General features: G+C 39.6%; 1 protein-coding gene across 1 annotated transcript; it reads right to left on the minus strand.

The window, feature by feature from the left end:
- Positions 1-27,066: 27,066 nt before the first annotated feature.
- LOC132376778 (kynureninase-like) lies at positions 27,067-40,994 on the minus strand. The gene is given in 3 exon segments (XM_059942623.1): positions 27,067-27,200; positions 27,202-28,460; positions 40,895-40,994. Coding segments are annotated over 3 exon segments (1,389 nt in total). The 3' UTR covers positions 27,067-27,170.
- Positions 40,995-72,089: the final 31,095 nt, after the last annotated feature.

Genomic DNA, 72,089 nt, shown 5'->3' on the forward strand with positions numbered 1-72,089 from the left:
AAATTGTATTTAAATTTACAAAAATAAGCACATACATTTTAGTAAAATTACATTACATTTATAAATTCATTTGTAGATCATCGACTCCTTTAAAATATTCTCATCTTATCTAGGAAAATAGCATTTATTCTATATTTCTTTTATTAACCTCCAGGAAGTCTGTGGTTTCCTTTATACAGGTTGTTACACATTTCTTATTGAGTTAATCTAGAGTATTTTTTAGTTTCTGTTTTTGTTATATTTTTTCTTTAATTATTGTTAATAGATAGGAAAATACTGATTTCTGAACATTTATTTCATAACTAACCTTGTTATTAACTTCATTAAAATTTTATAGTCTTTTAGTTGATTCTCTGGTTTTTCAAATAGACAATCAAGACATCATCAATAATAGTGATCATATCTCATTATTTTTAATACTTGGGCCTTGTTCATTAAAAAATAGTGGTATGAATTGTCATCTTTATCTTGTTATTGGGAAAGTGAATTTTCATAATTATATATAATATTGTTTATTGATATGAGATAGGGATTACTTAAGAACTTTTTTTTGATTACAAAAGTAATTCATAATGATAACACTTAGCAATAAAATGTTTATGGTGAAAGTCCCTCATAATCTCCATACCTAGAGATACCTCCTGGTGATAATTTGGTGTCTAATCTTGCAGACTTTGTGTACAGCTTGATGAGCTTTCAGTGCATTTTTCCAGTTGCACAACCATCACTATAATTCAGTGTTAGGACCTTTCCATTACCCTTAAAAGTTCCCTTCTGCCTGCTACAGTCAATGCCCATGGCCACCCCAACCCCAGGCAACACTAGTCTGCTTTCTGTCCCTATACTTTTGCCTTTTTCTTGTCTTTTTAAATGATTGCATAGAATTCTATTAAGTGGCTACACCAACATTTATTTAGTTAATCTTCTATTGTAAATAATGTTAGAATGACCATCATGGCGCAAATACCTTTGCACCCTCTATGAGTATTTTATAGGTTAGGCATGCACATTTTATATTGTAATTCATTTGGAGACTGTCTTACAAAAACCATGCAATTTGAATTCACACTATCAGTTCATGAGAGTTTTCAAATATCTTCAACACCACTGAGAATTAATCCTTGTTTTGAACTTAGTCATTCTAGAAGGTGAAATACGGTAAAGTCATAGTTCAGGGTGCAGTCTCAGGGGGTGGATGGCCTACACCTCAGTCTTTTTCTACTGCTTACTAGGTGTGTGACTTTGTTGAGAAAACATTGTATAGTTTTATTTTATAAAACACATCACATTATTATTATTGCTTCAGAGATCATCTGTTCTATCTGTTGAGATTTTAAATGAAAACTTCCATAATCTTTTCCCGTATTGTTTTGTTATATCGATATCGATGTAGTTGTAGAAATATATTTAGGTATAAGATATATAGATACACTATGTATTATTGTATCCTAATTTTATATCACCTTATTAAACTCTAATAGATGGTAAAGCTCTCTAACGCTTCTTTCACTCATTTGAGTTTCTATTACCCCCTTTATGTGATTAAGCTCCCAAGGGTAGAGATATGCTTTATCTTAAATGTCCTGAGCTCACTACATTTCCTGAAAACAACAAGCATGTAATATATGCTTGATGACTTATTGACTGACTGAATGAATGAATACACAAATAAAATAAAAAGTCTTTTGCGCCACTTCAGGTGAGACTGTGCAGACGACTGCTTATTCTGTTTGACATTCACAGCGAAAGTTCATAGGAACACAAAGAAGCAATATCTCAGGCATTGTTTTTGCCTACTATTGAAGGAGAAAAACTTAAAATATCTTCAACTTCATTTTGGCGGATTTTTTGAAAGATCGTTTCTATTTACTTTCAGGAAGAGTGGATTATTGGCAGTAGTTTGCAATTTCCCTTCTCCCTGTGTGTGACAAATGGCATAACTTCCTCACTATGATCTGGTTTGAAAGTTGAGGACGCTGCTGTTGCTGGAGACTTGACTTTGCTGATGAGCTTCTGATCAACAGTTTTAGCCAAGACTTGGATGAGGCTGTGCAAGAGAGAGGCGCTCATCAGCCTTGCAGATGACACAGCCTTCATATTGGAATCGAAGAGGAAAACAAGAGGCCAGGATGCTGGGTTGAAACCAGCAAGTTTGACCTTTAAAAGGTAAAGGGTAAAGTACTGCTTTTAGGTTTAAATAGTCAACTGAACAAGCCCGAGAGACACAGCTTGGTAGCACTTCTGCCAGAAAGACTTTGCTTTTAATTGACCACAAGATCAGTTGAGCCCTGAGTAGCCCAAGACTGTTAATACATGAACCTAAACTTAGTTTTACTAATTGGTGCATGGTGGGAGTGATACTCTTTTCTGCTGGTGTGAGATCAAACGTGAAATATTCGGTTTAATCCCTGATAAAAAATATTAGGAAGAGCCTTAAGCAATTGTATCTGCAGAGAAAAATCCCACGATTTTGAAGGAACTTGGTACTATGTTTTCTTATTTTACAAGCTGTAGTTAAATAACTGAGTATATCCCAGAAAAGGGAATTTTGAGAAGTTCAGTGTAACTGTGATCTAACTGACAGAATACTATGTGAAACCGGGACAATTTTCACTCAGTTCTGTTTGTCTCCAGAAGACAAGATAAGGCTAACAGAAGTAAAGTTACAGGAGGCAACTCTTGGCTACTAGTAGAATACCAGCAGAGACAATAACTATAAACTTTATATAGTTTTATGTAGGTAGTCATCATGGCCATTTTACACAGAAAGACTCCAAGGCTCAGAGGAGAAAAGCTCATGGCCAGTAGGGCTTTAGAGTCCAGGTCTTCTAACTCCAATTTCCACGCTCTTGTCACCAGTCATTTTTCAGACATGGAACTAGATGTCCCCTGAGGTAAAGTCTTTCTAGTCATGGGACATGCCTAAGCAGAGTGTGAACTGAAAGTCTTTTTGTCAGGGATGTTAAAGAAGCTGTCTTTTAATTGAGTGGGTTACAGGACCAGATATTTTGGTAAGAAAACACTTGAAGGCAGTGTTTTTTAAACCAATGTTATGTGGATCCTGTTCTGCATGACCTTAGAGAAGTGATTCATGAAAATAGGATACTTTCATCAAATAAGCTTAGGAAGTGTTGAGTTAAACCAAGCTTCATAGTTTTTGGGTTTTTTTTTTTTTTTTTACTGTAGGACTTCTAAAGCCTTTAATATCCTTACGCACATTGTGATCTCATAAACTTTTCTGACAAAGAGAATCCTCTTTTCTTGTAGTACCCATTATATTTCTTGGAACTACTTTGTTGTGGAACACAGCTTGTAAAACACTGCTCCAATGTTTCTTTCATCTCTAAGAGACTATGGTAACAGAGAAAACAATCCAGGTTGGTTTAATAATAGCCACTGTTCTGAAAAATTGCTAAAAGTGTGAACCAAACCAACTTTGCAAACACAGACTATGTTAGGTCATGATCAGCTTACTCCCCTTGCATTGTTCTCATGGTAAAGGCAATGGACGGTTAGCGCATCTCATTGCACTTTATAAGGTGCCTGGCTCTGGGTCTCCGTTTTCTTTTTTGAACCTGAATGATCAGAAAATATCTTAGCAGGGTTCAGACAGGTAAAATTATAGAAGCAACTTGCCCAAAGTGTGAAAGAGGCTACAGATTTAATAAATGAATCAAGTCTATCAATGTTTACTGTTTATGTTTACATAAACATTAAAAAGGTTTACTTTTCTCCTTCTACTGTGCTCGCTCTGTCATACCCCAAGCCTCAGCTCCTTCCTATTCTTCATCCTTTGGCAAATGTTCCCAATCTGTAGCCCCTCTTCTTCTGAGCTTGAACAGCATCCACAGACACAGCAAAAGTACTCTGTGAGAAGGGACCATAGACTCCTCTGCCTCGTGTCTTAGCTCACTCACCTACCCTCCTCCTTACACTCACAGGAGGCTGGAGCTGGGCAGGCCAGGGCGGCCTCTGTCAGAACTTGGGGGATTGAGTGGCGACCATCAGGTTCCACCAGCCCCCTTTCCCAACTTTCCTTGTGTAACAGATTCAGAGCAGGAGGCCAAATTTTCATGATATTCTTTCTCTAGGGATCTCCTCCCAAATTTGTTAGCATTCTTTAGCTCAGTTGGCTGGGAGTCTTGCTGAAAATAGATATTCCTATTGCAATTAGATTGGATTTAAATTAAATTGTTCCGTATCAATAACACTTATTCTTCTAGTAGGAAGGAGTGGTAGTGACAGCAATAGGGCATTCCCTGTTAAGTGGGTAAGACAGTGCATGTTGGCCTCTTCCCCAGGAGGGGGCTTCTCACCATGCCTGCCAGCAGAGCACTGGGCTGTGGGCTTCTCAGCAAACCTCCTCCCTTGTTTCCACTTGTTAAAGAGAAAACTTGAGTAACAGATAACTCTTTGCTAATGATAGAGATGTTGCTTTAGAGCCTGCCTTCTATTTGTAGAGACTGTTCTAATAATTACCATGTATTAGTGTCTGCTGTGTGCCTGAAACTGTTCTTATCTTATTTAATCATCACAATAAAAACAATATCTAACATTTGTTGACTACCTATGTGCAAGACATTGTTCGAACTTTCATATAAAAATTTTTTCACATCAACTTTTTAACATTGGGACCAGGTAATGGACATTTCTCCTCTTTTACAAGTTACGAAATCAAATTCAAAAGAATTAAACAAGTTGACTTACCTAGTAAGTGACAGAACTAGAACTCTAATCCAGTTTGTCACAATTCCAAGTCTAGAATTCATTCCATTGCACGAGATCTACAGTTGTAGGGAATAGAGATTTTCTCAGGCCATACAGAGAAAAGGCGGGTTTGGAGTGGAATGCTGGTGGAGTGGTTCTGGGACTGGGAGTCTATTCAGGGCCCAGGGCAGCTCTGGGACCCATAAGTTCTCTTTTTTTTGTGGGGTCTAATCTTCTTTGCATGGGAATGCTTCATGCTCAATTTGTTCCTGTCTGGCCAATCCTCTCTGGAGTTGCTAATTCAAAGGCAGTAGGTTGCTGCTCTGATTGGTCAGTATCTATCACCTCTACTGGCTGTGCTTCATGATAAGCTCTCTCATGGTTTGCTGGCCAGCCATGGGAGTCCAGCCTCCGGGTCAGGAGCCAGTGCTGCTTCAGTGAGTCACCAGCTCTGTACAAGACCTGGGCTACCACTACTTCTCTGAGCCAAGGACTGTGGCTTGGGCAGTTCTAGCCAGAGGGGACACTGGCCATAATAGATCCTGCTCGGCTCAGGGCAGTTGAACTGTCTTATGTGAGTCACCGAGGAGGAGGGCCATCAGGACAGTTTAAGCCATGCTCAGAGCAAAAATAAGTTACAGTGGATACATTGGTATCCTCAACAGAAAACAGGCTTATGTCAAGTATCAGAGAGAAACATGAATGATGTAGTCTTCCTCAGATCAATCTTGGATTTATTACATTTATGTCTGGGCTAAATTCCTATGAAGTTGGCTGTGAATCATAGAAGGCAGATTCTTTAGGAACTGTCTGGCATCATTAGTTCTAAGACTAAACCACAAGTCAGTTATTCATCAAAATCAAATAAATCCCAATCAAATCTTGTACAAACGAATGCAGGTAAACCTATACAGAAGACCAAGTGGTGAAATTGAAATATGGGGAGGGGGAAGGGTAAGCTGTGACAAAGTGAGAGAGTGGCATGGACATATATACACTACCAAACGTAAAATAGATAGCTAGTGGGAAGCAACCGCATAGCACAGGGAGATCAGCTCGGTGGTTTGTGACCACCTAGAGGGGTGGGATAGGGAGGGTGGGAGGGAGGGAGATGCAAGAGGGAAGAGATATGGGAACATATGTATATGTATAACTGATTCACTTTGTTATACAGCAGAAACTAACACACCATTGTAAAGAAATTATACTCCAATAAAGATGTTAAAAAAAAAAGAGATAGTTGGTCCCACGTGGGACTTCTGGACAGATGGCAGAGCTTGCTGGTATGGGGCCTCCCTGGGGCCCAGTGGGTAGCAGCAGCCCAGGTCAGAAGGTTTGGAGGGAGCCTGAGACTTGGAGCCTGAATTTCTAGCCCACTTTGACTCATGGGTCTCCTTGATCTCTTTCCACTCAGCTTCTGGAAGCTTCTAGGCAGTAGTTGTGAACTTTTACCAGGGCAGTTAATGGACTTGCAGACTTGCAGTTGGTCTAGGAGAAAGACACCATTTGTGAAATGTGTGCTGAGGGGCCCAAAACAAAATTTCAGCCTTGACACCATGGCTCTTTTCTCTTGGATTTAGTAAAAGAAAAAAATGAATTCTTAATGTTGCTTCCTTCCCCACCCCCATGGCCCAGTAAGTCCCCTATGCTCCCCATCCCCTGGCTTCTCTAATACCCACTCAGGCTTTCTCCACCAAAAGAAATATCCTCTTGAAATCACAGAATTAACTACTTATTAATTCCAACTGGTTATACTAAATAATATAAAGGAAATATACCAATCAGAGAAAGGGTTAAGAATTAAAATAATCTAGGTAAAATTTAATGTTTTTGTTTTGTTGTGACTTTTACTAAATTACAACCTTTGACTCTTTCAAGGGCACACACACATTTTTGGGCTGCTTCGGGCCTTGAGAGCAACTTTCTCATCAACAGCTCCTAACTGAAAGAAAGAGACTTTAAACTGCCTTCTATGCACTTCTAAATAACACTAAAGTAGTCTTTTGTTGTTGTTGTTTTCAACTGCCCCATGATCATTTCTTTCTTTTTTTTTTTTTAATATTTATTTATTTATTTATTGGCTGTGTTGGGTCTTTGTTTCTGTGCGAGGGCTTTCTCTAGTTGCGGCAAGCGGGGGCCACTCTTCATCGCGGTGCGCGGGCCTCTCACTATCGCGGCCTCTCGTTGCGGAGCACAGGCTCCAGACGCGCAGGCTCAGTAGTTGTGGCACACGGGCTTAGTTGCTCCGCGGCATGTGGGATCTTCCCAGACCAGGGCTCGAACCCGTGTCCCCTGCATTGGCAGGCAGATTCTCAACCACTGCGCCACCAGGGAAGCCCCCCCATCATCATTTCTTTTTAACATGTGCAACTTGCATTCAGCTTGGATAGGGAGATATTTCAGATGCCCATATATGCCATCTGCATCCCCTATGATGGTCTTTCTCCAATCAGGTGATTTGAATTCCCCGATTCTTCTTTTGCCTCATTTGGCCAGAGGCAAGTGGTTCTCAATCCTGGTTGCACATTAGAATCTCCCGGGGGCGTCTGAAGAATACCGATATCCAGTCCCTTCCTGAAAGGTTTGGATTTAGCAGTATGAGGTGGGGTTAAAGTATCAGTATTCTTAAAATGCATCCCAGGGAGTTTGCATGTGGGCTGAATGGACTCTGGGGTCTCTTTCAGCGCTATGAGTCTATAGGTCTCAAGATCCTGAGCTCATAGCCCACCCATGATAGATGGAAGATGCAGTAACTTTTTCTTTTTTTTCTTTTTTTCTTTTTTTTGGTTTGCATTCAGAGGGCTCCTGATAGTTTATCAGTCTTGCTTCGCTGCTGAAGAATTGTTTTTAACTTTTAGGGTGGACAGACCCTTTCTCATAGGAACCTTATAAATGCATTTAACTATGGAGATGCAGAATGGTTTCTGAAAAGTGTCATAACTCCGAAGAAGTAGACAATGTTTTTCTGGATATCTGCCATATTACCGGGAGATTTCCATTCCTAGGCTTGCTCATTTATATCCTATTTTACCAAGTGGACAATTCTCACAAAGCATGTGAGATGGATTTATCTGAGTTAAAGAAACAACAATGTGATTAATCATGCTGTTCCTTGCTGCCAACTTTCTCTCCTCAACAACACAGTGATAGATCTGCTGGAGGGGATAACATTAGAAGTTTGGCCCCAAATTTTCCTCTGCTTAAACAGAAGCTTTACACATCTGATGGGAGAATTAACTCTACAGGATGAGGGAGAGAGGGACATGTATTTGAGACTCAGTGAAATATCGGATGATGCTTTCCTCCTATGCATTTAAACTCTACTTAGAAAATATCGAATAACAACTTTACTTTGATATTCTGTTTTATTAAAACAGTGACAATTAAGGAGAGAACATTATTCTAATTAAGTAATTGAATAAAACGGCGAACAGATGCACTCTGGCTGCTACGGACAGCCATCCTCATTTACAATGGTGAGCACAACAAAAGCCATCTGGACCTCTCTTTGTATTTCTTCATCCAAATTGTTTTTTGTTTTTGAGATGTCACTCCAAGAATTTCCATACCATTAAGGCTACTATTCCAACAGGACAAGGATAGAATATAGAATATTGTTCACAGTATGATCAATGAAGTCCTCTTCCTAGACATTTCTTTCTGTTACTAGGTCATTACCTGACCAACACGCTATCTTGATATCAAGATATCTTTTTATATGTATCATTCAACAAGATTCATTGTCAAAATCTAAACTTCCCATATGCCTGATTGCCCAAAAGAAGAAATGGAACAGATATGTATGTAATGAACTAGCCAGCATGAATTCTCTCACTGTTGAAAACTGCTCTGATATTGAGCATGGTACCATCTGCTACAGTAACAGGATAGACCTCCTTTTTGAAGGAGCAAGTGTAGTATCTACTCATTCGACTTTAACTCTTAGGGACTATGGGAGCGAGAAAGCATCTAGTGCCTTATCACTGGTCTGATGGATTGTGGCTTTGTTTGCTTGTTTCTCCAAGTATGAAATAAATCAGAAGGAATTTAAAAATCTTTTGCCCCAAGTCACACCACATCCATCAGATACTTCCTTCTCCTCTGGCCAGGTTTTTTCTTTTTGTGTGTGTGTGTGAAAACATATTTCTCTTTCCCCTAGAATTTCATTTGTACAATATATTGTACAATGAGAAGCCATTTGAATACTATAGTTATTCAAAGAAGAGCTACAGCCTGTTCTAATTTTGTGGTGTGACAGGAAACCTGACATCAAGAACAAAACATCTCATACTAGACCAACCAGAGCTACACTGAATTGTGTTAGGTCTCAGAATTTGGACTCAAGGTTATACACATCAATATTTACTCCAGATATATATCTGAGTGATGAAACCCAAGTGGACTATGTGCACGTGTGTAGGTGCGTGCACGTGCACGTCTGTGTGTATATGGGGGATGGTGGCTGGAAGGATATTCCACATTTTGTTTCTCTAAACCTCCAAGAAAGTAGAATAATCTAAAATACTCAGAATAAGATACCTTAGAAAACAAATTTTACTCCAGAAACTAGAAGACAATTTCAGAAACCCCTTGTTAGATGCATTTAATAAAATGTAAGATGGCCTGTTCTCAGTCTAAGGAATAGGCAGTCATAAGGTGAGACCAAATTGAAGGGAAGGTAGAGATAAAAAAGGACTGGTTGAAATAAAAGAATTTGAGAAAGTAAAAATACAATATTGAAATAAAAATCAGCAATGGAAGGAAAAAAGAGAAGTGAAAGGTATAAAAGAAATCAAAGATAAATTTGAAATACTTTCTTCAAATGCAGAGCAAAGGACAAAATAAAAACATGAACAAAAAGATCATAGATATGTGGATCACAAAGTAAATATCCAATCCTAGAAAAATAGTCATTCTGAAGAAAAAAATAAACCGAGCAATAGATTGTAGACAATAATGAACAATATATGAGATATATAATTTTATGGAGGTGAAATGAACACTTGTTTGCAAATTGAAAAGGCTCACCGTGTTCTAGGTAAAATTTTAAATAATAATTAATTTCTAACTCTGTAACCTTGAGCAAGTTTCTTAACTTCCCTGTGCCTCAGTTTCCTAACTAATAAAGTGGGGATAATACTAGCATCTGCCTCTAAGGGTTGTTACAGCTTTTAAATAAATGTTTGTGAGTATTTTAAAAGGTGACTGAAGCACAGAAAGCGGTATGAGTGTTCGAAATAAAATGAATAAGAAGGCATAGATATTTATAAACACACTTTGTGAAATCAGTAGCTCAACATCAAGTGATTCTCAGTGCTTGAGCTATTCTAACTTGTACCTTCACTCTGGTAACTGGGCTCCTTCTCTTCTGAAACTCCATCTTGCCTCGCCCTCTATGCCTTTGTTCTCTGGTTGGTACTTCTGGACCCCCTTTACCTTGTCGTCCACTCATAATTCCTTCCATGGCCACTGAGAAATGTATCCCAGGGCCCATTATCTGCTGCCAGTCCTACTTAAAATACCCTCTTGATTAGATTCTTCATAACGCCTCCCTGAGTTTCCATTACACTTCCCAGTAGTCACATCGCCTGTGCCCTGTCACAGCCCAGCTCACTCCGGCAGCCTGGTCTGGATCCTGGTTTGATCCCACTATCCCATGGGACCCCAGCTTAGCAGATGAGGACCCTGCATGTAACTTCCTTTAGACCCATTATCCATGAGGAGGGTGTTAGGACCAAGTAGGAAGGCCCTTCAGCAGGCTTGCTAAGGGGAGTCACATAATGAGCTTCCCATGTAATGACTGCTTTTGTGCAGCACTGTGCCCAGGGTCTATTGGGATGTGTTGCCCACCTCTAGGAGTACTCTGGGGGCAAGGCAGAACTGCCAGGGAATATTTACATGGTTCATACATTTGTTTAACCCCAACTAATTTCTTCAGGCATAAGGTGATCAATATAAGTGAGAGGCCAAAACCAAGGACTAAATGTTATATAAAGTTTGACTTATGCAATATTACATTGCTTTCAGCTCTTTAATTAGCTGGCTTTAAAATCCAAAAGAAAATCATTAGCAACATGGGGATTGTAAGACATACTATTTATGGTTAACATTTAGCTATGCCTAACCTTAAAGCAGGTGATTCCGCTGCATTTTCTTCCCAGAAAGCTAGACAGGAGTTCAGGGATAGCCTTGAGTTAAATAAAAAAGTTTGGAGGAATCATGCAAAATACTGCCAGATAAGTCATGGTTTACCCTTTGCAGAGTTCATCAATGATGTAACTGTGGAAAGCTTTAGCCCAGAGTAAGTTGATGGAAATGTTTTTTAAACTTAGAGAGTTTGGGGTATATTAATACAATATATATTTTGGACAGTAGTTATGTACAGTTATAAGCTCAATGACATTTGGATCTCAATAAAATAAAGCACAGAATAATGTTACACCAATGCAGTTCCTGATGTTGTAGAAGGAGTATGTGCTTTGAAATCAGAAAAGCTGTGTTTAAAGCTCAGGTATGCCCCTCACCTGCTGTATGACCTTGGGCAAGTTGCTTAACTGGGCTTTGCCAGAGGTTCTTCAATTATAAAATGAGCATATCTCACAGGTTTTGGGGAGGATTCACTGTAAACATGTACTTATATGCTAAATGTGTTCCTGGACTTGGTGGATACTCAAGAAATGCTAGCCCCTTTCTTCTTTGGGGGGTGGGAGTGCAGAGGGTATAGATTAAGATAGTGGCTCCTCATGGAAATCCCATCCCCTAAAGCCAGCAATACTAAAGGACCATTCTACTGTGAGCCATGGCATTTAAACCAGAATTTAGTGGAAATCAAGGCTGCGTCCTTTGACATCAGAATATACAAGCAGCAAAAATGGCCTTGAAAAATTCTGAGACCAGCTCCCATCTCTGAAGGATTCTGCCCTCCTCCAGGATGATTTCCCTAACCCTCCAGCACTGGACTCTTTCCTTCCCTCAGAAACTGTAGCTCTTGGGTCACTTTATGTAGCTCTTGGAAAGCTCTTACACTGCTTTTAAAGTACATGTGTATGACTCAGCCATTCAACTCACCTGAAAGCTCCTGAGTGTCTGGGACATGCTGTATTCTCTTTCTAGCAGCTCGTGGGAGAAGAGTTGAGGAAGAAGGGAGAGAGCAAGAGCCAGTTTCCAGGCTGCCTGAGACACTCAGGAGAGAGGTCTGCTCCCCTTGGGACTATTTCCCAGCACTAGCACCAGTTGTTCTAGTGTGCATTAGGCATCTTAGATGAATAGCTACATACAGAACCTCTGTATTCCCCTCCCCGCAACAAAGTTTTTAGTTTGTTTTTGTTTTTTAACATCAAATGATTTTCCCATTCTATGGGAAAAGTTCCCATTCCATGAAAAGCTGACTTTTTATTTGTACATATTTTTGCATACCAACCGTTCTACCAAAACCTACAAGTCAATATTACTGCCCTGCATTACTTTATGCTACACCTGCCCCTTATTGGGTGAGGGGCTTGAACAATTCTTTTCTTTTTTAACAAATGAGTGAAATAATGTAAGAGACATTGTAATAGAAAGTGGAAAAACAGGATGATGCTTGGTACATCGTTAGCACAAAACACCTTCCTGGAGAAAGTGTTCACCAGCTGGCTTGGGACTGAGAGGTGTGTGTGGAGGGTTGATATGAAAGGACATTCAGGGAAAGAGCATCATGAAATGTGAATGCCAAGGCGTATGTAAGACATTGCATGCACTTCCTTATGGCTAGAGCGGCGTGTGCACGAGGACAGAGAGATGCGGCATGAAAGGTGAGGCTGGAGAAGCAGAGAGTGGCCAAGTCACAGATGGTACTGAATGTCATGCTAGAGAGTTCGCTCTATATCGTGAAAGTGCTAGGAAGCCACAGAACAATTTACGGCACTGATATGGCCACTCTTGGCCCTGCAGTGGTCTCTAAAGCATGGGCTTCCTCTCCTCACTGCTGCCCTTCTGTGAAAGGATTAGGCTTTAGACTTAATTATCTCGAATGTTCCCACATTTTCATATCTCATGAATTTGAGTTCATCTCTACAGATTTACAGAAAGCTTTACTATAAGTTATAATGTTAAATTTGCTTGCATTTGAAAAGCGAAACCATGAGCTATTAAGGACATTTTGTGAGAGGGGGCAGTTGGGCTCTACCCCAGAGTCATGAACAGTATGCGTACATTCTATTTAGTGGTCTTTGCTTCATTGGAAGAGTTAGAGAAACACTGCTATAGGCCACAGGGAACCATTCAAGATTCTTGAGCAGGGGAATGCAGTACAGGAGACATTTTTAGCTATGGAGAAGAATCTATCTTCTCAGGAATAAAAGTATTATGAGAGAACAATTCTAGACAATGGTTAATTTCATGCTATGATAGATGGTACAGAAATAAATGCTATCAGAACTCCAAAGGGGGAGAAGTCTCTGTGGCCTGGAAGGATTGAAGAGACTTGCCTGCAGGAGGTAGGATATGAACTTGAAAGGACAGAAGGATTTGGAAGAGCAAAGAGGAGGGAGAAGAGAATGAATGGAGAATATGCAAAGAACATGGTGCCATGTGCATGCAAATGTGTGTTTTGTGTGCCATTGTGTGTGTGTGTGTGTGTGTAAGTTCAGTAAGAAGATTGGAATCAACTTGATTTCAAAAGCTGACTTTTTCATTACATTAAAATGTACTTAAAGGGTGGATGAAAATAAAAGGGAGCTGGAGATACGGTTTCAGAGAAGAGAAAAAGAAGGAAAGGAAGACAGAGACAGAGAGAGGTCTAGACAGAGAGAGACGTACTGAGAGAGATAGAGGGAAGAAGGAGAAAGAAGAGAAGGTGAGAACCAAAGTTGGAGGAAATAGCATTTTTCCTCTTCACTTCGTCATGTCTGGGTTTAGCCAGTGAGAGTTCTTCTCTAAAAAGGGATAAGAAATGAAGTTTTATATTGAGAGGTAGGAGCATTTGGGGTAAACGACAATGTCCAGCAAAGATGCACAAAATGGAAGATTTTCAGCCAGATCTATGAACTAGTTCAGTGGAGTGTGAAGTGTGCTTTGAGAGAAAGATAAAAAAATGAAGTATTAAACCTCCCATCAATATTCAAGGTATTTTCCTTTGGGCTTTATTTTCAAAGCACACAGAGAATTCAGCTTTCTCAATTTATCATCCTACTCAGGCTTCATGTGTGCATTATATTTTGACAAAGTACTAGAAACTCCAGTGACAGGTTTAATAGAAAGAAAGAGGCAGTCATACCTTTCTGCAGGTTTATCACGGAGGATCCAGAAATGATAGGCAGGGAGGCCAGAGGTGGAGTGTCTCCCTACAAGGAGGACATCTTCAGTCCCTTCAGCCTGGCTGACTTCTGCCTGTCCTGCAAAGATGAGTGTAGTCAGCAGTCTTCTGGAACACGCTTCCAGACCCCTCAGGTGGGGCAAAGGGCAGCTTCTCCTGAGACATTTTGCGCAGCCCTCTTAACACTAGTGAATTTGCGTGAATGCTTTCTCTACTGGATTACAAGTTCTTTGAGTCAGGGGTAGTTCTTACTCATCGTTGGAGCCCTAGCACAGGAGGTACTCAATAAATATATGTGGAAAGGAATTTCCTCAGCAGGAGTTCAGGGAGTTAAAACTGGATTTTTACATGGGGCTTGGATTTTCTGTCCCTTTCTTAAGTGGTTCCCTGGAAGTGATCCTGTCTCTACCCACAGGCTGCTAGCTCTGTTACTACCTTTAATTTCAGAATCAACCTTGAGGGAGCACTCAGAATAATACCTAGCTGCTAGCTTGTGAGGTCTACTTCTCAACCCTGTGAGAAGCAGCGGACTCATTCAAGCTCTGTGACCTGGCAGCCCATTCTTCTCTCTCTGGCTCAGTTTCCTGATTTATAAAGTGAGCACTTATAAAGATACCACTCTAAAATAAGTTTATTATGGGGATTGCGTGAGAGAATTCATGCAACCATACCTGAAAATATCAAGTGCTCCATACACATTTCCTTCTATCGTTCTCCTTCAAATTACTCCCACTGCTTGATAGTCTAGATCTCATTTCCTCTTATTGGAATTGACAGTTTCTCAGTTAGGAAAAATATGCATACCATTGCCCTTGTCAGGCAGTTAAACTTTCATCTCAGTTTCTTCTTATGTCAACAATCAAAACCTATTCTGTGTGTTCCTTTCATTTGAAGTTAACTCCTGCAATGGATGAGAGCAAGTGTTCTCATTATTTATTGCTGCATAATAAACTCCCTGAAACTTAGTGGCTTAACGAAAACATCTTCTTTGGCTCGTGACTCTATGGGTTGGGAATTCAGGAAAACTTTCATCTGGCAGTTTGTCTCTGATATATGGGACCTTAGCTGGGGTGCCTGGGGCTGGAGGATCCACTTCCAGGATGACTTCTTCATTCCTCTGTCACCTTAGTGTTCTGTAGCATCAACTCTCTCCACCTGGCATCTTCAGCTTGCCCCCAGGTGGCTTGAGTTTTTTGAAGCCTAGTAGTCTCAGGGCAGTCAAAATGCTTACATGAAGGCTGACTGCATCTAGCGTGAGCATTTCAAGAGTGATTGTTCCCAGAGACCAAGGCAGAAACTTCAAGGCTTTGTATGAACTAGCTTCAGAAGTCACAGAGTATCATTGCTGGTACATTCTATTGGTTAGACAAGGCCACCTAAAATTCACTGGGAGAGGGGACTACAAAGGAAGTGAACACATGGAGGTGTGACTCATGGGGGGTCATCTTGAAGACCTGTTATGTATCATAGCAATTGACTGAGCATGATCTTCTTTTTTTTTTTAATCGTCTGGCCTATTGAAATTTACCAGGTTAAGTTCTCAGCACTCACATACCCTGGTAAATACTATGCAAAGAGAGCATGTGGGGTTCTTTGGCACGACAGTTGTGGAGAAGGTGGATGGTCAACTATCTCCTTTTCCCAGTATGTGTTGGAAGACTCATCTCAGCTTTAAGTGGGGTGAATGTTCATGAACACACTCCCTGTGAGCATATTATGCACAGTGAGCTCACATGAAACCAGGAAATCCACAGTGGAAAAGAATGATGGAATAAGCGAGGTGCATGGTATTTTTTCCAGGGCCTCTTAAGAGACTGGCCACAAATTGGGACTTGAAATGGTCATTAATTTACATGAATCGAGGGAAACCCAGAGGACAGGGAGTGGGATTGATAGCACAGAGTAGGAGGAGAACAGGAAGAATTATATATTAAAGTGGCAGTGACAAATGGCCATACATTGCAACTGACTAGAGGCATAGACAAGTAATTCTACACTTTATGGCAGCACTTCCAATTATTCTGTTCTAACTCTCGGTGCTAAGAAATATTTGTCAGCTCTTAACTTATAAATGGAGACAAATCTTACGTGTCAGTTGTGTCAGGTTATAATCCGATCTATACTAACTGAGTTTCTAATAGACCAGTATGAGCCTTGACTCTCCACAAAGCTTTTCCTGCCTGTGCCATCTCTCGTTGATACACATTCTTACATTGTCTTGACCACAAAGCTTGGTACCCTGCGTAGTTTTCTATAATTAACTTAGGTTAACTCACCAGATTACGTCTTGAGGTCTTTGATCAAGTATTTCTCTTTACCACACTTCCTCCACTCCCTACCTCTGCTCAGTGTATGCATGCGTGTGCGCACGTGCGTGTGCACACACACACATACATACACACACACACACACTCACTTAAAAATACTCTCTTCTTCCCAGCACAGGCCTAAATCCATAGGAAGCACTTAATAAATACTGATTGAAAGAATTGAGTTCCTATATATTCAAATCTTTACTGCAGAAGGAATCCATAACCGGTATTATTTCATTTACAGTGACAATCTAACTTTCCCTAGGTGTTATCTCCAGGGATATCTTGCCCTGTTTGCTAACAGCTCTGTTGATGGTTGTAGCTTCTCTTAGATTAACATTTCCCAGAGTGGTTTCTTCAGAATATAACTTTCAGATGTCATACATGCTGTATGCACCATTGGGAGATCTACAATTCATATTAGCATTTTAATTGCTGTGAGAAGACCCGCAGTAAAGGAAGCTATTTGTTAACTGAATATTTTCCAAATTTATTTGACCATAGAGCACCCTTTAAAGATAGCAGCACCTATTGTTTTCCAGGGCCATGTTGTTTCCTGGAATATATTTTGGCAAACAACGTCCTATATATCCTAGCTTTTATTCGTTGCCTTCCTTTCTTCCCTTGTACTAGCTGCTTCCCCTTGCCTCAGACCCAGGGCTTAAGTTCTTGCTTCTCTGCTCAGAGAAACTTTGAGAGCCCATGGAAGGATGACTCTATGGGCTTATTTAGCATTGTTTGGGACTGGAAGTGACACTGAAAATGTCATTCCCAATCTTTCATTTTAGAATTGAGGAAATAGGTGCACGTGAATAAAAGTCCCCTGAACCGTTCATGTCAGAACTGAGACTAACATCCAGGTCTCTGAATTCCAAGCCAAGACTATTTCTTCCTTCTACTTTTCCTCTATTCATATGGAAGAACTTTCATAGAGAGTCAGCATTTGGGGCCTACTGACTTCATTGAAAATAGGCAAGCCCAAAAGCCAGTAGGAAGGATTGTGATTTCCACAGGATATAATTAGTGTTTTTAAGGAGTTCAATGAATGCCCTGGAATAGGAGCAGATTGGCAATTGGAGCCCCTATTTTTGGCAGAGAATGAATGCTGCCTCTAAAATTCAGAAGAATATAGTCTATTAGCTGCCCCGCTTCTCACCTTGAAATAAAATCTCCTGGCTCCCATGGGCTGGGCAAAGCATGGAGGGAACAACTTGATTTTCAAATAAAGACCTTCTTTGAAAACCTTCCCAGGAGACTTGATTTGTGGGAGCATAACCCAGTGGTAGATGACAGTGTGGGGAGTAGCTAAACATGGCCATGTTTGATCATGGCCCCAAAGGCCTAGATCAAATTCCCAAGGGATGTAGAAACCTCAGAGGGGTGAGCTGTGGAAAACAGCCTTTACTTCATAAGGTCAAACTGCCTACTTCCGTCGGGATGGCCCAGTGTAGGTGGGTTTATTCTAATAGATTTGTTTGCTGGAAGCACTATGGTAAAGATGAGGCTAGAGGTGAAAAGTGAGTAATTGGAGGTAATTAACAGCCATCTGGTAATTATTGGGTACAACTCAGGTCTTTCCAAAGCATGGAAATCTAGTCAGAACATCAAGCCCAGGAAGAATCCTATAGAAAAAAAATATGGAGACTATTTAAAGTTGGCAAGAAAGACAGTGGAAGGAAGGACTTTGGTTTGCTCTTCCAGCCTCCTGTTAAATAGCTACTTGCATGAGGCCTTGGAAACTCAAGGTCATTTAGTGACTGCTGAGAGACAGTTCTGTTCTAATTATCTATATATCACAAGTTATTTCTGTCCTGTGAAGATGAGGACAATGACAATTTGTGTTCAAGGGTCCAGTGTCCCACTGCCCACTTCAGTGTGGGAGCAGAGGATGGGTCTGAATCCACAAACTTTCCATGTTTGCACATGTCCTCTAGGCCATTTGAGGCCAGTCAATGGCCTCCGGGATGGGCTTGTCCAGAGTTTCACCCTTTGGGAAAGGAGCTTTGTGCCTTTTAACACATGGAAATCTCTGGAGGATTATCTTTTGTCTGCAGTATAGGTTCCCTGACTCTGGGCATGCCCTTGGGGGCCAAATGGTCTGGCCCTCACCCTCCTCTGCTGTGGTCCATAGACCTCCCCCTGCAAACGCACACACATCTTCACTGGGGGGAGGAGCAGCCCAGGTCCCTCAGCCTTCGATCTCACCCCTCCCTCCCACTTAGGCTCTCAAGGCTGGGGGTCCTCGACTCAGAGAGGAAGAATCTAACCCCTGTGGAAGGAGGCAGAGATGCTGCAGCAGAATGTTAATCAGCCAGACCTTCTATGTGTGGGAAACGGAGAGTTGAGAGAAGGAAGCAGATGTGTTCTCTGTGCCTGCCCTCAAGGAGCCTTCACTCTCATGGAGACAGGCAGGGCTGTGGGACACAAGACACTCTGGCATATCTGTCATCAGGAGCTACATTGTGTGGAGTTGGGGAACTCCACGTGGGCAGAGAATGGAGAGTAGGTCTCCTGAAGTTGCAAGGCCTTGACTGAGGCCTCCCAGGATTGTTCTGTGCCAGGGAACATTTAATAGATAGACATGCAGGCCCCTCTCAGCTCACTCCAAACTGCAGGGAACCCAAAGAGTCCAGCAGAAGAGTTTTAAATATGTGCTAAAAAGTGTTACAAGTGCCAAGGCACCCCTGGAAAATAGAAAGACAGAGCACAGACATGGGTATGGTGTGGAGAACTGTGTGTTGATGGAGCTCAGTGGTGAGAACCCAGGCATTGCTGATTTTCAAGGATTGTGGGTTTACGTCCTGGTCCAAGCAGAGAAGTCCCTGGTAGCTGAAAACATGGACCTACGTTTTCCATTGACGTGTCCTGTGCCTCATTTGGTTCCACTCCCTCACTGCTGCCTTTCCAAGGCTGATACACAAACCTAGACTCCTATAGGGCTAGATTCAAGCCACACAGCTGTTCATTGCAAGTCAAAGTCCTAGGCTGGATGTTTTTCTCCATCCATGCATTCATCCATTCATGCAGTAAAGGCAGAATGACCCTATACTGCACTATGAAAAGACACAATGGGGGGCCCATCTTCCAGGATGTCATTCCCAAGAAGCACTTCTTCTGCCTTACACTCTTGTGACAAGACCAGTAGCTAACATGGCCTGGTGGACTTGTTTGGAACCTTAGAGCTGGAAGATGCTTCAGAGGTCAGCTGGTTTCTCTGCCTAACGCAGGAAACACTTGGTTGAAAAGAAGAGAGGAGGTTGGAAGAAGGCAAGTAAAATGTGTTGAGTGATTACTCAACAAGTGCTACTACTAGTATCATCATTGCTATTATTATTACTGTGTGCCCCGCACTGTTCTAGGCAACTTGCTTACCAGATGATAACAACCCTATGTGGAGAGTTGAGACTGCAAGAGATAAAGTAGTTTCCTAAGGCCACACAGCAGTTGGTGACAGAGCCAGGATTCAAACCCAGGTCTTTCTGGCTCTCAAGTCTGTATTCTTTTGACCACACTGCATAATCTCTGAAGGCAATGATAATTTCCCTCTTGGATTTTCTTTTGCCCTGTTAAGCTGATATCATGATGTTATGTCTTCTTGATTTACTGGACTCTTTGACCTAACAGTGACAATAGTGTCCTGGAGGCTGGAAATTTCTCTCCCCTTCCTGATGAGCCACAACAGCTTTGAAAATGTCCTCTTGATCACCTACAAGAGGCAGTCAAGCAGGCTATGGGTAAATAATCACTTATTCCTTGAACAGAGAGGGAAATATTTACAATTCTCTTTATAAAATATTTACCAGGTTCTTATGTAATTTGTTGATAACAAACAGATTTCAGTTAACTTTGAGGTGATGAGCAATTCTGTTAAACAGATGGGACTAAAACCAAAATCCTGATTAGACAAATGTTTTCTATAGAACAGTGCTTGTACCATGTTAGGTTTGCCGCTGGGAGAACAATTTCAACTGGAGAACTGGACCCAAGGTGAAAACAGCTGTGGGTTATTTAATGTTTTGGTTTTTTTTTTCCTTTCTTTTTCCTGCAGGAGAGTTTCTGTTAAACTCCCCATCAAGGACTTCCAATAACTGTAAACCCCACTGTCCAATTATTGAAGACAATGTTAGAGCTAAAAACTCTGCCCTGTTCCATTTGCTTTTCCCCATACATCCGGCCCAAATGCACACAGCATTTTATTACCGAATCCTCTGCAGCAAGCTGAGTTTCCCTTGGCTGATCTCCAATTCAGAGTTTCTGAAAACTTGATATTGCCTTTTTTTTTCTCTGCAGTGAGCAGCGTGGTGATTTTTTTAAAAAGATAACGATTCCCAGGCAGTAGCGACGTCCTCCAGCCGGTCCACGCCTGCAGCCTACAGGGCACTCCTGCAGGCCGGTGTTATGTAACCTCCGCAGTGGGCACCAGCAGTGCTGGGGCTCTCACCTTGTGAGGACCCGCCAGGGTTGCTGTCACCTCCTGCAGAATTCACCTTCTTCATGGTGCCGCACTTTCTCTTCCATCCCCTTACTTGAAAAGAGCAGGGTCCATAGCAAAGGCAGACTTTAATTTGAATCGAGGTTCTGTCTGGTACCAGCTGTGTGACCTTGGGGACATGAGTGACACTTGCTAGTGGCACCTTTCTTGTCTGTAAAGGCAGGGCTGCTGTGAATGGGTGAGGAGGGTGGTAAGGTAAGATGTCTAGCACAATGTCTGGCACCTGTCAGCCGCTCAAAAAATGGAGCTGTCGCTTTTATTATTATCTAGCAGGATGGGCTGGACTATGTACAACTTTGGACTCAGACGGTTTCCTTTTAGCTTTGCTGCTTAAGGCAGGCTTTGTCCTTATGACTTGGCCCCCAGTGAAGAAGGAAGTGGCAGAAAGGGCCCCGAGCAAGGTGACCTTGGGTTCATGTCCTCTTGCTATTGTTGGGGAGAGGAAAATTTCCCTCCTTTCCTCTTAGTTCTTTTGGCTGGTTGAATAATTAAAATGACATAAGACAGATTAACAGGAGAAAAAAATCCCCTAAACTTTTAATCATGTACATACAGGGAATCTGCATAAACATGGGAGACTCCAAAGACAGTCAGGCAAAATGAGGTATGTATGTCTATACATCATTCCGGACTAAAGAGAGTGTTAGGGGTCTGACCTTCAAAGGGAAGGAAGGCAATTCACAAGAAGAATGAAAAGAGTAAATGTCTGGTAAACAAATGTTTACAGGGTCATCCAGAAACAATGGGACATAAAGAGGCCTTTGATCAAACAGGCTCTGCTAGGTTCTTCCCTATCCACCGCACCTAATTCATATTATACAGTTGTCTCTCCGTATCCATGGAGATTGGTTCCAGGATCCCCACAGATAGCAAAATCCATGGATGCTCAAGTCCTTTATATAAAATGGTGTAGAAATTCAGTCTGGGTTGGTTGACTCTGAGGATGCTGACCGTACAACACGGGATACAGAAGGCTGAAGGTTCCAGGAGAACCATGGTGATAGTTCCCTTCCTGGAATAGGTTCTCTATCTAAATTCTTTTAGGCATTAGGAGGAAGGTCAGAGGTTCTTCCTAAGTCTTTTGGGCCTTGGTTGTTTTCAGCACATATGAATTTGCAAGCCAGAGTGCCACATCTTGGGGCGACTTGTTCTGAACCCCTACATTATTCCAAAGCTATCAACGTGATGCTAGGCAAGACCCAGATATTCATCTGCTACATGAAAGCATCATTTGAAATGATTCTCTTGATCCTTTCCAGCTCCTGTATTCTTTAGTGAAGATGCTTAAAGAAAAACTATAGCGTGAATTTCAAACTATGTAATGATAGTTTAGGAGATCACCCACGCTCATCTTACCTTTTTTACTCCCTTTGGTTCTCCCAACCACTCTTCAAGACAGGGTCCTTCCTTCATTCACCAGATGAAACCTGCCTGTCAAAATATCTTTCCTGTGTTCTCCAGGGAGCTAATGGCAGAGTTGGCATTCAAGTAGGTCAACTTTAAAGACTACTCTCTTTCTGTTACTCTTTGCTGCCTTTCCTGGAGGGTTGTCCTTGAATTCAATCCCCTTGTCAACATTTGGGATTCAAGCCTTTCAAGGATTGCTCAGTCACTCAGGAGTATTCTAATAATATTTAAAATATATTCTCTGCCATGCCCCTAACATGGGGCAATTTTGGAGAAAGCTGTCATGGAAAGGCATAGTGCCTAATTGAAACACTAGCTTCTCTTGGTGCTCCTGGGGATTTCATAGTTCATATTTCCAGGAGTAGTGGGTGTGTGAGTACAGCATTGGCTCTAGAATTGTCCTGCACTAAGGAGAGGAGAAATATACTGCACAGGGATTCAGTACCCACTGATCTGAAATCTGCAGTCACTCTTGTTCAATTTATAAGGAAAAGATTTGCTTACCAAATTAATAGCATGCCAAATTGCCAAGATCTTTTTATCTACTCAAGGAAACTGGCTTTTCACACTTGGAAATTCTTTGTTGTGGTTCACTGAAGCAGAGCCCCTAAGCAGCTTTATACAATTCTCTTAAGTTCTTTGAAATTTAGCATAATTGAGACTTTCTACATTTAGCCTCTCTTTCTCCCTAATTAGCTTATATTATTGTGGCTTAGAAATACATTTTAATGTATTTTAAAATCTATTTGACTGCAGGAGAGGCTGTTTCACCTTGTCTTTTTATCTCCCTCTGCAGTCTCTCCAATTCTCTCTTCCAGTCCCTCCAGAAACCACTGATAACCTGATTGCTCAATTCCCAGGTCAATGTTTGGGACACACTTCCTCTTTGCTACCAGCAAGGATCAAAAGGCAGGAGTACCAAGTAGCACTTTGTCTCCCTTCTGACCACGTGGCAGGGTGGCAGGCAAAGTCAAGGCCCCTTTTTGAGCTCTACCATCTCTCTCTTTGCAAACACCACCAAGCACATCGTCATTGTTTTGGTGTTGGGCAGAGGACGGTAGGATCCTGAGAGCTAAACTTACCATTAAGGGATGTACGAGACCTAATGCAATCTCTAAGCTAAGCCTTATGCTCTGACCTAGTTTTTTAGCATGTGCGAGGGACAGAAAGCAAGCGAGGGTGGCTGGAGCCCAGTGAAGGAAGAGAAGAGCTGAGGGAGGTGAGGTGAGAGGAGGCTGGGGCCAGATCCTGGGCCCTGCTAGGCACGACTGACTGCATAATTTGTGGGGACTGGTGCAAAATGAAAACGCAGGACCCCTTTGTAAGAAATTATTAAGGATTTCAAGACGAAGACAACAAAGCATTAACTAAGTGTGGGCCCTTCTTACTGTGGGCCCGGCGTGACTGTGTGAGCCACGTGCCCATGAAGCAGGCTCTGCCATGGTGAGGGGGCTGGATTTTGTGCTTATTGCTATTGGAAGCAATTGGAATAAAAGCAGGAGGAAGACCGAGAAATCATATAATCCGGCTAGTTAATTTGGGATGAAGTGTGTATTATGGCACAGAGAAGATGGTGACTAAATATCTTTGGTAATAGGAGACTTGAGTTCTGCTAGTTCTGTCTCTTGCTTGCCATGTGGTTTTGAACATGAGAAAGCCTCATATGCTCCTGTGACCCCCATTTCCCCCAGCTCCGGTGCCCTGAGATAGCTTGATTCTGGAGCCGGGTCTTGGAATCTGCATTTTTAAAGTTCTCTCTGTGATTCTAATGTGGGGTCAGATTTAGAAATAATAGCCCCGAAGCACCTGTGACAAAACTTACTTATATATGTGACAATCTTCTGTTTATCTGTTGGCCCAAGTTAGTCTTTGACATATACCCTGGAATTGTCAAAAGTATGCTTTACCAGTTTCAGAAAGAAAACACTTTATTTCTGAGGTTGAGTTGGCACTGTTGGTGATGGCCTGGCAGGAATGGTGTTCACTGGGCATATCTGCTGCGTAGACAGTATCAAGAAGAAAAAAGTCAGGGGCAGAATAATCTCAGGGTCCTCCTCTGGACACTGTTCTCCTGTATCTTGAAAAGTAGACTCATTTACTATGTTAATTTGTTTGACTCTTTGTATGGTGAAATACTTATAATTTTGCTTTGCCAAAATTCTTTTCACTGAGTTCAGCCCTTATTTTAAGAGTAGGCAGAATGACAATTTCTTCTGCTATCTCTCAGGTTGGAATATTGACATCTCCCCTTAGCTGTGTCCCTGCACATGGTTGATGGTGCTGAGGACAAGGTAGCAACACGCACAGCATTTTCTAATCTCCTAAGGTTTCAATTATTAGGGGATGCTGACAATCAAAAATGAGAAAATTAGTGAATTTCTGTGCAAAATCTCTAAATATTTGCAAAATGTTAAAGGACGTTTTCAGATGTTAATATGACCTTTGAAATATCTTCTCTCAGTATTTAAAAAGCTTCATACTGCATGGTTTATTTGAATTAGTGTGTGGGAGGAGAATCAAGGAAAGTCATTTTGTATTTGGAAAAGAAAGAAAAGCGAACTAATTCTCCAGTGCGGAAATGTTTCCTTTGAAAGGTGTCCTTCACTTGCTTTTGTTTGAGGTTAATTATATACTTTCAAAAGTACTTCCCACAGGAATGATTTTTTTGACTCATGAGTTATTTTTGTATGTATATGTTACCCCACCAAATATTTGCCATGTTGCTGAGAAAATAGTAGTCAAAAGCAAAATTTCTTTGCTGGTATCTGAAGGTCTTTTTGTTTTTTATTACAAGAACAATATAACAATAAGACAGCTCTGCAAAAGAGAGAAATAATGCCCTTGGTCCTACATAAATTTTCATCTTGTACTTTCCCTTTTACTTAAGGTCATTTAAAATGATATTCTCACATGATTGTATAGGGGATGTGACAAAAAAAGAATGGTCAGAATGTAGAATTAAATCTTGTAGCATAATTTTTTCTTTTCCTTCCTGTAAGCACGTTTGTCTTCCTTTTCAGGGTAGCAAAGTAGATGATAGCAATACAAGTTTTATTCTAGAACTCGGGGGTAATTTTCTTATAAAAACGAAATGCTCATATCCTTATACTTTGCAATATGTCTCTTTCCCTCTTCCATCTTCTCCCTTGCCCAGGCTCGCTGCCTCCCTTTCTTTCTACCCTGCCATCTCTGGCCTGTGCATGTCACACAGAATTCTAGATGATAGTTAGGTATGAAAAAAGAATAGATGTTTCTCAATATTTACTGAAATATCACAGTGATTCACTTATTTCAGTGAGGACATAGGGCTATTATTTTATCTGCATAGATACGAGTCAAGTTTGCTCTGCAGAAAAGGTGGCAGGATTAAGCTGCAAGCACATATCACAAATAGTATTAGTGATGTCATAGCATTGTCAGAGTTGGTATTACCTACTGCAACAAAACGATTCCCAAAGACCAGAAAAAAAAGGTGTTTTCTGCAGCTGCCTGGCAATAAGGGAGAGTGTAAATCACACATGAAGAAACTGCTAAGCAGATTAAGAACTTGAACAACGGTCCATGAGGATCATTTCTGATGATTACTTTCTATGCAGAACCATTAAGCTGGTGTGGAGGTAATGATGTATACAGGATCACATTTTCTAATCACTAAGCAAAGTCTCAGTTTTGACAGTAAAAATGCTTCATGGCTTATATTTTATAATAAATCTTTAACCTTTGCTTTGTTTTCAGATTTTTGTTTATACATTTATTTATGTCCAGGATAAAAATGTAATAGTCAACAAAGGATTTTGAGAGCATAGTCAAGACAATAAAATTAAAGATTGAATTCATTTAAACTTTCTTTTTTAAAAGATGCTTTGATTACGGAAACCATTTAATATGAAAGTATATGATTGATACAGTGGTATCTACCTAGAGATTAGTAAATCAAACAAGTTTGGTTCTTGACAGTTCTGCACTTGAATATTCCAATTTTTATTTATGTCTTCCCCATCTTTTACTTTTCTTCTCATATATTCATTCCTTCAGACAGTCCTCAAACATAACTAAACTCTGTTCTGATTTTACTCTTATTTTAAATAATTTTACATGCTATCTCTTTTTTTTTTTTTGAGTAAAGAAATCAATTTAATGAGCTTCAACCAACATTAGTTGTAATGAGATAAAATAATAAATATGAAAGCACAAGCAAATAATTTATGCAACTTTTGTTCTTGCTGTATATACCATTTTTAAAACCAGATCTAGGATGATATCTACTCACTATGAAAATCATGGTAATGTCAGGGATGGTAACATGAAAGAATGGCCAATGGCAATTGTAAGCTGCTGAATGAAAATTGAAAGACATTTCTTCTTTACCAGATGTTAACATACGATTAAAAAAATTGTGTATTAGAATCAATGAAATAAGGCTTGTACACAAATTAAACTCTGATGTTAAATGTATTCCTTAGTGTGGATTGTGACCAAAATATTTGAAATCCACTGCCCTAGAAAATGCATTTTCTGTTCCTCAGATTGGAGTTAGATGGAACATTGTAAAAAGCATACATACATCAGACTGTTCAACTACAGTGCCTATAAGAAACTCTTTGGTAAATTAAAATTAAAGTAATATTTCTAAAATTGACACAAAAATTTCCACATACATTGTGAAGTTGTCAGTCAAATTATAAATTAAACCAACAAAAAACATTTCATTAACAATGAAATATGACAGCTAATCAAGACTGTGTACATAATACTTGCACCGGTAAAGACTTTGATCCACCAAACACCAAGAAATTGGACAGCCATGCAGGTATCTCAAGGCCACAGACCCTTCAAAAAATTGTCTTGTTTTTCTGTAAAGTATACAATTGACTGCCAGTTATGTGTAATCAGTTTTGAAATAATTAAAACTTGAATAATAGTAATAAAATAACCACAGGCTTTCCATATTATTTGCTTAAGTTGCTATGGAAAACTCGGCTACTTTTTGTTTCTGCAGAGTCAAGTGCAGAAATGAGCAGATTGATAAATTTATAAACATCATGGAAAGAATTGTAGAGAGGAACTGGAGCCACTCGAATCCCATTTGGATCCCGTTTGTCACAAACCACTCCTCTTTTTTCTAGTTCTTGGAAAATATATTTAATTGGAATAGAAAATGTTAGGGTTAGCTGGCAGCCGCGATCCTCTATACGGGATGGAGTAATTATGTTCACAACTGTTTTCTTGGTTTCTGCTTTATCCTGGCTGGAGTGATGCTTGATCATGTATTGCAGATAACCAGTTAGCAAAACAGATTTTCTCCTCAGTGCTTTCATAGTTGCTTGCCTGAAGATCTCTAAACTAGCATGTAAGGAACAGACCAATAGAATGGGAGGATTTGAAATTCGGAATCCATTGACCCCAGGGATTAACTGCAGTTTGTTATCCATCTTAAATCTGGTGCTTAATTCATGGCCAAACCATCCCACTAACGCAGGTTTAATTGTATAGGCATGCTTTTCATGGACAAAGGCACCAGCAAGACCTCCTGCTCCTGTATTTAAATAATTGTAGGAGAACCAGCAGGCAAAATCAACTCCCCACTCATGTAAGTGGAGTTCAACATTTCCAACTGCATGTGCCAGATCAAAGCCAACCAAACAACCCTTTGCTTGTCCGGCTTTCGTGATGGCAGGCATATTAAAGAGCTGGCCAGTATAAAAGTGCAGACCACTGAACAGGATCACTGCAATAGAGTCACCTTCATTCTCAATTACTTCAAGGATATACTCTAATCTCAGTGCTTCTTCCCCCTCTCTTGGCTTTATAAGCTGCATACTTTTCTCAATAAGTCCATGAAGTTGAAGCTGTGACTCAATAGCATAATGATCTGAAGGGAAGGCTTTAGCTTCTAGGAGAATTTTATACCGTTTGGGCGTAGGCTTGAAAAACGATAACAATAGAAGATGTAAATTAACAGTCAAACCATTCATTAAGGCTATTTCTTTCTCATTGGCTCCTACAATGTCAGTCATAAGTCCCAAAATAGTCTCATCTCCTATAATCCAAGGACGTTTCCCTACATCATGACCATAGGCTCCCATTTTGGCTCACTTATCTAGTTCTTCTTCCAGATATGTTTTAACCGTTTTTGGTTGAAGGCCAAGAGAATTTCCCAAGAAATAGATGGCTTCTTCATCCTTATTCACTAAAGATAAATCAACGGCTAGGATTCCAGTGGGGTCCACAGCTCCCAGTGTTTCTCCTTCAACAACAAAAAAAGCCTCTCAAGAGTTCCTTACAAGTTTATAGGCCAGACTTCTGGGTGAGAAATTGAAAGGGCTTCTGCTCAGACTCCACTCTTCGGGGAACCTGTGAGCCAACTTTAGTTCTTCCCACTCTGTGTATGCTGATTGTCAATCTCCAATCACTGACAAACATCTAAACAAAATGCTGCTCCTGCTTTCTATTTCAAACACTAGGAGCTCTGCTTAGGGCAGCTCCCTAAGGAGCTCTGCCGCTATCTCTTTAACAGAACATGTATAGACAGGAAGCCTAAATCACCTTGTCTGATCATTCCGAATCTCAAGCAGAGCTGAGACTCTAACGGGGCTATTTTCAGTGCTGCTTCAGTTTTCTTTCAGCTTGCCTTATGCCAACCTTTCCAGTAATTACTGTTTCATAGAACTTAAAGAGTAAAGCAAATGAATAAAAGGCCAAAAGATAAGTTAATTTTAATGAAATCTGATAGAAAAACAACATAAAGAGTATTTTCAGTGGTGGAAAGAAGGTACATTATTTTCAGTGGTGGAAAGAAGGTACATATTACCTAGAATCACAGACCCTGGACCAGAAGGAACCCGCTTATAGGATGCTTTCCCCAAGTACCCACCCTCAGCAGCCTGAAGAGTCACTGTCTCAGCTTGAACACCCCTAGTGATGCTTTTTGTGGTACTGATATTGAACCACACCTATCTTAGTCAGTTCGGGCTGCTGTAACTAATTGCCGTAGACTGGGTGACTTAAACAACAAACATTTGTTTCATGTAGTTCTGGAGTCTGGGAAGTCCAAGATTAAGGTGTCGGCAGATTTGGTGTCTGATGAGGACCTCCTTTCTGGTTCATAGATGACTGTCTTCCTGCTATGCGCTCACATGGCAGAAGGGACAGAGGAGCTCTCTGGGGTCTCCTATAAGAGCACTAATCCCATTCATGAGGGCTCCACCCTCGAAACTTAATCATCTCCTAAAAGTCCTAATAGCATCACATTGGGATTAGGTTTCAACATATGAACTTTGAAGGGACACAGTCAGTCCATAACAATGCCAGTCTTTAGGAAGACTGCCCTTAACTGAGTCAAAATCAGCCTCCTTGAAGTTTTGGTTCACTTCAATTTATCATAGCAATTACTGAGTACTTCTATATTCTTTTTTTTTTTTTTTTTTTTTTTAGTACTTACTATATCTTAAGGTCTCTACTTCACACTGGGTTATAAAGATGAGTAAGGAAGACACAGTTCGTAAAGTACTTAGTGTTTAGTGAAAATAATCGTCAGGATTTTTTTAGGGTAAATAATAGAAACCCCCTCAAAGTACCTTAAACAAAAAGATAACTTATTGAAAAGATACAGTGATTGGTCTAACATCATGTAAGGTGGATACTGGTACTTAAACCATATCACAACAATTCCCCTCTTTAAATCTCTGAGCTCTACTTTTCTCTGTTAGTTCTTTTTTTTCCCCTCTCTGTTGGGCTCTAAGTGATGGAAAAGATGATCCTTGGTAGCCCCTGGCTTATGTGAGCCTTAGTGGGACTCTCAGAGAAATGAAAGTGCCTTTTTCCTGATAACACTAGTAAAACTTTAGTGGAAGAAGGTTAGGGTCATGTGACACCCCAAATCGGAGCTGGGTGTTGCTTGGAGTGGGGGAAACCTAGCACTTAGCCCTACCTGGACGATGTGGAATAAATTTCCTACAGGAAAAAGGCTTCCATTACTAGAAGACACAGTGAAAGGAAAGTGTACTTGTAGTGAAAACTGTATCCATCTACCACAGTCCACTATGGTGAAGGATATGACATATCTTCAGTGTTTGAAAAAAGCTACCCTGCTTCTTAATCCCTATTACAAATATGCCCACATGTGTGCACACACATACACAACACACATTGCCTCTTTCCTTGGTTTTCTTTTCTCTAACCCAACAAACATGATCTTTTTTGAGTGTTCCTGAGGCAAGATATCTAGATCCCTCTTGGTCACCAAACTGTGGCCACTCTCTAGCTTGTCAGCATAGGTTTCCGTCCATTTTACAATTACCCATATATGGTCCAACTAGGACAGATGTCCAGGGAGCTTTCACGTTTATATGAATTCTTCTGTGACTTTCACCTACGATTAAATAGTGATTTTAGTCACTGAGTAAATATTGCTGATTTAGACTGTGTATTGCAAACTAGTTGTTTGTGGATTATATCTTTCAACAGGTATGTTTTGTTCAGGCCAAATATTAAAAAATAACTTGCTTTCCAATATTTTAATTCAGGTTATTCCAAATACAGTTTTGAATTTCCACAAGGCATTTACTCTATGAGGGTAGAGTCCTTGTTTGTCAATCTGTCTTTAGTGCTTGGAAGATAGAGGCAACTCAGTAACTATTTATTAAATTGAGTTTGGTGAGATTTTTGGAAGGTGGAGTCTGTTTATCAGATAAGCTGTTCAGCCTAATATTGTATCATTGGAAAATATGATATATCTTTTATCTTCATTCATGTCAATTATTAAAATGTTGAGTGGGATAGGATTGTCGATGGAGCCTTGGGGCAACCTTCAAGATTCATTAACATAAATTCTGCAGTTTGATTACTCATCCATGCCGTGGAGCCTCCTGTCTGATATTTATTTCACCTAATAGTTACATCTTTTCCACAAGGTTATTAGAAAACATTTAGCAAGTGTTTTATGGCAATTCTGTTTAATATATTTTCTAATGATCAGACTAATAATGCCATTACACAGAAGAATGATGTTAATTTAACAGGAGATATTTTCTTAATGGGTCCATTTTGACTCTTGGTGGTCATCCCCTTCTTTGCTATATGACTATAAATGACCTGTTTATCAACAACTAATTCTAGAAATCTGTCAGCGAGAAGGATCTCTCCTATAGTTTGACACTGCTAGGACCTGAAAGGTCAATTGCAGTGACTGTCTGTGGTCAGCAGAGGGCAACGTGGAGAGGAGTGGACCACCAAGGTCTTCAGGCTGGGGAACTGTGTCCACAGTTCCTATCCGACAATCATCTCCTGAGCTATGATGGTGGCAGAGTTGCTATAGCTGCTACAAAAAAATACATCTGTGTGACTTCCTAGCCAAACAGGGAGAAACTACACCAGACAGAAGTTGGTAAGGGAAGTATGCTTGTACTTGAGGGCAAAGGGATAACAGTAATAACAACGAATAATATTTATCGATTAGCTATTATTTGCCAAACACTGAACTAAATACTAAATTTATTTTCTCAGTGAATCTTTACAGCAAACTTAAGGGCAGAACTTTTATTCTCATTTCATAGATGAGGAAACAGAGTTTCAGGAAGGTTGAAAAATGTAGCCAAGATCATGTAGATAACAAGTGAAGGATGGGGGATTGGTCAGACTGCTAAGCCTGTGCTATTTCCACTGTGTCTTGTCACTTCATAAGAAGGAGCAAAAATTCTTTTTCCAGGAGTCTATGTGAAAGAGGAAGGAACAACAGAGAATCAGAGTGCAGCCGAGATGTAGCCTCTGGCCCTGTTAGCCTGGCTGGCCCTGACAGCTGACCAGTCTAAATATATCAACCTGTGGGTCTTCTGTTGATGAGGCGTATATTTTTTTCTTTCTGTCATTACATTTGCTCATTTCCAGTCTTTGGGCATCTCCGTCATCCCCTTCTGTGCCTCAGAGACACAAGCAGTGGGTCTTGCTGTATATCACACTTTAGGGTTTGGGGATTCGACTGGGCGTGACAGTGCCCATGTGCTCTCATATGACTTCACTTTTGTCTGTGGCCTTGTCTTCACTTGGCTTTAGTATCCTTCCTTGGACTGTGATCCCTTTGAAGTGTAGAGACTGTGTGTGTTTCTGTGAATATCTAATACAGTAGTTGGTACAAATACATGAATAATTAATGTTTCTTCACTTGATCTTAGCCAAAAGGCCGAGAAGCTAATTAATGTTTCTTGAATGAACAAACTGAGATTATTCTTCATGGAGAAGAGGAAGCCAACTTAAGTTTGAGTATTATGCTTTAATTCTATCCCATCAGAATTATTCAACCTGAGTATTGGATCTAGCCATTCCTTGACCGTTGAACCCCTTCAATATTCCCCTTGATTGTCTCTAGAAATTTTAGTGGTTTCTGGATTCCAGCCTTCCTTGGTAAAGATGTGACACACTATATTTTGCCATTAGATGCGTTGTCTTTTTGGTACCTTCCATAATATGCTCTTTAAAAATATGAGAGAGAATGGGAGCTATTTCTTGGCCCCTTTCTTAATTATAGGCTGACATTTCAGGATCTCCTTTATTTCTTTGATGTAGAACCTAGAAATTCAGCTTGCATTTCTCTCCTTTAATGGCTATCCCCGCCTGCTTGATCTCTTTGGGTTCCCTCTCTTCAGACTACTGTAGAGCAGAGCATAGTCTTGTCCGCTGAGAGTTATCTGCTTCTGTATTGCACTCCTAAATACATTTACAGGCTTTTTTTTATTATAAGGGCTTTATGGATGATTTCGGTGAGAAAGAAGCGAAGGAAAGCCAAAATTTCAAAGTGAAGTATCAAAGTTCCCAGTTTCATGTTCCCCTTGGCTTTTAGTTCCTAACTCCGTTGAGGTGATCGTAGGAACCTTTTTCTTCTCTCAGCTTTTACTCCTGGAGGTAGAGCTCACCATTCTGCCTCCTGGTCCTGTTACAGCAAAACTGGGATGACCCCTCCCAGGAAGCAGAAATGCAGCTACCTCCTCATCTCATGTGGAGAATTTGCACCTCTTTAACTTTCCAGATCTACTGGTACCCAGTTAATTAGGCCTTTGACCTACTCGGGAATAATCCTCTCTTAACATTTTCTTATATAATACCCCTCCCTTTTCTTTATTTGTGGGTTATTTTCAAAAACATACACTGAATTTAAATTCTAAGTGGTCTCATTCTCTTCAGTTCTATTTCCTTTTAAAGTTTCTGGTTGAGAGAATCAGAACATTTTTTCTCTGATTGGTTTACAATTTCTTTTCCTAAGGCTCATGGAGCCAACCAAGATCATGAACCAAGGTGCTTATGGGCAACCTTGAAGCCAAGATGACATGGCTACGTTCTCTCAAGGTTTCTACCACTCTCCAAACTTGATGGTATTTCAATCTCTAGCACCAGGTTTTCACTGGAGGAACAGGTACACATTTTTAACTTCATCCTTGGTAGTTCCACCTAGATGATCTCCAGCATCTGGGATTTAACATGTATAAATGAAACTTATTATCTGCATCTGCCACTTGCCTTCCAAATCAGGTCCTTCTCCTGTAATCTTGATTTTGGCTACAAGTCCCTCTATCCAGTTAGCTAATTGTACAAACTAGAAGCCTTAGATTCAGCATTCGTTCTTTTATCCAGAGTTCCTAGATCCAGTTAATTGCTAATTCCATGTTTGATTTCAACTGCCACCACCCAAGTTCAGGCCTTTTCATTTTTCACTGGGCTATTATAATTACTTCTATACTGGATTCTTGCCTTTATTTTTTCCTTTCCTTATTTCTCACTCTCACCAGCTTCCTTTTTATAAGGAGAATCTAATCCTGGAATTTCCTTGCTTAGCAGTTTTGGATTGGTTTTCCACATGTGGGATGATTTTAAGATCCTACCATCATTAGAATTTTGGCTGGTATTGGATATGTACAAGGTCCTTACTATGACATTAAAATTTTACAAATTACCTTTCTGTCCTTATCTGGGGCTATTCAGCACCACACAGCAAATTTTTTGTTGTTTCTCAAGAATACCTTCCCTTTTTAACTTTGTTCAAACAATTGTCTCTGAAGCCCTTCCCTAATCTCTAATACCTGGTAAACTCTTTCCACTTGAAGATCTACCTCCGTTAAAGCTTTCTGATCATCTTCTCTATCAAGGCCATTACATAATAAAGTAAGTAGAATAAACTGGAAAGCAAATTCCTTTAGGGGAGTGTTTGCTTTTTGAAATGATGATATGATAAGCCCTCTGTGAGTTGAAACATGCCTGAATGAACTTCATGTCAAATTGGAGCATAGATTCCCCAAGGAAAGAAAAGCTATGCTGCTTAGAAGAGAGAATGAACGAGCTGAGGGAACCTGGGATTGGGTGAGAAGATATAGTGTGGGGTCTTGAATGCCAGGCTGACAATTTGGATCTTACTTTTCATGAGAAGCCATCCTTTTAAGCTATGGAGGGAAATGATTGGAGTTTTATTTTTGAAAGACTATTCTATTAGCAGTGTGAGGGATAAAGTTTGGATGTAGGGGAGAGGGTGGAGTAGGATAATCTTTTAGAAGAATATTGCAGTGACATAGACCATGAGTTAGCAAGGTTTTTCTGTAAAGGGCCAGATAGTAAATATTTTTGCCTTTATGGACTATGTATGTTATGTGTTGCAACTACTCAACTCTGTTACTGTAGCTTGAAAGCAGTCCTAGATGATATGTAAATAAAACTTTATTTACAAAAACAGGTTGAGGGCCAGGATTTGTTCCAAGAGTTCTGGTTTGGTAACCCATGATTTAGACAAGCAATGATAAAGGCCTAACTTGAACTAGGCCTAGTTCAAGGCAGAGAAACTAGTAAAGCCTGGTAAGCAATTGGACATGGATGGGAGGAAGGACGGAGGAAAAATCAAGGTAAAGCTTAGGCTTCTAACATAGGCTTCTGGGTAGGGCTACCATCCAAGACTGAGAATAGGGGAGAGGAGTTGGGCTCAATTTTTCACTGGCCGAATTTTAGGGGCTTGAGGGACATGTAGGGACAACTGAAACCCAAAGAATATATGGTCTGTGGGGCTTTTGACCCAATGCTCTTGTTGTACCTCTTTAGATGCCCCCATTTTGTATATGTTCTGAGTTAAAATGTTTCTTCTAATCATCTCACCTACAAAATGGACCATTTTGAATGCATTTTATGCTTTCTTCTTATAACCAATAGTCCCCTTGTAACCAAGTCAATTGTTTGTTGACTAACACTGAAGGGTGATTCATCTCATGCAACAAGAAAACAGGTCTGTTACTCTTTCTGGAAGAGTTCAGCCTACCCTGGGGAGTCTAATTTAGTCCATGTTGCCGGTGGGGATGCCTTCTGCTTCTTCTGATTATAATTTGGTCAACAATAAATCTGTGTTTTCTCATAAAGTCCCCCTATCTCTGCCTCCATCTCCATCCCAGTTGTGAAGTTGTTCCAATTGTTCAAGGGAATACTTGACATAAAAAATGACCTTTCCTCTGCTTTTGGCAAGAAACAGTTTTACATGGCTTCAATATCCCATCACTCAGAAGCAATGAAGACTGAAATGCCTAGTGATACGTTGGTGTCATTTTTCTGGGTGGTAAGGACTGCCAACTTCTTACCAGGGAAGTCTTTTCTTGGTTGATTTCAAAAAATCATAGGTATTTATTCTAACAGCCACAGTGTGGCTCTGTGCAGAGGAAGAAGTGTCTAAGACCCAAGGTACCCAGACTTGGAAATGTCATTGGGCATTTGCCCATCCTGTACCATATCTTTTATTACTATATTCTTTCTGTTAAAACCTAATAAATTCCCATTTTTCTGAGGCAGCATGGAGCCTGGATTGTTACTTTTAATTTTTTTTTTTTTTTGGCACTTAGGGTAGGTTCAGAGTGAGGAATTGATAAATCAAACATTTTATCAGTGGTTCTCAATTCTGGTTACACTTTAAAATCACCTTGGGAGCTTTCAACAGATACTGATGCCCAGATCAATTGCATCCAAATCTCTGGAGGTAGGGCTGGGGAATTTGTGTTTTTCCATATCACCACAGATGATTCTAAGCTGAAGGTAGGTTGAAAAGCACTGCAGTAAAGTCAGAATTTAATTTTCTGTTGTCTGGAAGATGGCAGGGAAGTAAAGCACTGAAAATTAAACATCAGACTCATCTCCTAGCCTGTGGAGCATTAATATTTAACCAGGTTACTACATGTTCTTGAAGTTCCTGCCCTTAACATTAGAAGAACCTTAAAAATGGAATCTAACAGCATTCCCAGGAAGTACCACATCCTGTCCACCCTTGTCTGTGCTTGTCCTGGCTTCTTTCGGGTCCAGTGATATAAATGCATAAGAGGACATTTCATCATAAATAGTTTTCCCAAGTAAAACTGGCAGCCCTTTAAAAACCATATTACTGGCAATAACTGTAGATATTCTTCTGCCCTGTGTTCTAAAGGAAACTGGATAGATTTAAACTCTGCATTCTATCTATACAAGTGAAATGTAATAAACACAATATGTGAAGTATATATCAACAGTACGTACTTACTGAGTGACTACAATGTCTTGGGCTATGGTTTAAAGAAATAAAATCTCTTATTCTGAAGTAGGACCGAGTTTAAAGGGAAGATGTGAGATGTAAATAAGTAGCATTAGCAAATTAAAGTGCAGACTACTGGACAAGGTAAATGGCAGGAAAGAAGGGAGATGGGGAGTTGGTCAGAGAAGTCTTCATGGAAGAAGGGTATGGAGCTGAACCTTGAAGGAAGATGAGATTTGAGTATGCGGCTATTAGGGTAAGGGCTTTCCAGATGGATAAGTCATGAAAATGAGAAATTAGTACTATTATTACTATTTTGATGAAGGTTAGGGATCAAGAGAAGATCTGAAAAGTCCTCGCTTTCAGTAAGAGAAGTAATTTATTTTTCATTTTCAACATTTACAATTTAAAAACGTATGTTCTACTCTCTTTTCTCTGTGAGGTAACCATCCTACTGAGAGTTAAGCTTTGTTTCCTTTTTTATAAATAAAACCATCTTTCCTTGATGAGTCATAACTCAGCACAGTATTAAGTATTCAAGGTTAGGTATAGAAAGCTCAACCGTGTGGAAAATGTAAATACAATTTCCCATCTTTTCTTGCTTAATTGCTAGATAACAAATCTCAGGCATTACTCAGAACCACAGCGGACGTGGGAAATCCTAAAATAGATTCTTTCTTTTGTCAGATCATAGATTGCAATGGAGAAGGGCACAGCCTGGCAGCCTGGCTGATCACAGATTTGCCATGAGTTGAGTCCAGTAATCTCAGGTAAAAATGACACCGAAGCACCGACCAGTTCTGGGTCATTCACTACCTAAGCAAGGAGGAGAATCAATTCAATAAACAATTAAGAAGCACCTATTGTAGCTTTGGCTATGCTAATGAGGAGGCACCGACACTTAATGCACTTTCCCCTTTCTCAGGGTCGTAAGCTGTATGTGAGGAGATGGAGTATAAGGAAGGAGAAACGTTGAGGAGGAACCTATGAGCAGTGGCCATAGGTCAGCTAGGCCTGTGTTCAAATCTGCATTTTCTGCAAGTTGGAAAGCACAGGAAAATCACTGACATACTCAGCCTCAGCTTCATCTGCTCATCTGAAATATGGGGTTAAAATCAAGGTTGTTGCAAAGATTAAAAAGGAGAGTCTATGAAAATCACTTAGCACAGGAGACATTAAGAAAGTTAGTTTTTCTTCCTTCAGTCTCAGTCTTTTTCTCTATTTTTGTTGTTGTTGTTGTTATTGTGGTAAAGTATACATAACAAAATTTACCATCTTAACAATTTTTAAGTGTAGACTTTAGTGACGTTAATTACTTTCACTTCCATTATATGATAATTTTATTACCATATGGCAATAGGGGTCATGTGGTACTTTTATTTTGAATTTTTTGAGGAACTGGCACACTGTTTTCCACAGTGGCAGTGCCATTTTACATTCCCACCACCAGTGCACAAGGGTTCCAACTTCTCCACATCCCCACTAACACTTCTTTTTTTTTTTTTTAATTTTTATTTATTTATTTATGGCTGTGTTGGGTCTTCGTTTCTGTGCGAGGGCTTTCTCTAGTTGCAGCGAGCGGGGCCCACTCTTCATCACGGTGCACGGGCCTCTCACTATCGCGGCCTCTCTTGTTGCGGAGCACAGGCTCCAGACACGCAGGCTCGGTAATTGTGGCTCACGGGCCTAGTTGCTCCGCGGCATGTGGGATCTTCCCAGACCAGGGCTCGAACCTGTGTCCCTTGCATTAGCAAGCAGATTCTCAACCACTGCGCCACCAGGGAAGCCCCCACCACTAACACTTCTTATTTTCTGTTTTTCCCATAATAGCCCTCCTGATGGATGTGAAGTTGTTGCCGATGTCTGAAAGTGAGTGAGATCAATCTTAAATTAGGAGATTCAGGAGTTAAGTGAGAAAACTATCTGAGACAGTGTACTAAGAAAGGGCCAATTTTATTTCTAATTTACTGGCACAGTCTGTATACGCTGTGGGTGAAGAGGAGGAGAAGTTTGGGGGTTGAATCTATTTAGGAGGGCTTCTTGAGGGAGGAGGAATTTTAGTTTGGAATTCACTAATGGGAAGAGTTGGGAAGGGCAAAGATGGGAAGCCTTGTACATATGATGGAGGAATCCAGGTCCAGACATTAGAATAGGTTCAGTCATGTTTGAAGAATGATCAGGTGCGCAGAACAGAGGAAACGGAAGGGATGAAAGGGGTGAGTGGAGAACAAGGACACGGAGTTCCGTTGTTGAGTCTTCATGCCTGGCTAGGGAGTTAGCCCTAGAGGAGTTTGTCCTCTCCTGGGGAAAAGGCTGATAAGTGCCTAAGATGGCTCAGTTTTTAATTAATTCTCTCTCTCTCTATATATATATATTTTTTTCTTTTTGACAAGCCAACATTCCAATGGTGACTAAAAATTGTAACGACATATGCTTTCTAAGGATAAAGCTCTGCTTGTATGCTGCTTTCATTTTTGTCCTTCCACAGACTTACTTTCCCACCTGGGTTTTCAGCTGGATATTTTGGAATAGGGGCTTCTGATTAGATTTTGATTCCATCAAACAGTCTGTATCTAATAAGACTTCTGTGTGATGGATGCATAAATTATTATTGGAATATTGTTTAAAATGCTATAATTTTTTTCAGTCAGGCCATCATTACCTCTGAAAATGAAAACAAAATTTTCTGGCCAAAATTTCATGAGGTGTAAATAATCTCTGCATAGTGAATGAAATGACTTCACATTTGGCCAGACTGAGGTTTCATTAGGTGGGTATCGGTCCTTTTGGCCTATGTGCTAGAGAACCAGCTGCAGCACCCACAGAAGTGCCTTTGAGGCTGACCAGGAAGGAGGTTAGTGATTGTGGATGTACAGTGGGTCCTTTGCCTCTGCGTTAGGCTTTGGAAATCAACTTGTCTGCCTGGAAAACAGGCGAGCATGAGCATGGAATGATGGCTAGAAACTCGGTGAGAAGCTCCTACTGACCAAAAGAAGCTTTGCAGGGCCACTGCTTGTAACTTCCACACAAGCTCTTTTTTTGGTGTCACTGCTAAAGTGGATCTTACATGTCTAGCTGTATCTTCAAAACTTGACCCATTGCATTGGGTGTGCACTGGTGCCTGCCTGGTTCAAACTGTGCAGGTAGCTGGGCAAGCAAGCTAACACAATGCGGAGGGTGAACACGTACCTTGTCAGAGAAATATGTCAGGAGCAGTGCCAGAAAGCAAACCTGGGTTTCATTCCAAGGCATGACTAGTGTGGGGCAGATTCTGGAAGCTGGGAGTCAAGGAGATAAAGGGTGGTTCCAGAGGTGAGAGAGAAGGAGAAGGGTGAAGGGAGAGTTCAGAGACATTTGTCATCAGTGGGGCTGGAATGTCCAAGGCTCATTTTTATTGGCCACTAGGGAGTACTCCATAGGGTTTGGGGTAGTTGGTCTGGTTTAAAGGCATGGAGTTGAGCAGATACTCTTATAGCTGAGAAGGGAAGGGACTCTCTTTGCCCCAAGGCAATGTTCACCAGTGGGTGTTTAATGGCAGAGTTCAGAGTATCTATCCCAGGAAATCCTAATAAAGCTGGTCAGAATTGAGAACACTATAAGTACTCAATACGTGCTGTTTGACTCTGAGAAGACAGTGTTAGAGAGGAGAGGGAAAAGGACTTGTGGAAAGTTACTGCTTCCTTGTGGAAAGTAGGAATATGGTCATGGAAAGGACTGAGATTTCCCAAGTAGACAGCACTCAGACTGAGGAAAGGCAGGGACAAGGAAGCCTGAAAACACAAGTCAGGACTTGAGGGCCTGTGTGAGGAACCTCAGGAAGAACGGGATGTGGTGTTCCCGTGTTGTCCCGTGGATGTTCTATGGTCATTCCATTCAAGAAGCCAAAGTCCTGGTGAGGGATTAGAGCACTATCTGTATATTCTCGACAGGAATGGTGTGTGGTCCTGTGGGGAGGTGCTGGAGGAGAGGACTTGGGGCAGGGGGCTTAAGAGTGGCCAGCACCCCTCTCAAGGAACTTCCTGGGCCAGAGGGGTGGGGCTAGACTTTGTGCAGCCTAAAGGGCAGGACCAAGACCGATGAGGAGACACTCTGACAGCTGCAGCTGTCCACAGCTGGCTGACAGGGAGCAGCCCAAGCAGGACAGCAAGGGCTGGCTGTCCTCTTACTGAGACGGTAGAGAGGGGAGAATGTCATCAGGCTGAGCGCTGGAATTGTGACTATTAAGACCCTTTCTTTGAGCTGACTCTGCCCCATGGCAGTAGGCATTCTGGCTACTAGGGAAAGGGCAAGGGTTACCTAAAAGTTTCTGAGAGCTGAAATGAAAACTGGGGTTAGGGGAACACTGTCTCTTGTAGGGTTGTCTTGCAGAATCCCAAATTCTGGATGAGGGAAGACAGAGATCTCCAGGAGTGGAACAGATATTTCGGGTCAGAGCAGAAAGGAAATTGGGACATAAACAGAAACTGTAATGAGAAGCCAGCAACAAAGGAAGTCAGGAATGGAGCCAGTTCTAAGGTAGGCCAGGAAGATGGTTCAGGGTCTATATCTGAGAGCCCTGCTTATCCCCCAAGGTGCCCTTTTGTGCTGGTCCTGGTGCCTCTCGCTAAGAGGGGGGAAGATTTCTAAAGAAACCAGACTGGGCTTGGGACCCATTGTCCTCAGCAGACTGAATAACAGTGGTGGGACCCATACCCCAGCATTTGTGCAGGAAGAATCTTTGGGAGATGGAGATGGACTTTGGGAAACTCAAGTCAGACAGGTGTATGGTGATGACTCTATGCTTCACACAGACAGTTCCCCTGTGAAGATTCCAGTTCCTGGTATCTCTGAGTCATGTCCCACTCTTAAAGAAGCTTTCCTGTAAGTAAGAGAAGATCATTGTCTCCCTGGCAACCATAGAACCTCAGAAATTCAGCAGTATACTTCTGTGGTGCCTCCATAAACACCTTTATTATATTTAGTTTCTAAGTATGTGTGAGCAATAGGAACGGCACGGGTACTAAAGCTGGTTGAATTGGATGGAATTCTTTTCTTGCCTTTCCCCCCTCCTCTCCCAAACAATGCTTCTTGTGCTTTCTGGATGTTAGTACTTCTGACCCACAGAACTAGTGAATCGTGAAATTGAGGAGCTGGAAAAACAAGCTGTGTTTGTGAACTTAGGTGATATTTGTCTGCCAGAGTGCTCTAGTACAATGATCACAGCTTTGGAGTTAGATAGACTAGATTCCAATCCTGGGTCTTCCATATACTTCCATATAATACTGTGACGTTGGATAAATAATTTAGTTTTCCTGAATTTCTCCTTTCCCATCTGAAATTGGAGATGCTGTACCAATTTCACAGGCTGTTGTGTGTAACCTGGCATATTGTCATCAAGGCCCTCCGAAGTCAAGGATAATTGTCCCTCAGGACTCAAACTAAGGTGAGTTCTCTCTCAGTACCCATCAGGTGCTAGGCCATGTTAAACCCTGAAGTAAAATCATATCCATCAATCCTATAAACGGAGTCTCTCAAGCTAGTAGACTTCAAGAGTAGTCTAACATTCTTAAGGATGGAAGACTGAGGAGTGTGACCTGGTGATTCAGAGGGTGGGTGGACACTGGATTCCATTTCTTTTACTTCCTGACCCTGGGCTCTTTCTACTATAATATATATAATATATATATAATATTATATATATTATATATTATATATATTATAATATATATATTATATAATATATTATAATATATATAATTATAATTATATATATTATATTTATATATATTATAATATATAATATATATAATATATATTATATATTTTATATATATTATTATATTATTATATAATAATTATATTATTATATAATAATATATAATATTATATATTATATATAATATTTCTACTATAATAATGGCACCTTGATCAAGGGAAGTGATCTTAGGAATAAATAACCATCAGATATTATTGAGTACTTGCTTTCTATTTTGTGGTGGTTAAGAGCAATGGCTTGTGAGCTACACTATTTGAGTTCAAATCTTTAGCTCCAATGTTTGTTACATGTATGACTTTAGGCAAGTTACTTATCCTCTCTGTGCCTCAGTTTTCTCATCTGTACGATGGAATAATAATAGTACTTATTTATGGAGATTACACAAGTTGTTTTATATGTACATGTATATCTATAACTATATCATAGATAGTATTTATAATCTCAGAACAGCACTTGGCACATTGTATGCACTGTATATAAGCATGTGCAGCCCATATTGCCATTGGTAAAGGCCGTGAGAAATAATTAGGTGATGATACATTGTAGTTTATGCCTATTGTCCTAGAAAAATTTTAAATATTACTCACTTTGACTCTTAAAAATGTCAAAGTTTGGGCAATAAATTGAAAGGTCACCCTAGATATAACGTGGGAAAAAAATCCACTGGTCAGTGAATCAACAGACCTAGCCCTGTAGAAAATTTCTGTGAGAATTTTGGCTTTTAACCTCTTTGCATCTTACTTTCTTTGTCTTTCAAATGGATATTTAGTCTAAATCCAATTTATATTCATGTCAACATCCAGTTTTTAGATGTCTACTTTGTACACAGCACTATTCAAAACATCTAAAGGTATGCAGAGATCAATAGGACATCCAAGTAGATGTTTGTCCTTACCAAAAAATTTTATTTTAATGGGATAAAAAACATAGTGGAAGAGAGGTAAGATATACCAGGAATATAAGAGTATATTCTGTCCCTAAGAATTGTGTGGCTGAGTGGAAGACAGCATTAGAGACCAGGAGTCACCACCAGGCAAAGTGTGCTAAGTAGTCAGTGAGTGGAGAAGAAAGAAGTGTGAGGTCATTCAGAGTTGCATGCTCAAAGGAGACTTTCTGGAAGGAGGTGGGCTTTGAGCTAGTCCTGAGAGAAGAAGCATAATGGGAAGTGCATGCATTTGACTTAAACAGAATTTAAATCCTGCTTCTATCACTAGGTGTGCATTTTGCATACACTGCTTAACTTTCTCGAGCCTCTGGTTCATCATCTGTAAAATGGAGACAACAATTCCTTTAGTGACTTAAGTTTGGGAATAGATGCACCCTATTAGGTAATAATAAATGGCAACCATTATTTTTATGGTTGCAGAGGAGTTGAAAAGGCATTCCAGGTCTGAGTGAGTTTAATCACAGGCACAGAGGGGATCCTAGAAGTAGGCGAATAGTGCTGTTTGCTTGAGTTGAGGATTTACATTGGAGGCAGTGAGAAATTTGAGTGGATTCAGACTCACCATTTGACCCATATACATGTGTCCTTAGCAAGGAATTCCTGACATTTTCATAGGCCTGTTGACTTCGCGTGTTCTTACAAATTAGATTTGACTACCCTCGAAATCCTAGGAAGTTAATAAAAATTTCTTCAGAACTGGAAAACTATCTGATGCTTGCCCATAACGTCATAAGGTAGTATCTTCTTAATCCATAGGTCATGCTGGTCACTAGCTAGCAAATGGGTGTGACTTTTTGTCTGGCAGTTAGAAAGCTCACTGAAGAACCATCTAAAGCAGCTCCCCTTTTTGGATATATGAGATATTTTACATAAATATGAATAATTACCAAAAGGCATTCTTAATGTGGTAGTGAAGAGCTAGGTTAAAGAATCAGCAGTGCAGCTCAGATCCTGGATTGCAGTGCAAGGAGAGCCAACCAGGCTGGATACTGGAGGCTTCCTAAATTATTGAGGAGGGCTGCTTTGGGATAACAGACAGTTCTATCCCACTAGACTCCTAGGCTCAGAAGAAAACAAGGAGCAGAATTTAGGAAAGATATTACTTGTCAAATCTCTCTGCTTTTTGGGGAAGATTTCTCATTTCTTCCTCAGAATTTTAATACTTGTACGTTGGATTCAGTCAGTATTTTATCTTCTTTGCACTTTTATTTTTAATAAAAAGAATAAATATGACAACAAATATTAATATTATTCTAGTAATACAATTTAACTCTATTATTAAATTAATGTATTATATTAGTATAGATTAATATTAATAGATATTTTAGTAAATGTGACTTGATTGGGGAAGTCAGGTTAATAATAATTATTGCAATTTTACAAAAGAGGACACTGCAGTTCAAAAATTTAAAAAACCTGACTGCAGGCCCACAGCTATAAATGGTTGCATTCCAAATTGAATGCTCAGTCGTTCACCTTGGTCAAAGGGTGATCCGGTGGGAAAAGTTCTACACAGGACGCCAGGAAATCTGAGTATTATTTCTAACATCACCACTATCCAGTTTTGTATCTTTGGGCAAGACCCAGAATCTTTTCTATAAAATGCCGATTGTATTTGCTTTTTGTACCTCATAGGAATCTTGGAAAGATTATGTTAGAAAATGGATGTGGAAACATTTCATAAGCTAAGGAGCATTATGCAAATAAATGCAAATGTAGACAATGTTAATTACTAAATTATTCACAGACTCTTATTTCATTAATACCCCTACTGCTTTCTATAGCTCTTCTGGGAATTTTACTGCTGGTTAGTGAAGGCCAGGGCAATTGGGTGAGTTGCATCTGTCACTTATTCTACTGTGAAACTTTCACTGTGTGCCAGCCCTCGAGCTAGATGCCAAGAATGCAAAGGTGAATAAAATGTGACCCCTGCCTTACGGGATCTTACAGTCTGGTTGAGGGAGATAATACTTAGACTAAGATATGTGTGATACAACTTCTAATCCAAAAGTTGAAGTGACATTTTGTGAATAATGATTAAGAGATAAGCACTATGCTATTTCCCAGAGATCTAAAAATTAATAAGGCGTAGTCTTTGTACTTGATGGTCTCATAGTCTAATGGGGGACACAGATAAGTCAGCAAACAGGGATAAAAGCAAGCAGAGGCAAAGTGGAGATGAACAAAGCAAAGACTTCAAATTCAGATAGAATGTAGGTTCTACTGATTCAATGGATTCTACGAATCAGTTTTTCTACATGAAAAATGGGGCTAAAACTATTTTCTTAGCATGGTTGGGAATCTCTGCAACTTTGGAATTGAAAAAAAACGGTTGCTGTAAGGAATTAAATAAGATATATACCAAGGTCTTCAGCACAGAATAAGAACTGAAATACAGTGATATATTTCAAACAGTGATACATTTGAAAGTGGCAGTGTATCTGAGGTACCATGTGCTGGGTAGCGTTTCTGGTGTATTGGTGGCTGATGGCATTTCCTGACACCCCTCCCAGAGCACTGATGAGTTAGCCCAGTGCAGTGTCATGTTCCCAGGAGACTGAGCTCCCAGGAACTGCATTCAGAGCAGAGAATAGGATGTGTTTCATAAAGGGGCATGGATTTTGTATATGGTCTTTCTGTAGTTTAGACAAAACTCTGGAGTCTCCTTTGATCTTGGAAGGAAGAACGTTTGCAGATCTCCCCATATTTATCCTTGGAGAATCTTTCCTTGGGCAGTGAAATGGGGACAGACTGTTGCTCCAGAAGCTCGCTTTAGAAAGAACAACTTATTAGCTGCAAAGGTCCCCAGAGAACACGGATTGGCTCACCTATTGGGAACAAGGCTACTAGAAGCTGCATTTTTTAACAGTTGCTGGATGCCTATAGACAGGAAAAGCTGCAGTGTGTTCATGCTACTTCAATTTCTCAGCAGTATTCTGGAGGTTTCATTAAGTTTATCCCTAAGTAATATTGTCTGGTTTCTTTCTTGCTATTGCAAATATTTTTTATATCAGTTGTCAATTGCTGGGTTACAAACTACCTCAACATTTAATGGCTTAAAACAACAATTTTTTTTGTCAGCATTTTTTTTCTTTTTTTAAAAACATCTTTATTGGAGTATAATTGCTTTACACTGTTGTTAGTTTCTGCTGTATAATAATGTGAATCAGCTATATGAATACTTATATCCCCATATCCCATAATTTGTCTTGCATTTCTGTGGATAGACTTGGTTCAGCTTGGTGATTATTCCTTGGAGCTGCTCGTGAGGTTGCAGCCAAATAGTGGCTGAGACTGGAAATATTCAAAGGTTCAACTGGGCTAGACATACAAGATGAGTCACTCACGTGGCTGGCAGTTGACACTAACAGCTAGGACTGTCTACTAATGTGTCTACATGTGATCTTTTCATCCTCCAATACAGTCTAGAATAAATATGGTGAGAAGAGACATCCTTGCCTTCTTCCTGATATTGGGAGGAAAAGTATTCACTATTTTATCATTAGTAGTGATGACAGGTTTAAGATTTGTATAGATGTCTTTCATCAGATTGAGGAAGTCTCCCTCTCTTCTTAGTTTGCTGAGAGTTTTTCTTATGAATGGATGTTGAATTTTGTCAAAGCATTTTATTTTCATCCATCACAATTGCTATATGTTTTTTCTCCTTTAGTCTGTAATTGTAAATTACACTGATTTTTTGAATTCTAAGCCAGTTTTACATTCCTGGGATAAAATCTCTTTGGTCATTACGTATATCTTTTTTACATATTGAATTCAATTTGCTAACATTTTGCTAAGAATTTTTGTGTCTATGTTCATGAGAAATATTGAGATGGAGTTAGTTTTGTTTTTTTTTTCCTCCAATCAGGGTAATACTCATAGAGTTGAGAAGTACTCCCTCCTCTTCTAGTTTTTAAAAAAAATATTTTGTATAGAATTGACATTATATTTTCTTTAAATGTTTAGCAAAATTCACCGAGTGAAATCTGGGACCGGTATTTTCTTTATAGACGGGTTTATAACTATAAATTAATTTAAAAATAGATCTAGAACTATTCTTTTTGTCTATTTCTTCTTTAATGAGCTTTCATAATTTGTGTTTTTCACAGATTTATCCATTTGATTTAAATTATGAAATTTCCTGACATGAACTTGTTCAAAGTATTCCCTTACTTTTATTCTAATTTTCATAGGATCTGTTGTAATATCACCCTTCTCATTACTAGTATTGATAACTTTTCAATTTATTAATCTTTTAAATATACACCTTTTGATTACATTAAATTTTCTCTTTCAATTCTGTTTCCTCTTTGATTGAGTTTCCTACTCTTATCTTTGTTATATCCTGTGTTCTGCATCTTTGGTTTTAATTTTCATTTCTTTTTAAAGATTAATATGAAAGCTTAAGTCAATAATTTGAGAATTTTTTCCAGTATTCACATTTAATGTTATAAATTTCTTTTTAAGCATGGTTTTTAGCTGTATCCCACATTTTTTGTAACTTTTTTTACTGTGGTAACATATACATAGCATAAATTTACCATTTTAACCATTTTAAATGTATAGTTCTGTGGCATTAAATACATTCACATTATTCTGAAACCATCACCCCCATTCAGAACTTTTCCATCTTCCTCAACTGAAATTCTGTACCTGTGAAACACTAACTCCTTATTCCCCCTCTTCCAAGTCATTGGCAACAATCATTTTACTTTCTGTCTCTGTGAGTTTGACTATTCTAGGGACCTTATATAACAGGAATCATACAATACATGTCCTTTTGTGACTGGCTTATTTTACATAGCATAATGTTTTCAAGGTTCATCCCGGCTGTACCATGTGTCAAAATTTCCTTTCTTTTTAAAGCTGAACAATATTGCATTGTATGTACCACATTTTTGTTTATCTGTTCATCTGTTGATGGACATGAGTTGCTTCCACATTTTAGCTACTCTAAATAATGCTGCTATGAACGTAGGTGTACCAATAACTATTCAAGTTTTGGGTATATACCCAGAAGTGGAATTGTTGGATTACATGGTAATTCCATGTAATTTTTTTGAAGAATCACCATAACATTTTCCATGGTAGCTATTCCATTTTACATTCACACCAGCAATGTACAAGTCCAATTTCTCCACATCCTTGCCAACAGTTGTTATTTTCTGTTTTTTTGTTAGTTTGTGTTAGTTACTTTGTTTTATAATAGCCACTTAAGAGGTGTGGAGTGGTATATCATTGTGGGTTTGATTTGCATTTTCCTAATGACTAGTGATGTTGAGCATCTCTTCATGTGCTTATTGGCCATTTATATACATTTTTCGAGAAATATCTGTTCAAGTCCTTTGCCCAGTTTTAAATCAGATTGTATGTTTTTGTTGTTATTGAGTTGTAGGAGTTCCTTATATATTCTGGATATCAATCACTTATCAGATATGTGATTTGCAAATATTTTCTCCCAGTCTCTGGGTTGCCATTTCAATCTGTTGTGAGTGTCCTTTGATGCACAAAGTTCTTAATTTTGATGAAGTTGGACGAAATCTATTTTTTCTTCTGTTGCCTGTGCTTTTGGTGTCATAGCCAAGAAATCATCGTCAAATCTAATATCATGAAGATTTGCCACTGTTTTATTCAAAGAATTTTATAGTTTTAGCTCTTACGTTTAGGTTGTTTATCCGTCTAGTTATTTTTTGTATATAGTGTACGGTAAGGATCCAGCTTCTTTCTTTTACATGTGGACATCCAGTTTTCCCATCATTATTAAAAGCCTCTTTTCCCCATTGAATTGTCTTGGCATCTTTGTTGAAAATCATTTGACCATATATGCAAGGATTTATTTTTGGGATCTCTGTTCTATTCTACTGTTTATGTATCTGTTGTTATGCCAGTACAACATTGTTTTGATGACTTTGGATTTGCAGTAAGTTTTAAAATCACCAAGTGTGAGACTGCCAACTTTGTTCATTTTTTTCAAGATTGTTTTGGCTGTTTGAGCGCCCCCTTTACATTTCATAGGAATTTTAGGTGAACTTTTTCTATTTCTTCAAAAAAATGTCATTGAAATTTTGGTAGGGATTGCATTGGACCTGCAGAACACTTTGGGTAATAGTGACATCTTAACAATATTAAGTTTTGTAATTCATGAACAGAATCCATTCCATTTTTAAAAATCTTTAATTTCTTTCAGCAACGTTTTATAGTTTTCAGTGTACAAGTCTTTTGTCTCCTTGGTTAAGTTTATTCCTATTTATTGTTTTTGATGTTATTGTAAATGCAATTAAAAAAATTCCTTTTCAGTTTGCTCATTTTTAGTACATAGACGTGCAATTGATTTTTGTGTGTTGATTTTATATCCTGCAACTTTTGCTAAATTCATTTGTTCTGAGGTGCGTGAGTATGTATGTGTGTGTGTGTAATCTTTAAGATTTTCTACCCTAAAGATCATGATGTCTGCAAGCGTAATTTCACTTCTTCCTTTCCAATTTATATGCTTTTTATTTATTTTTCTTGCCTAATTGTACTGGCTAGGACTTTCAGTACTATGTTGAATAGAAGTGGTGGAAGCAGGCATCTTTTTCTACTTCCTGCTCTTAGAAGAAGAGCTTACATTATTGCATATGATATTGGTTGTGGGTTTTTTATATATGGCTTTTATTATGCTGAGATAATTTACTTCTATTCCTAATTTATTGACTATTGTTTTATCATGACCAGGTATTGAATTTTTTTCAAATACTCTTTTTTTGCATCAATTGAGATGATCATGTGTTTTTACCCCTTCATTTTGTTAATGTATTACATTGATGAATTTTTGTACATTAAACTATTCTTGCATTCCATGAATAAATCTCACTTGGTTTTGGCATATAATCCTTTTAATATGCTGTCGAATTCAGGTTTCTAGTATTTTGTTGTAGATTTTGGCATCAATATTCATAAGGGATATTGGTCTGTAGTTTTCTTTTCTTGTAGTGTCTTTGTCTGACTTTGATTTGAGCATAATGTTGGCCTCATAGAATGAGTTAAGAAATGTTCCCTTCTCTTCAATTTCTTGGAAAAGTTTGAGCAGTTTTGGTGATAATTCTTCTTTAAATGTTTGCTGGTATTCACCAATGAAAACATCTGGCCCTGAGAATTTCCTTATTGAGAGGTTTTTGATTAGTGATTCAATCTCCTTATGAGTTATAGGTCTATTCAGATTTTTTACTTCTTTATAATTCAGTTTTGGTAGGTTGTTTGTTTCTCATATTTTGTCTTATTCATCCAGGTTATCCAGTTTGTTGCCATATAATTGTTCATAGCACACTTTTTTTTTTAAGTTCTGTGACATTTGTAGTCCCCTCTTTCATTTATGATTTCGGTTATTTGTCTTCTTTCTTTTTTTCTTAGTGAGTCTAGCTAAAGTTTTGTGGGGTTTTTTTCAATTTTTTTATCTTTTCAAGGAGCCAATTCTTGGTTTTATTGATTTTCTCTATTGTTTTTTCTATCTTCTAGTTTCTTTATCTCTTCTATAATCTTTATATTATTTTTAATCTTTATTATTATTATTTCCTTCCTCCCACTATCTTTGTGCTTAGTTTGTTTTTCTTGTTCTAGTTCTTTTAGTTGTAAAGTTGGTTGTCAATTTGAGACCTTTCTCTTTTTTAATGTAAGCATTTACAAGTATAAACTTCCATCTGAGCACTTCTTTAACTACATGCCATAAATGTTGACATGTTGTGTTTTCATTTTCATTTGTCTAAAGATATTTACAAATTTCCCTTCTGATCTCTTAATTGGCCCACTTGTTGTTTAAGAGTGTGTTCTTTAATGTTTATTGTTCCCTCTATACCCACTTTCTGGAGCATTTTGATTATAAATGGATTTTGAATTTTGCTAAAAGATTTTTTTGCATCTATTGAGATGATCATATGATTTTTATTCTTCAATTTGTTAATGTGGTGTATCACAATGATTGATTTGTATATATTGAACCATCCTTGTATCCTTGGGATAAAACCCACTTGATCATGGTGTATGATTCTTTTAATGTATTGTTGGATTTGGTTTGCTAATATTTTCTTGAGGATTTTTGCATCTATGTTAATCAGGTATATTGGCCCATAATTTTATTTTTTTTTTATGATATCTTTCTCTGGTTTTGGTATCAGTGTGAAGCTGACTTCATAGAATGAGTTTGGAAGTGTTCCTTCTGCTGCAATTTTTTGGAATAGTTTGAGAAAGATAGGAGTTAACACTCGCTGGTGTGTGGGGCTGGGGCCCCAGGGCATTCTAGGGCTGGTGCCTGTCCACTGGTGGGTAGAGCTGGGTCCCAGGGGTTTCTGGTGGGAAGGGCTGTGTCCAGGAATGGCTGTGGGCTCTGGGGGTCTTAAGGCATCCTCTCTGCTGGTGGGTGGGGCTCTGTGTCTGCCCAGTTAGTTGCTTGGCCTGAGGCTTTCCAGTTCTGGTGCCTGCAGGCTGGTGAGTGGGGGCAGGGCTGGATCCTGAGGCCAATAAGCTAGAGAGAATTCCAACATGGGGCTTATCAGCACCAGTGTCCATATGGTAGAACGAGCTCCCTAAAATGGCTGCTGCCAGTGTCTATGTCCCCAGGGGGACCTCCAGTTGCCTCCTGCCTCTCTAGGAGACACTCTGAGATCAGCAGGTGCGTCTGACCTAGGTTACTCTCAAATAATTGCTTCTGCCCTGAGTCCTGGAGCGCATGAGATTTTGTGTGTGCTCTTTAAGAGTGGAGTCTCTATTTCTCCCAGTCCTCCGGGTCTTCCGAAAGTGAGCCTTGCTGGCCTTTAAAGCCAAATGTTCTCAGCGCTCATCTTCCCAGCGCAGGACCTGTGGGCTGGGGAGCTTGATGCGGGCCTCAGACCCCTCACTCCTGGGGGACAACCTCTACAGTTGTAATTCTTTTTCCTTTAGTGGGTTTCCCACCTGGGGTTTTGGGTCTTGACTATACCGTGACTCTGTACCTCCTACCCATCTTGTCGTGATTCATTTTTTATAACTTTAGTTGTAGAAGATCTTTTCTGGTAGATTCCCTTCTTTTTCATTGATAGTTATTTTGCATAAATAGTTGTAATTTTGCTGTGTTCCTGGGAGAATGTGAGCTCAGGGTCTTTCTACTCTGCCATCTTGGGAACTCCTCCTCCAATCCATTCTTTATACTGCAGCCCATGTGACATTTGCATAAGGCAAATCAGATTAGTTCACTTTACACTTCCTAGGTTAGCTCATCTGCTAACCTAGGATCAATTACGAACTGCACACAGATTTTATATATATATATATATACACATACTTTATATATATGTTTTATAAAGTCAGAGCTCAGTGCATAATTGACATTTCTATTTCTCTCTCAATATCAGCTAAATTTAACATATTTCAGGCTGAACTCATGATTTCCCCAAGTCTGATGCAGAGTTCACATCTCAGTAAATGACAGCATCATTCACCTGGTTATGTGATATATTATCCATCAAAGTCCTGTTATTTTGATACTTACTGCTTCTTTTTGCTTATCTTCACTGCCATCATCAAAGTGCAAGTCACAATCATCTCTTTTCAGTTTCAAAACTGCTGTTTCCAAAGGCTCCCACGCCTCCCTTGCTCTGTTCTTCATACTATAACAAGACAGATCTTTTCAGGAGTCACATTACATCATGTATCTGTTGTATCTCTCTTAGCACGCAGCTTAAAAAACTCCCTATCTTCCTATTACTCATACAATGAAAGCTTAAGTTCTCACCACTTGCATACAAGCCCTCGATGGGAATATTCCTTCCTCTTTCTCCAGCCTTATCGCTTTCCATACTTTCTTGAGCTTCTGGGGCTCAAGACATCTGATCTTCTTCTGGTCTCTTAGTCAAGCCATGCAGCATCCCTACTCAAGGTCCTTATTCAAGCTTTTCCCATTGCTCTGCACTCTTACCACTAACCTGCTTTCCGTAGTCATGGCTACTATTCTTTTATATCTCAGGGCATTACCAATTCTTCACAGAAACCTCACAGTACTATACATGTCTCTTTCATGACACTAATTTGGTTGCAGTGTTATATTTGTGTGTTACTTTTTATTGATGTTTGACTCCCCCATTAGATAGGAGGCCTCTCCAAGAAAAGAGATTCAGTTCCAGATTTTATTCACTATTTTTTAAAATGCCATCGTAGGGAGGTGTCTGGCACATAGTCCTTTAAATGTTCAGTAAGCACTTGTTGAATGAATGATTGAATAACTTGTAATATTAATAAGCGCTTTCTATGTGTTAAGCATTGTACTAATCACTCAGTGACTCCCTATTGCCGTCAGGATGAAATACAAATTCCTTAACATAAGAGCAATGCCCTTCGGGATCTGGCCCCTACCTAGCACTCCAGCCACATTTCTCAATGGTTCTCAGTTTCCTCTCTTTTAATTCTCAGCCTCTTTACTCCAGGCATACCAAACACCTGGCAGTTCCCAAACATGTTATACTTCCTCCTCTTAGCCTTTGCATATACTTCTTCCTGTAAACCTTTTTCACTATTCTGGCCAAATTTAAAAATTTTTAGAATTTTGTTCTGAATTTCCCTTTTGGAAGCAGGTCCCTCTGAACTCTCAGAAAGGATTTCATGCCCTCCTGAGAGACTCTACAGTACCCTATTCTCACATATTTAGTAGTATTCTTTATTCTTGATTGACATTGTGCATTTACTTCTTGGTCTTTGTGAAATTTCATTACCATAGAGATTCTATCTCATCTATCATGTTGCCCCAGCGGGGGCCAGAGAACCATAGATGCCTATTCAGCTTGAACAGCTCACATCCTTCCACTAAGTCCTGTGCTCCTGGAATGGACTCTATATATTGAAAGCCCTTCCTCTCCAGCAGGATTCTTTGGCAGCGCTAACTTGCTTGGGTCACTGAGTAGCAAACTGGGGAATCTTAGCATTCCTGATATGGGTCAGAATCATGCTCAGTATGAATCCCCTATCTACCTTGCCTCTTTTTAGCCTTCTCTTTTCCCTTTTGCATTCCTGAACGCAAACAAACAGGTCAACAATTGCCTAGTTCCTGTGGCGGAAGACAATTAACTATGTGTTCCTTTAGCAAGCACTCATATCCAGGGCTGTCAAACCCCACACCCGTGGCCTTAGTTATCATCCAATACTGCCACAGTTGTCATGAATTTTTTCTGTTTACATGTGCTGATGGATTTAGTCTAGGAATGTATATGTATTTTAAGAAATATACTGAGAATCTCAGAAATTCCAAAGATCTTTAATATCCTAAAAGAGATGACACTTGAATGGCAGAATTCAGGTGTTATGTCAGTTTTAGGGGATGTTTCAGAGTGGAACGCCTCTGAAGTCACTTCAAGGACTAACCCTGCCTAGGAGTCCCTTTCTGGCTGTGACAGCCATGTAGATGTTCCTCTTAGGGTCCTCCTTAAAAAAAGGAGTCTTTACTTACTTGTGGGATGTGATCAGCTGATAGCTTTCAACTATTAGCATTGTCAGGGTATGCCTCATTTCTAGCTCTGGTCATGCTGTTCTTGGGCTGGATTCTGGCCAAAGCCTGCAGCGCAGTGGTACAAGGGCCTAACCATTTCTACCCATTTTGGGACATCTCTGATGGGCCGTTTTTGCTCTGGAGTACCCTGTTGGGATCAAAGCATCATTAGATTGGTAGCTCTCTCCTCTGTCCAGTATTGCTTCCTCCCTTTTCCTTTCACAGATATTCTTTGTCAATAACCCTTTGTACTCTTAACTCCATATCAATGTCTACTTCCTTGAGAACTCTCAATCAGTGACGCTGGCTGTATAGAGTGTGAATAATAACAGTTCATGCAGCTGGTATCTTGGTGGTATGATGGGCTAGAAGGCAAGGGTGGGGAAGTATTGATACTATCATTGCTTCCCTCACCTTGGATATTGACAATCAAAAATGAAGTGTAGGGTCTCTGTTGGGGAGAGGAATAGCATAGGCAGACTTGGGGCTGTCACTGGTTTGACTGTACTCCAGGACCTGTCGTATTTCACACAACTCTGGAGCTGTTGTGGACAGAGTTGAGTCTAGAAAGGTAGTTTGAGGTCAGCCTTGGATATCATGCCAAATAATGTGGGTTTTATTTTATAAGGAGTTATTGCATGGAAACAAGGTCATGCTTAATGTACTTTGTGGGATTATCTGGTTTGGGCCCACATTGGGATTTGTGCATTAAATCTATCTAAGCAGAAGCTAATTAATAATCATGTATTTTGGATTTGAGTTTACCTTGGAAATTTGATCTTTAAATATAGGATTAAGTGGGACGAGGAAGCACATTTCAGGCTCTGAGGTCAGCTGGGTTAATGCCCTCTGATCCTCCTACAGGCTGTCAGCTTCCTCCCCGGCACAGAAGTCCCAGGTTCTTTAGGGATGACACACGGGCAACACTGTGACCAAATGAATACTACATTCTAGGTGGGGCTCTTTCCTGAGTCCCTTCTACTTCCTGACCCGAGGAATGTAGCTGAATAAACATCCAAAAGAAGATCAGAAATTAGGATTGCCAGATTTAATAACAGCAACAAAAAACCCATAATGTATATTTATATACACATATATAGCATATGTATAGTAAAATGTATTCATTGTTTACATGAAACTCAAATTTAACTAGATATTTGGTATTTTATCTGGCAACCCTACCTGAGCCCTCTCCTCTCTGCTTTCACTTTGGGAGCCTAGGTCTAGTTTTAAAGAAAACCAGGCACTTTAAGGCCCTTTCCATTGATTTCCAAAGTTAGCACTGCTTCCCCATACCACTCAGCCCCCAATCCCAAAGGGCTCCAGCGAAAGGTCTTCAGAACTCTCCCCCGCAAGCCCACTCCGTACCACCACTGCACCTCCACTTCCCCCAGAACAGAATGATAGCACAGTGATTCAGAGCAAGTGGGGCTGAATTTGACAGACCTGTGCTTCTACCGAGTTCTGCCACTTCTTCTCCAAGTGATCCTGGATCATTTGTAAGTGAAGCAACCTCTCAGACTTCGAATTTCTTCATCTGTTCAGTAGTTTCAGTATAGTATCTACCCTGATGTTCCTGAGAGGGTTAAAGGTAATAGTTAATCAGTTTACTTATCTGTAAGTCAGAGGACCTAATTCATACCATTTATTTCTGTATCCTCAGTGCCTAGTACAGAACCAGAAACACACAAGAGGCTCATTAACTACTTCTTAACTAGATGAGTAAATTAAGAAATATAAAAATTATCATGTGAAAAATAAGGAAATAATAAAGTCCTCTCTGGATAGTTTATTCATTCAACCAGTATTTTTGAAGTACCTCTCTATGTTATACTTTGTTTTAGGCACTGGTGATACTGCCCTCATGGTTCTCAGTAGAATTGAATTTGTTTGGGATTTTGCGAATAATTCCATTTTCAGTGTAGTAACACCAGGTAGGTGTTATGAGGAGGAAGAGATGAGCCTGGGCTGGGCTAAAGCAGACTTTGTGATCCGCCTGACTTGGGGTTTATGAATGACATAAGAGGAGAAAGAGCATCCCTAGCAGGGGCATCCAAGATGAAAGGTAATATAGGATCTCTCAGAGGTGTGTAGGACACTAAGGTGAGAGCTGAGGGTGCATGTTGGTAATCTGGGAATTTGGATCATAAAAGTTGGCTGGGGCAAGATTTTTAAAGCCAGAAAGAGTTCAGACCTGATCTGTGTTGTTTTGTTAGGGCTGCCATAACAAAATACCACAGACTGAGTAGCTTTAACAACAGAAATTTAATTTCTCACAGTTCTGGAGTCTGGAAGTTGAAGATCAAGGTGTCAGTGGGTTTGATTCCTTCTGAGGTTTCTCTCCTTGGCTTGCACATGGCTGCTTTCTTGCTGTGTCTTCACATGGTCCTTCTCATGTGCACCTGCAACCCTGGTGTTTCCCTGGATGTCCAAATCACCTCTTCTTATAAGGACAGTCAAATTGTATTAGGGCCCACTCTAATTACCTCATTTTAATTTAATCACCTCTTTAAAGACCTTATCTCCAAATACAGTCATATTTTGAGGCCCATCTGGAGGTTATGGCTTCAACATATGAATTTTGGGAATACATAATTGAGCCCAAAACAACATGGTAGGTCAGAGAAATCTGTCAGGAATTCTTGAGCAGGGGGGGTGAGAGTATAAAAGTGAAATAAGTGTGATTGCATCTATACGCTGTGTTGGTAGGAAGGGGGGACTATGTTAAATTAAAACCCCTGAGTTATTAAAAATTTGACTGCTGAATGTCAGCATGGGCCATTACTATCTACACAGTTATTAAAAAAGAAAAATTGCTCTCTTTGACTTATTGCTAATCACTGCAAACTCTGACCACGTAATTTAGTCACGGTTCAAAATGCCTTTGAAAATCAATGATTTTTGTCCTTCAGCCAGCTGTAGCTTATAATGAATATCCTCCCTAAAGTCTCAGCTAATATTAGTTGTTCTTTCAGATTTCAGCAAGGAAACATCATGATTAGACAGGAACAAAAAGAAACTACAAATCCAAGGATACACGTGGCATAACTTCGTATCTTGGTGGTGGCATGGCATGTATTACTTCCTTTTGGTTGTCTCTCTTTGTCTAATGATGACTGTTTACATTCTGTCAGCCACTTTCAAAAGTGGAATTAATTGGGCATTTCTGCAAATGGCTGACTTTTATTAGATTTATTCCTTTTTATTTTGGCATGGAGACTTTTCATTCTAATGGAATGAAAACCCATATTGCCAAGTGGTACAAATGAAATGATCATATATTCTGTTCATTACAATAAATGTATTTTTTGAAAACTTGTTTTAGGTACTGTGACTGACGCTGAAGATGTAGAGATGATTTAGAAATGCTACTCCTTTCCAGAAATTCCTGGTGTGGTTCACCACTGAAATTCTGGTATTATTATGCCTTCAGTATCCAGCTTTATTCTAGTCTTCCCAAAGATCTTTGACAATGACCTCAATGTGTTTCAATTTACAAAATTTTTTATCCTTTATTTTAAAATCTATTTTTTTGCATTAAAATAGAAAATGAAACTCCCTCCTTTTAAATGCCAATCATTAATCTTTTAAAATTTCAGAACAAATTTTGAGGATTAACCTGTTCTCACCATCACTACCATTTGTTTATTTAATCTAGGCTACCACTGCATAATTGTTTTTGACAGTTTAACTTTCTATTATTTATTTACAACTTGGTTTTAAATTATTGACTTTCACCTGAGTTTTACCCCATTGTCTTAGTTGCTGTTCCTTATAGACACTCCAAGTATTCTAATGTATGAAACTTGTTTTTCATTTCTATGGCACTGCTTTCTTGGATTTTTGATGTATTTATTGCTAAGGCTAATGTGTAGGTGAATGAGGAGAGGCAATTAGTGTTTTGGTTAAACCAAACTTTGGAAATTTAGAAGGCAGACAGAATGAAGCTTGGTGCAGATGGGTATATGTTTAAAAGGAATCAAGTTTAAAGATAGATCTGAAAGAAAGAAGAATTAATTCAGTTACTGGTTAACAGTTATCCATTTAAGCCAGCTGTGCTCACTTGATTTGTTTGAACTTCAGTCTTTATTTATTTTTTGTCTTCCTGACAGCCTTTAGTGTCCCAAGTAAAGGTGTAGAGGAGGACTTAAATAATCCTCATCAGGGAGTTGGGAATGACTGTTTTCACATTTCTTGCACCTGATCAAGGCATTAAGTCTTAATATACAAACAATTACCATTCACATTAGGACTACAAAAGAACCTCATTAATATATGTGCTAATTATTTTCCTTTGATGTGATTATAGTCCTTAACTAGGCTATAGTTATTATATGTCAATACTACCGGTCCTCCTGTGGCCTCTCTCCATAGCACCCTTGGCAGAAGTGAAGAGAAAGCTGCAGTATTCTGTGCACTTCTTGTCAGACTTCTTTTTGCTTCTCACTCCCCTCCCAGCACTCACAATTTTACCACCATCAAGATCACTCTCAATATTAGTCTGTCTAGGCTGGCTGCTCTCTAACATAAACCCCCGAATCCCCGAGTTTTAACAGAATAGTGTTTATTTCTCTCCTACATAACAGTTAAATACAGGTGGTTTCCTAAGTGGTGATTCCAGGGCTCAGGCTGCTGCACCTTGTGGTGTCATCCTCCAACAGGGACTTGGGGTCCTCTCCTGGAGCCTCTGTGCCTGTACTGTGGGTGGGGGAAGAAAGAGTATGGAAGACTGTGGGAAGTTCATCTGGTTTCCTGGAAGGAGTGTGTATTAGTTTCCCACTGCTGCTGTAACAAATAACCATAAACTTAGTGACTTAAAGCAAGATAAACTTACTAATTTACAATTCTGGAAGTCAGAAGTCCTAAAATGGAAGTGTTAAAAGGAGAAAATTCCAAGTCATGCTGTCTGAACTCACTTTAAATTTAGGAGTCCAGATCTCAAATGGATTCTTAGTGCTGTGCCCAGTAATTCTACTGCATTTTCCTATTCCAGTGATTCTCAACTTTTAGTAAGCATCAGAGTCACTTGGAGGGCTTTACAAAACACATATTGCTAAGTTTCTGATTCAGTTAGTCTGGGTGGAGCTGGAGAATTTTCATTTCTAACAAGTTTCTAGATGATGCTGAAGCTGCTGGTCTAATGACCACATATCAAGATCCGCTACCATAGTCCACTCATTCTTGCATTTTTCTAATTACTTCACATCTCCTCTAGCCTCATTACCAACACCTCTTCTATTATCCGCACTTTCAGTGGGTGGCGACCTTGAATCCTGCATCAGTGCTTCTCAGACTGTGAGTGGGGAAGGATTTTTCTTTTTTATTTCTAGTCTGTTGCTCTTTTTTATGATTTCTAAATTTAAAAAATTTTCAATCTGCTACTTTTTAAAAATACTATAAGTGTTTATTCTGATGTACAAAAAAAGGAAAAGAAGAAAACAAGAACAGACCAAAAAGATGAACCTTAGATTTTTAATATTAGATTCAACAGACATAAGAATACTCTGACAATTTGTCATAATACTTTCTAAACACATACTCTCAATTATGTCCTCATTTTATTGGGAGCCAGGAAACAATGGGTGGTGGACCAGCGCCTGTCCTTAGGCCACAGCCTACGGACACTGCTCCATATCCCTGAAAACAGAGAAGTCAGAAGAGGCCTCTCTCATACCCATCACACATATCTATCCATGCATCCTTCCCAAATATTCTCCCTTCCTAGATATAAACTATCAATGCTCTTATAAAGGATTAAATGCTTTTGTCTACTCCATGCAATTGTTCAAGCAATTATTTTTTCTTTTTCTCAAATTCCTTTTGTTTTCTTTATTACATTCCCATCAGAAAAACAACAATAACAACAAAGAACCAGTGGTACTTTTTTTGTATGTGTGTGAATAAAGGTTTATTCAGGGTCTTATTGAGGACTAAAAACTGGGAGATAGCCTCTCAGATAGCTCTGAGGAACTGCTCCAAAGATGTAAGGGGGAAGCTAGTTTGTATGTGATTTTTGTTAGGGAGTACATGCAGTTGAGTATACATCTTGGTGAAAAATTACTGAGAGTCACAAAGAACAGATGTCTCAAGTTAATGATTCTAGTGCTTTTCTATGTATGGCAAGGTACTTTTTTCCCTGTTTAAAAAAATGGACTTTCTAGACCTCGTATTTCTCTCTAGATAGTTCTTTTACAACAAAACTCTTCAGAAACACTCATAGTCATAAAAAACCCCAGTGCTGTCATGGGAGCTACAGATCCTTCAACCTCTCTGAAATGCTGGTCCAGAATTAAATGACCTTGTGTTGTTAGTGCTCACCTGTTGTGGGTAGATGGATGCTAAGGGATTTGTCTGTCTTCATGAATATGTCTTTCACCAACTCCCCACCCAACTCCCTCACCCTCCCACCACCAGTTAAGTAAGGCTGAGGCTTGTAGTTCAGTCATTGTGGTTGCCTTCAATACATCATTACTGGAAACACAAACTGAGCTGGACCCAGCACCAAACTTAATGTCATCTAACCACTTACCTCCCAAGAGACCCAGTTAACTACCGTTTCCCACAAAGCTTTCTTTGCAATTTCTGCCTTAATTTGAGACAATTTCAATGAATGTTTCAAATGTGATTTCATTAGACAATGTCAAGCAATTAATACAAATGAAGATCTATTGCAGTTATTGTTTTCCTTTCCTCTGCTTTGTAATACCCATATTAAGAGTAATCATTTGTCTGGCATGATTTGTCTTTGCATAGTCTTGACCCTCATTGCCTTCCAAACTTTTATCTTCACACATGCAGATTTTCCTTACTTTAAATATAATTTGGCTAAGGTGGTTGTTGCTTTTGTCTTGTGAAAATTTACAGAATTGTCATCTCCTATCTTGACTTTTTTCCTCATTCTTATCCAGTTTCACCCATTTTCTCAAGATGCTGTATTTTCTTTGAAGTGCATTAATGTAATTTATTCTACCTTCTTCACATTATCTATTTGTTTGATAAAGGAATCACCTCTCTGTTTTGCTGCCTTCTCTCCCTCACCAAGACATATTTTCTTTTGCCTTCTCAGGGTCCACTTCCATTTCTGAGTCTATCTTGACCTGACTCTGTGAGCGTAGGGATGTGTGATTTCCACATAGCATTCCTACCAACTTTGACTTTTGTAGCTATGGGAGTGGGAGGAGGTCGTAAAAAGTACTTTAGAGGCTGTAAGTCTCTGTTATAATCTTGTTCTTTTCTTTCCTGAAGATTTGTCAGCAGATACACAAGAGGGGCCTAGTGTACTGCTCTCCTTGACCTAGAGTAAGGAGAGCAAAGAATCCCAGTCATGCTGGGCAAGGAGGAACTTGGCTTTTTTGGTATTTGCCTTTAACCTAAAGCCTCAAGGATAAGTCTGATATAGCAAGGATAAGAGCTGTTCATCAACTTGCCTAAGTCAGGGTACCTAACTTATCCTGATTTGCCTGGGCCTTATCCAATTTTAACTCTGAAAGTCCTGTCTCTTGGGAAACCCCTCAGTCCCAGGTAAACCTGGACAGTTGGTTACCATATATGGTTCAGAAGCCTCTTGTTCTCTTCCGGATATGGATGACCAAAGACCTCTCCTGGCAATGTGCTTTCAGGAGTGTGCTTTCTTCTTTGTCAAACTGAAGCTACAGAGCTGTCCTCAATTTGTTTCTGTGTATATGTAGAGGGTAGGTGGGTGTGAGACAGTGAGAGAGGGTCAGAGTTTGGCAAGCAAGGAGAGGCAAAAAATCCTCATAATATGAATAGCATAAAGATATGGGGATTTCTCTGTTCCCACCATCATTACAAATTTTTCATCAGGTCATTGCAAATCTTCCATCAGGGATTGACTATGCAACATCTCTGCTGCAAACCTCACTTATCATTTGTTACCAATGCTTACATATGAAATGGCAAAATTCCTTTGACCTGGGCCAAACAGGAATGGATGGGAAGCCCTTCTTCTCTCCTCATGTTCTTCCAACTCAGGGAAGTACTAGGGAAGAAACTTCTACCTCTCTCTCTACCATTTAGTAGCTCTTCCTCAAGGGAGAGGTAGTGGCTACTTTGGTTGTCTAGAAGCTAACATTTATAAGGCTATATTTTACATTGCAGCGTTACTTTTGACCTTTAAAGTTGTCGATTGTCTCCATCCCATTTCTCTCTTTCACTGTCTTCCTGCTGAATCTTTAAGAGGGCCAAGGGCTATCTTCAATGTCTCTCTGCAGGTGGTAAGCTTCTCTGCTTGCAAGTGGGTAAGAAAACGGACAAGAAATCTACTCTTCAGAGAAATTCTCCTCTTGGGTGGATTCTAAACTCTATATAAAATGGTGTAGTGATTGTAGCATTAAGTTCAAGTTATATTTTTTAGTCCATTTTTTACCACAGAGTACACACATTGAGGCTATTGGATGTTGGAGGCCACTAATAGAGTTGATTCCAGTTAAGCAGCAGCAGCAAAGGGACAGGTACCCTTAGCTAGGAGAAAAGGACAAATCCTTGGAAAAGTTTTTTCTTGCTTCATTTTATTATTCATTCAACTTAGAGGCAAGCTGATTTACCATTAATCTATTTACTGTCTCTATAGTTTTGTCTTTCCAGAATGCCATATGATTGGAATCATATAGTGTGTAGCCTTGTCAAATTGGCTTCTTCCTCTTAGAAATAAACACTTAAGATTCATCTATGTCTTTTCATGGCTTCAAACCTCCTTTATTTTTATCGTTGAATAATATTCTATTGTATGAATGTACCACATTTTGTTTATCCGTTTACCTATTGAAGGACATCTTAGTTGCTTCTGGTTTTTGGTTATTATGAGCAAAACTACTATAAATATTTGTATTCAGATTTTTGTGTGGACATAGGTTTTAAAATCAGTTGGGTAAATACATAGGAGCATGATTACTAGATAGTATGGTAAGACGTGTTTAGTTTTATAAGAAGCTGCAAAATTGTCTTTCAAAAGAGTTGTTTCATTTTGCAATAAAGGAGAGTTTCTGTTGCTTTGCACCCTGGCCAGAAGTTGATATTATCAGGTATTTGGATTCTGGCCATTTAAGTAGGTGTGTGGTATGATTTTTATGAAAGAAAAATACACGTACATTTGTCAGTTCCCCAATGAGCCTTTGTTCTACATGTTTTTTAGAATAAAGACTTAGAAAGCTCTATGTCAATATGTCTAGCTGTGGATACATGCCAGTCTTGAGGAAGTCATTTTTCGGATTGGGCCAGGAACTTGACGTAAACTGGAAAAATCCAGCTCAATTGATCCAGACTAGAAGGTTAAAAACTCAAATGCATATTGAAACCAGCAAGGTATATTCTTCAATGAAGTGGGCCCCCTAGAAGACAATAATGGTGGATGGTGTTGCAAACTGGGAGAGGCATGTCTTGTCCACGTTTGGAATAACTACTCTGTTCCAACTTCTTGTTGCCACAGGAAATCAGTCATAGTGTGACCAAATCTTCTAATTTTCCAAGAGACTTGGGAATCTGAATTTTGTATGAAATCTCCTGATTTATAAATGCAGGGATCTAATTAAAATCCTCTTGAAATACTCTTCAGGGCAAACAAACAGAGGCTCAAGCCTCTAGGTTGCCATCAATGATTGAGATATTTGTAAATAAAGCACAGCTGACCCTGGAAAACATTTTTAAAGGGTTTTCAATCTGGGAAGTTTCATGGTCTGAATTATATTTAAAAAAATACTCCTGAAAATGTCTTGGAGAAATTCAATGGATATCAGATAGAGAAAACATTTAATGCTATTGGCAAGAGATTGTGCCACTTGGACTAGAGTTTTGGCAGTACAATTTGGAATTGGACAATTTATGGGAAATTTGAGAAGTAGATGCATTTGGTGATGGATTGGATAGAGATAGGTTAAAGCAGGAATATGGATCAAAATTCATTCTACATGAGGAGCAAGAAAATTTTATTAAAGTGGAGGAAAGAACAAGGTATGTGGTATTATAATCTCCATTTTACAGGTGAGAAAACTGAGATCTTGAGAGATTAAGTAACTTGCCAAAAATCACACAGAATAAAAAAAATCAGACCCAGGACTTCTGATTCTTAATTCAGGATTACTGTCTCTACCTCATGATTCCTCACGTGTTTTGACTTGAAGTGAATGATAGAAGGAGTTGCTGAATGATTTTGTTTAGGTGCAGTACTTGGTAGAAACAGTAGTGCCCCATTGATTCTGATATCCTCTAAACTGGAAAAGGAATGAAGAATCATGAGTACTTACCCACAGCCAAGGTTACAGAAGAAAATTATATTGATGGAGTGAAGAATTACAGGTTGACAAACCTACTCTTATGCTGTGAAGGAAAGGAAAGATAGTGAAGGAAGTGAGAAGACAATTGCATGGGGTATTAAACTGCTAGTGCAAGAAAACTGCAAGTCATATTTTTATTTATCTGTTCTAATTAATGTCTAAGAAGTTTGAGAGATTAACATTGGGCTTCTTCTGTGCTGTCTGGCTTCATTATTTCTAAATTAGAATCAGATAATTGCTCCCATGAAGGATATGTGGACTGATAGAAACAAAGATGTGCTGTGTAAGAGAGAGCTTTACAAAGCAGCTGAGTGGAAGAGGAGGAAGTAAGTAGGAACAGAGCTGTCATCTGAGAGATGGCTTCTCTTCTGGTGTCTCTTCTGGAAACATGTAACCAGCTTGATTCTCTAAAGTGAGTGCTTCAGACCACGGAGAGACTCTCTCTGCCCCTAACATGGGTCGTAAGCCTAGACACTCAGATAAGCAGGTGGTATATGGGCTGCATTGAGTCTATTGGAAATACCTACTCAGTAATAAAGAAGGAGAGTGCTTCAGGGGGAAGACATGAAGGGAGATGATACTCTTTGTTCAGATAAATGCCTTCATTAGCTATTTGAAGTTGGAGGATGAGACCTTAAAACCATGGATTGGTTGGTGTCCGGAAATCAGGAGGGACAGCTATATCTCTTTGCTTTGGAAATGAAAAGAAATGTATGCCTGCATCTTAGCAAAGGAGAGGGGGAGGGAGGAGCAAGGGGAAAAGGAAACTGTTGCCTAAAATGACAGAGATAGTTGGGCGATATTAAAGGAGGAGGAATGTTTAATACTTAATTTTAAGTGTTATTATCATGACCATGTAAACCAACTTCCCCCTGTGCCAATGTGTCAATGTTCAGTAAAATCTGCTACTCAGTTCTATTAGTTTCCTGGGGCTTCTGTAACAAAGTACCACAGAAATGGGTGGCTTAACAGAAATTTGTTGTCTCACAGTTCTGGAGGCTAGAAGTATAAAATCAAGGTTTTGGCAGGGTTGATTCCTTCAGAGGGCTATGAGGTAGAATCTATTCCATTCCTCTCCCTTAGCTTCTGATAACCTTAGGTATTCCTTGGCTTGTATATGCTGATTTCCCTGCACCTTCACGTCATCATGCCTCTATCTGTCTCTGTTTCTGTGTTCAAATTTCTGTTTCTGTGTATAAATTTTTCTTATAAGGGTATAGTCAGATTAGATTAGGATCCACCCTAATGACTTCATCTTAACTATATCATCTGCAAAGACCCTATACTCAAATAAAGTCATATACACAGGTACTATGGGTTGACATTTCAACATATTATGTGGTGTGGGGGGCTGAAATTCAGTGCATAAGAACAACAAAATCTGTTTTGTATCTTTTATTTTTGTATTCATTCATTCATTCATTCATTGATTTATTTGTTTATTACTGGAGTAAGATGAGGAGATTGTGATATCAGGGAAAGGGGTGCATGCTACACCAGAGTCAAGATATTGAATAACAAGGATAGCACTGAGGGGATGATGGTATGATTAAAAAAAAAGAAAAAGAGAAACAAAAAAACTCAACTAATATTATGGAAACCATGACTAAGATCAAGAATTGAGTCATAAACCAACTGCTCTCCTCCTTACCCCCGAGTTTATTTCTGGAAAAAAAATGGGTTTGAGCCTTTTTCATACGATAGAGCACATCAAATAACACTCAGTTTATAATTTTCATCAGCGAGCTTTCACTTTACAGTACTCAACTCTATTTTACACAAAATTCTTACTCTAAGATGCAGCCTAGCATGTTCATACGATGGCTGCCAAAGAATTTCATGGTACAGGAGAAGACACACTAACCAACCTGAGGGCTGTACTTATCCTTGGAATACCAGCCCAAAGTCAGAGGGAATTTATGAAACAATTCTGAGATTATCCTCATAGTTTAATCTCTCTCTCCATATTTCATACAGATCATCAGTTATATGCAGTATTTTGCAAACATTTTGGCTAAAAACATCCTCTAGCCAATTAGGCATGAAAGAATCTTGGAAACCAAAATCTCTGTGTCTTTACTTTCTTTGCATTTATTGCTGTCCAGGAGGGCTTAGGAGTTCCACAGCAAATATGCTTGCTATCGATCAAACAACTGAGCAAGAATGTTCAGGTGAATGGGCTCACACTGGGAGCCACAACATTAGCAAACCTAATTTGAGAGAGGCCATATGCAATGTGAAAGAGCGGGTATTCTCAGGCACTGGAGAGAAGGATTGCGAATTGTGAATAGATACTATACTGTGGAGATGCTGCAGCACTGCAGGACCTATGAGGCAGGGAGGGAAAGCCAACCGACAGGAAACCCACGAAACTGTACGCAATCCATCTGCAACCTCAGAATGTCAAATATCTCTCTCAATGACTTTGGGCTACTTACTTATACTTGCATGTTACTTGAAGTCAGTAATATGGGTAGAATCTACTTAGATTCTATGGAAGCAAGTTTTCTCAGAAGTATGGCTAGAACTATCTGCATGTCAGCTTTTTTTTCTGAACCATGTACTAGCTCACTGAAGACCTCTGAATGTGTCTTAAAATAGATATACTGGTCCAAAGGACGATTGGAGTGAGTGGTTATCATTATTTATGGTATAATTCTGCTGGAAGAATATGAACTGCTATGTAGAACTGGGGGATTTCTCCAATTCCCTGATTAGTAAGGTTAATTTTAGGCAAAAGGGAGAAGGCATTGGTGTTGCTTACTCTCAGGGAATAGCCTGGGACAAAACATCAGCACTGGAAACTCTAGCTCTGATTGGGGAAGAAGATGTTGGTATGGGTTTGATTTAGCCACCTGAGGTTGAGTTCCTGACGGTTAAAGGACCTGGAGAGCAGAGATGAATATGCTTTCCACCTACGCTTTTGGGAGGAGGTAGTCCTCAGAACATGATTGGTGACCACACTCACAAATTGCTCTCTGTACTTGAGTCTTTGGGGCGTATGCTGGTAACGGCTCAGGACATTGTGATGGGGGTGATGGGGATGAACCCAGCCATGGAAGACAGTATTGCTCAGGTCCCCGTGGGGAGTACCTGTGGAGCAGAATCCTGGAATTCTGATGAGAAGAATTACCCTTCGTTCTGACTATAGCAAATGATGATGGATGTTTCTAAGGAAACGTTGCTTATGCCAAGAGAATCTGGCTTGAATCATGTGGAAGCTGAGGCTTGGGAAGGATGAGAATATGCAAGTGGGCTGGAAAGCTAAGCCATCTATTTCTGTAGTAGTGATCCGGCTCACTGCTAGAGTTTCCCACTTCTTTTCTGGAGGTAAAGGCTCTGAGAGAGTAGACAGCGACCCTCCATAATAATACTTCTTAGTGTTTGGAGGTCAGAGTTCCAGGAGAGAGTTCTGACTCCAAGGGTGAAGAGGAATGTTGGGAGACAAAGCTGGGCTTCAACCTACTGTCCTGGACAAATGAGAAGATAAGAAACTTTCCCCGGGTTTGAAGAGACCCCGTATGGATGTCATCACTGTAGAGCGGAGGGTGGGAAGAAATGTCTCCAGCATCCAGTAAGAAAATGAGGGTGGAAGTTTCCTAATTGGCCAAAAGAGGGAGGTGGGCAAGCCATGATCTGGGAGGAAAAGATGCCTATACTTCCTGACATTATTTCATGTGGGAATGTTTGAAGAGAAGTCTGTACATGCTCAGAAGACACCCAAACTTCTTGGAGATATTGGAAAGATATGGAGTGACAATCACATGGAGAAGGATGTTTGAGCCAGTTTCATTAGAAATGGAAAAAGACAGGATACCTCAGTGGATATCTGGGTTATGCAAGTGTGGACTGTCCACTTGATTGTCATGTTTTAACTTGTAAGTAGCCTGAGAGGAGGCCGGCAGGAAAACCTGGGAGTAGGGAGGCTAACCCAGGACACTACAATGTGCCACCGTCAGGATCTCAAGAATCCAGTTTGGGAAGCAGGACACCTTCATATCTCTCCTGGAGAGCCACGTGCTACCATGGAGGAGCTCAGGTGTTGCAGGGTCAGACAGACTTGGGTCTGAATCCTGTCCCTGCCAGGCCAGTTATGTGACCTAGTCTAGTATTTGCGTCTCACTTTCCTCATCTGTAAAATACAAGATTTTTTTCAAGGTTGGTATGAATATATGTAAAGTTCACGGCAGGTACTCAATTGCTGCCGATTGTTATCATCTCACTGTGCCTTGTAGGGTGCCCTGTGCATAATAAGTGTTCCGTGTGATTTTGCAAAAATACAGCCTTCAACAAGACACGTTTACCCTTGAGTGTGTACTTGCTTTGGTTTGTCTCTGAAGTCTAGTCCAAGCTTCATTATCCTCAGGGGTCCTGCTGTTTCCTCCTCTCTCCTCTTAGAGCAGTAAACTGTAGTGGTTGAGAGTGCAGGCTCGGGCATTAGCCTGACTAGATTTGATTCCTAGGTCTCCCACTTATCATCTGTATGGCTTGGGCAACTATCTTAGCCTCTCTTTGTCTCATTTTCTATACCTGTAAAATGGAGGTTATAAAAATCCTGAATCCTCTGAAAGGACCAAATGGATATATGTGAAATGCTTAGAAGAGTAGTAAATGCTCAATAAATTTTAGTTATTATATATAGGTTTTCTTCATACACTATTCATCTAAGAGACACAGTTCCTCCAACATAAAAACAGAGGAGTGCCAAGGAGCGGATGAACACGTGCATTCCTCTGACACTGTGCTTAAAAAGCTACTGGACTGATCTGAACCCACCTTCCGCTTACAGAGCTTTAGAGTACACTGATTATGAGAACTGTTCAAGGTCTGATGGAGGCCAAACCAAGCTGGCTCATGGTAAGCCACCATGCTCCTATTATTGTTCATGTACTGAATTTCCCATAGGCCAAGGCCAAGCTTAAGTGTCCTGTCATTCTCCAGCATGCAGTACAGGGTGGTGTTCATAGAATGATCATTCATTTACTCATTCATTCATTCTTTATTCATCAAATATTTATTGAGCACTGACCTTGCCAGGCAGCAAGTAGGTAGTGAATGAGCTGGAGAAGCCATACTAGAGGAGGGTTGGAGTCAAGTGGGAAAGGATAGAGTCTCACTGTTGTCCTTGTTCATACAATGACAGTGAATAGAGTGGAGGTAGTTATAGGAAATGCAGTGTTCTGGACAAACCCCATGCAGATTCATAAGAGAATTCCGGGCAGCTGATCTTCTGCCTGGCTGAAGGTGAGGGGTGGGTCATTAATAATGTTTCCTGAGGCTTACCTCCTTCTCTCACAGAGCACTTTGTCTCCTGTTTTATTTAAGATAGGATATACGCCAAGAGGGGAAGCGAGGTGAGGTTTAAGTACAGCTCAGATTAGAAAGTGAGATCCGTACTTGGCTGAAGGCCACTCTTGCTCCTCTTCCTTTGGGCGCTGCTCTCATGGGCTGGGTTGCCTGCCTGCCAGGGTGGTTTCAAGGCTATAGCTCTCAGTTCCAAAACTTGTTGTTTACTCTCTGAATGTGCAATAGAGGAATTGACTGCATGCTCTCCTTCTCCCCCAGCCTCCCACACTTTGGTGTGCTCTAAGTTAATGCTTTCGCTCTTCTCCTCTTTTTTAAAAAACTGTTTTGAAATGTAGATTCTCTAAGGAAAAAAACAAAGAAACCAGTAATCCTATACCTGTATATAGATTTTGCCAACTTTGTGATGAAGCACTCTTGCACTCATTGTTTTACTTATCCATACAACAGCACTATAAGGCAGGTAGGGAATTTGCGTCCATTCCCACGGGTCACTGTTGTGTTCAAGCACTGTGCTATATGGAAACATTTTTGTACATCTCAGATTGCGTTATATTCAGAGGTGAAAGCCCAACAAATGGTAGCATCATGACTGGAAAGCATATTTCATGCTTTCTACCCCAGTTTTCTTACTATTACTCCAAGTGTTTATTAGAATTTTGTTAGAAAGAAGAGAGATGAATGCACATCCTTACTGGACCCATTGATTTAATAGGTCCAGTAAGAAAACAGCAGCCTGAAGAGGTGTAGTCAGTCTTAGAAAATGTTCCTGCTACCTCCCAACTTAAGTACATTCCTTTCAAATTCCTTGTTTGTGTTACAGTACAAATGGTGGAACTTCTCTTGCTTCTCCTGCCTAAGGATAATGCATCCTAATGTGTTTCTCGACTTATTTTTCTCTGAGCTCCTCTTTGTCTCCTGATGTTGATTCTTCTATATATAGGAGGGAGACGTTGATTATCTCCTCTCTCCCTCCTCTATATACAATAACATCCTCTCTATGGGACTATTATCATCTGCATTTTTTAATTGAAGAATAGTTGGTTTACAGTGTTGTGTTAGTTTCTGCTGTACAACAAAGTGAGTCAGTTTTATATATATGTATATATATATATATATATATATATATATATATATTCTTTTTCAGATTCTTTTCCATTATAAATTATTATAAGATACTGAATATAGTTCCCTGTGCTATACAGCAGGACCTTGTTGTTTATTTTACATATAGTAGTGTGATCTGCTAATCCCAAGCTCCTAATTTACCCCTCCCCCACTTCCCCTTTGGCAACCATAGGTTTGTTTTCTATGTGTGTGAGTCTGTTTCTGTTTTGTAAATAAGTTTACTTATATCATATTTTAGATTCCATGTATAAGTGATAACAGATATTTGTCTTTCTCTATCTGACTTACTTCACTTATTATGATACTCTCAAGGTTCATCCATGTTGCTGTAAATGGCATTATTTCATTCTTTTTTATGGCTGAGTAATATTCCATATACCACATCTTTACCCATTCATCTGTCACTTAGGTTGCTTCCATGTCTTGGTTATTGTAAGTAGTGCTACTATGAACA

This window comes from Balaenoptera ricei, chromosome 13 (assembly GCF_028023285.1).
Source record: "Balaenoptera ricei isolate mBalRic1 chromosome 13, mBalRic1.hap2, whole genome shotgun sequence".
NCBI lineage: Eukaryota > Metazoa > Chordata > Mammalia > Artiodactyla > Balaenopteridae > Balaenoptera > Balaenoptera ricei.